This window comes from Prionailurus bengalensis, chromosome C1, assembly GCF_016509475.1.
Source record: "Prionailurus bengalensis isolate Pbe53 chromosome C1, Fcat_Pben_1.1_paternal_pri, whole genome shotgun sequence".
Lineage (NCBI taxonomy): Eukaryota > Metazoa > Chordata > Mammalia > Carnivora > Felidae > Prionailurus > Prionailurus bengalensis.
The window spans coordinates 88779130-88851218 of NC_057345.1; the positions used below are offsets into that span (position 1 = coordinate 88779130).

The 72089-nt window shown below is 35.6% G+C and overlaps 1 protein-coding gene across 5 annotated transcripts; it reads left to right on the forward strand.

The window, feature by feature from the left end:
• Positions 1–30194: 30194 nt before the first annotated feature.
• RNPC3 (RNA binding region (RNP1, RRM) containing 3) lies at positions 30195–57962 on the forward strand. 5 transcript variants are annotated; one of them, XR_006296682.1, is made up of 17 exons: positions 30195–30499; positions 32166–32213; positions 35974–36092; positions 37316–37399; positions 38008–38119; positions 39429–39497; positions 41173–41315; positions 44722–44844; positions 45875–46026; positions 49520–49681; positions 50969–51063; positions 51153–51211; positions 53418–53550; positions 54468–54539; positions 55563–55621; positions 56277–56355; positions 57135–57962. XR_006296682.1 is itself a non-coding variant. In XM_043575708.1 (15 exons), exons 1-14 carry the CDS (start codon positions 30305–30307, stop codon positions 54525–54527), a joined length of 1554 nt encoding a protein of 517 aa, XP_043431643.1. In that variant the 5' UTR covers positions 30195–30304; the 3' UTR covers positions 54528–54539; positions 57135–57962. The 5 variants fall into 5 exon arrangements, 1 of the variants encoding a protein (XP_043431643.1); XR_006296681.1 differs by having other exon boundaries at positions 55563–55606; XR_006296683.1 differs by having other exon boundaries at positions 30200–30499; positions 45878–46026; positions 55563–55606.
• The last annotated feature ends 14127 nt before the right edge of the window (positions 57963–72089 follow it).

A 72089-nucleotide genomic window follows, 5' to 3' on the forward strand; every position in this document is an offset into this window, starting at 1 on the left:
GTATTTTCTCTGACTTTATAAACTTGGTTTATCTAAAATTATCTAAAAATAGTTAAAACTGTTTAAAACATGATAGAAGCAAAAAAACCCTTTAAGCAAAAAAAAATCCTTTTTTCTAGAAGTAGAGAAAATTTACATTAAATGAGGCTTTTGATTAAGAAAAGGTAAAGCAAAGATCCTATTCTGGAATGAAAAGTTTAAAAAGATACAAGTTAGGGGTGCCTGGGTGGCTCATTAGGTTAAGCATTGGATTCTTGGTTTCAGCTCAGAGAGCCCCGTGTGTGTTGAGCTGTGTGCCGACAGCATGAGTTTGGGATTTTCTCTGTCCCTCTCTGCTTTGCCCCCGCTCATGCTTTTTCTCTCTCAAAATAAATAATTTTTAAAAAATATAACAAGGTAGTTGTTTCATATAATATTGTAAGTGCTTTCTTTACTGTGAAAGGAGCTGCATTGATATAGGTGGTCTCCGTTATGAAAATGAATCTTTGCTAAATTTGGATGAAGATGATGTTTTTGAAAACTATTTATTTGGGGGAGATGTGATACCTACATGCCTGCCTATCCTTATCCAAATTGTTATTCGTAAGTGTTACAGATCAAAACAAGACACTAGATAAAGGCAAGAAGGAAAAACTGACCTCAAGTAGATGGAAAAAATTCTACAGAGGCAGAACTGTGAGTGCTGGAACCCAACTACATTGTTCAGCTGTACTTGCTCACATGGTATTATATACACTGAGGAATTTGTCAATGTATAGTAATCGTTGTTAGGCAATGTTTTAATTTAGAAGTGAGGTAGCAGATTCATGGATGTCCTTTTTATTATTACTAGGCTCTATAACATTTATATTAGGTATGTTATTTTATATCTATCTAATAGTATATTCGATATATATTAAGGGAAAATAATAAAGAGATTGGTTGAATTCATGCATTGGGATACTATAAAACATGATTTGAAGAACAGTATATAATTATATAAGATGTTTATAATACATTACTAAGAATTACAAAGTAATATGAATGATAAACTTCAATTTTTACAAATACATGTATATAAAATAGGTAAACAAGTAAAAGGAATATACAAACTGTTAACAGACTTTATCAATAGTTGATGGGGTTATATTTTATCATTCTTTCATTTGCTAATCAGCACAGTTCAATATAAATATATATTACTTTTAGAAAATATTAACTTACTAATTTCCAGGATGGTATAGTTGTTTTTTAAATATGTGAGTTGTTAAGGTGACTTAATCTGGGATATTTGTGGGACAGTCATATATTTGAAAAATTTACTTGGGGGAAGCCTTCTTAGTATAATAGCTCAACTCATAAATCCTCTCTCAAGTTGAATATAAAATAATTTTATGAGTCAAGTTTGAAAGACAATAGAGTAGAGAGATTAGAGAGAGGCAGAAATCAATGCAAGACTCAGAATTCATGCTACAAGTCTTCCCATGATGTAAGAAATCACTGTACTGAATGTGTTTTTCCACTTTGAATCGTTTAAACTGAGAAAGACTTTTAATATGTCTGAATTCCTTCCAGCATTGCTAATGGTAGCAAGGTGTAAAAAATTAATATTAATAATTAAATAATTTATATTCCTTTCATTCTAAGCCACTGTAATTGAGACAGTTGAGTAATAATCACCCTTCTTACTAAGCACAGAAAAGGAAGAAAAAAAATCATTTCTTCAGCAGTTGAAAGAAAGTTAATCAAGTTTCTTTCTTATAGCCAACAACATTTCACATCACATTACAAAGGGAAAAATAATAAGACCACTCTCTTAAAGTACTATTATTCATGTTACATGTCCACATTTTGAATATATTTTAGTAAATTTATTTTACCAGGGCATCTGCATATATTTAACCAATTTTAATTAATGGATATTTATAAAATTAATTTTCAGAATCAAAAAATTTGATCATTTATTTGTAGGCTCTTCAACACTTTCTTTTCTTTCTTTTATACCAGGTGCCTGTTAATAATTTTGTTAAACAAAAGTAAAGTTGAACAAACACAATGGCATTGAACCCCACAATTTCTTTTCCCAAGATGATACATTAGTAGCTAGAAGAAAACAAAAATGATACATGGTTCACATCAGTGTGAGTGACCAATAATCAAAATAAAAGTTAAAGTTCTTGTATAAGAATGAGAAATGGAGGGTATAAGATATAGAGTAACTCATGTCTCAGCCAAAATCATAATGGATTTTTAGAACCAGCAGGAATAGGTTTGAAAGGAAACTTTTGTTAATAATAAATACTATAATAAAACTTTCTAAACACTGTTTTTTAATAGAAAATTATGAATAATGCAACAAGGAGCTAGTAGAATGACAGAAATGCTAAAAATCATCACTGCAAAAGAAGCTGGTCAGAAGGGTAGAACATACAATGGAATAAAGCAGAATAAAATATAGGCGACTCTTCTTATTTTATTATTAAACTTTCATCTTCCTATCATCCTGCCAACCTAAAAAACATACATATGACATTTCCCCCTCTCTTGCACTTTCACTTGGTTTCATGAGGCCTGATGCCAGCAACATTTGCCTTGCCTAAAACAAGTTTGCCATCTGCTGTCAATGACTAGTAACTACAGAATATGAGAATGCATTCAGTGCATACAAATATGCATTCATTACCTCAAAACTTATACCATTGCTTTTTCTTTTTTCAACAGAATTTATAGAGTTTCTATTATGAACTGGAATCTTGGGATACGGCGGTGAGAAAAAAAAAGACAATATGGTTCCTAAAAGTCTCATAAGGAAGACAGATGTTACTCAATCACCAATTAACGTAAAAAAATGCATCAAATATAACAATGAAGCACTGACTCTGTGCCAGATTAATTCATATAATACTCATAAAAAGCCTACGGGGAAGATATTTTCTACATTTTACTGATCAGAAAACTGAGGCAGAAAGTCACATTACTTCCCCTAGGTCACACAGAACAGGAATATAAACCCAGACTGTTTCACTCTCAAATCTGTGTTTTTAAACACTTCTCAACGTGGTGGTTAAAACTGAAACTTTGATATATGCAAGAAAGACAAATATATGATTGGAAAGCACTCATTAATTCACTATTTTGGGGGCATCTGGGGGCTCAGTCGGTTAAGTGTCTGGCTTTGGCTCAGGTCATGATCTCACAGTATACATGAGTTTGAGCCCCACATTGGGCTCTCTGCTCTAAGCACAAAGCCTGCTTTGGATCCTCTGTCCCCCTCTCTCTCTGCTCCTGCCCTGCATGCTCTTTCTTTCTCAAAAATAAGTAAACATTTTTAAAAATTCATTATTTTTGGCCTGTGAAGAAGCAAATATAAAAAAGACAAGACAAACACACTTAACTTCTTAAAACTTATATCATAAACACACACACGCATGAACACACTCATATACATAAGCACTAATGTATAATGCATAGGCTGTTATATGCCCAAAATATAATACATCAGGATAAGTGATTAGTGATGGGAAGGTGAGGAGGTACACTATTTCCAGGAAAATCCTCTCTGAGGAAAGGACATCTGAATAGACATTGAATAAATGTGAGGGATGTGAGCATCTAGAAGAATGCTAGAGAGGTAGATAACACAAACGCCATTAGGAAGGATTCTATTTTTCATTCTTTGTCTCCACCCTCCCACTCCCCTCCCCATATGAAACAAGGATGACTAAAGGGGAGTGCATAAGAAACATAGTAGGATTATATGAGATTACAGAAGTACCTTAAAAAGCTTTAGAGGACATGGTAAGGACTTTATATTCCAAGTGTGATGGGAAACCAATTGAAAGGTTCCAACAGGGAAATAATAATCAAATTTATGTCTTTTTTTTTAATGTTTATTTATTTTTGAGAGAGAGGCAGAGAGAGAGAGAGAGTAGGGGAGGGTCAGAAAGACAGGGAAACAGAATCCAAAGTAGGCTCCGGGTTCTGTACTGTTAGCACAGAGCCTGACACGGGGCTCGAACTCAGGAACCGGAAGATCATGGCCTGAGCTGAAGTCAGATGCTTAACTGACTGAGCCACCCAGGTGCCCCTCAAATTTATGTCTTTTAAAGATCACACTAATTACTGTGAACAGAGTAGCTTGTAGGATGTATAGAGTGAAAACAAAAGAAATTGATCAGAAGGTTATTGCAACTTTCCAGGTAAGTCACAATTATGAATCTAAAAATCAGGTGTGCTGGCTGGCTCAGAAGGGAAAGGATGCAACTCTTGGTCTCAGGGTTCTGAGTTCAAGCCCTACGTTGGGTGTAGAGATTACTTAAAAATAAAAATCTTTAAAAAATTTTTTTAATCTAATAATCAAACTTACAAATAACTGTAATACAAAGGAAACTATAGGTGTCATAGTAGAAGTTACAAAGTATATAGGGCATCAAAGTTTGTATTTGTATGAAGACCAAGAAACTCATCACTAGGGGCCAGCATACACAAGCATACTTAAGTACACGGAGAATACGTGAATGTGTTCAAGAAAGAGTAAATATGCTTTACTATGTAATAAGGTGCATGGAAGGGTGAAACATAAATTAGAGTCAAATAATGGAGCAACTAAAAGGACTAGGGACATTAAAATTAGTCTGTTTTTTTCTTCTCTGCTTTCTTACACAGCTTCCTGTAACAACTCAGTTACATGCTAGTTTCTATCTGTCATTGTGGTTGGTCTATGTCTTTTTAAATGTCCTTGAGACTGTTGGGGAGAAAAAATGTTGTTCAAAAATGGTTAATAAATCTGTTCAAAGACCACCAAACTGTACCACATCTCTAGTCTGACAAACGTAGGTGTATTTGCTGCCAAGAAATTATACATTAGCAAGAAATGCGACGATTTCACCAAAACAAAGGTAGAGCCAGTGGTCTTATCAATTTGGGGTTAAGGTAGAGTTTAACTAAAATTTACTTTTTCATTTATTTTAATTCCAGTGTAATTAACACACACTGTTATATTAGTTTCATGTGTACAATGTAGTGGCTTCAACAATTCTGTACATTACTCTGTGCTCATCACCATAAGTATACTCTTTTTTTTTTTTTTTTAATTTTTTTTTTTCAACGTTTATTTACTTTTGGGACAGAGAGAGACAGAGCATGAACGGGGGAGGGGCAGAGAGAGAGGGAGACACAGAATCGGAAACAGGCTCCAGGCTCTGAGCCATCAGCCCAGAGCCCGACGCGGGGCTCGAACTCACGGGCCGCGAGATCGTGACCTGGCTGAAGTCGGATGCTTAACCGACTGCGCCACCCAGGCGCCCCAAGTATACTCTTAATCGTCTTCATCTATTTTACCCATCCCCCTACTTACCTTCCCTTTGGTAACCATCAGTTTGTTCTCTATACTTAAGAATCTGTTTTTTTGTGTGTGTCTTTTTTCCTTTCTTCATTTGTTTTGTTTCTTAAATTCTAAGTACGAATGAAATCATATGGTATTTGTCTTTCTCTGACGTTTCACTTATCATTATACCTTATAGATCCACCCACACTGTTACAAATGGAAGATTTCATTTTTAATGATTAATAGTCCATTGCATATATATAAAACACCTCATCTTTATCCATTAATCTACTGATGGAAACTTGGATTCCTCCCATATTTTTGACCATTATAAATAATGCTGCAATAAACATATGGGTGCCTATATCTTTTCACCTTGGTGTTTTTATATTCTTTGGGTAAATGCCCAGTAGTGTGATTACTGAATTGTAGGGCAGTTTTATTTTTAATTTTTTGAGGAACCTCCATACCATTTTCCAGAGTGGTTGCACCAGTTTGCATTCCCACCAACAGTGTACAGGGGTTCCTTTTTTGGCATATTCTTGTTGATACCCGTTGTTTCTTGTGTTTTTTATTTCAGCCATTTGGACCGGTGTGGGGTAATATCTCACTGTGGTTTTGATTTGCATTCCCTGATGATTAGTGATATTGAGCATCTTTTCATGTGTCTGTTGGCCATGTGGATGTCTTCTTTGGAAAAATATCTGTTCTTCTCTTCTGCCTATTTTTAAATTGGATTATTTGTGCTTTTTGGGTGTTGAGTTATGGAAGTTTTTTTATATATTTTGGATTAGCCATTATCAGATAGGTCATTTGCAAATATCTTCTCCCATTCAGTAGGTTGTCTTTTAGTTTTGTTGATTGTTTCCTTCACTGTGCAGAAGCTTTTTATTTTGATGCAGTCCCAATAGTTTATTTTTGCTTTGTTTCCATTGTCTCAGGAGACATTATCTGGAAACATGTTTCTATGGCCAGTGTCAGGGAAATTACCACCTCTCTTCTAGGATTTTTATGGTTTCACCTCTCACATTTATGTCTTTCTTCCATTTTGAATTTATTTTTGTTCATAGTGTAAGAAAGTGGTCCAGTTTCAGTCTTTTGCATGTACTTGTCCAGTTTTCCTAACACCATTTGTTGAAGAGACTTTTTCCCATTGCATATTCTTGCCTGCTTTGTTGAAAATTAATTGCCCATTGGTTCATGGGTTGATTTCTAGGTTCACTATTCTGTTCCATTGATCTATCTATCTTTTTTTTTTTTGTGCCAGTACCATAATATTTTGACCACTTTATAATATAATGAGAAGTCTGGAATTATGATGCCTCCAGTTTTGCTTGTCTTTCTCAAGATTTCTTGGGCTATTTGGGGTCTTTTGTGGTTCCATACAAACTTTACGATTGTTTGTTCTAGTTCTGTGAAAAATGCTGGTGGTATTTTGATAGGGATTGGATTAAGTGTGTAGATTGCTTTGGGCAGTATAGACATTTTAACAATATTTGTTCTACTAATCCATGAGCATGAACTCTTTCCATTTCTTTATGCTGCCTTCAATTTTTTCTTCAGTATTTTATAGTTTTCAGACTATAGGTCTTTTACCTCTTTGGTTAGGTTTATTACTAGGTATCTTATTGTTTTTGGTGCAATTGTAAATGGGATTGATTCCTTAATTTCTCTTTCTGCTGCTTCATTATTGATGTATAGAAATGTGACAGATTTCTATAGATTGATTTTATATCCTGTGACTTTACTAAATTCATGTATTAGTTCTAGTAGTTGTGTGTGTGTGTGTGTGTGTGTGTGTGTGTGTGTGTGGAGTCTTTCTATATAGAGATCATGTCATCTGCAAATAGTAAAAGTTTGATTTCACTATTCCTTACTATTGGATACTATTCACTACTTCCTTACCTATTTGGATACCTTTCATTTCTTTTTGTTGTCTGATTGCTATGGCTAGGACCTTTAGTATCACATTGAATAAAAGTGGTAAGAGTAGACATCCTTGTCTTGCTCCTGGCCTAAGGGGAAAGGCTCTCTGTTTTTCCCCATTGAGGATGATGTTAGCTAGGGGGTTTTCATATATGGATTTTATTATATTGAGGTATGTTCCCTCTAAACCTACTTTGTTGAAAATTTTTATCATGAATGGATGCTGTACTTTGTAAAATGTTTTTATGCTTCTTTTGAAATTATCATATCATTCTTATATTTTTTTTCTTATTGATGTGATGTATCACATTGATTGATTTACAAATATTAAAACACTCTCACAACACAGAAATAAATCCCGCTTGATCATGGTGAATGTTTTTTTAATGTATTGTTGGATTTGGTTTGCTATTATTTTGTTGAGGATTTTTGCATGCATGTTCATCAGAGATATTGCCCTGTAGTTCTCTCTCTCTCTCTCTCTCTCTCTCTCTCTCTCTCCCTCTCTCTCTCTCTCTCTTTGTGTGTGTGTGTGTGTGTGTGTGTGTGTGTGTGTGTGGTATCATTATCTGGTCTTGGTATCAGGACAATGCTGGCATCATAGAATGAATTTGGAAGTTTTCCTTCCATGTCTATTTTTTGGAGTAGTTGAGAAGAATAGGTATCGACTCTTCAAATATTTGGTAAAATTCGCCTGTGAAGCCATTTGATCCTGGACTTTTGTTTGTTGGGAGTTTTTTGATTACTGATTCAATTTCTTTGCTGGGAAATAGTCTGTTAAAAATTTATATTTGAAAATCTCTTGTTTCAGGTTTGGTAGTTTATATGTTTCTAGAAATTTATCCATTTCTTCCAGGTTGTCCAATTTGTTGGCATATAATATTCTATTTATATTGTTAGTATTTCAATGGCATTTGTTGTTATTTCTCCTTTTTCATTTGTGATTTTATTTATTTTGGTTATTCCTCTTTTTTTTCTTGATGAGTCTGGCAAGATGTTTACCAACTTTCTTGATTTTTTTCAAAGAACCAGCTCCTAGTTTCATTGATCTGTTCTACTATTTTTTTTAGTTTCTGTATCACTTATTTCTGCTGTAATCTTCATTATTTCCTTCCTTCTGTTGTTTTTAGGTTTTATTTATTGTTCTTTTTCTGGCTCCTGTAGGTGTAAGGTTAGGTTGTTTGAGACTTTTCCTGCTGATTGAAGTAGAACTGTAATACTATAAACTTCCCTCTTAGAGCCTCCCAAAGATTTTGAACCACTGTGTTTTCATTTTCATTTTTTTCCAGGTACTTTTTTATTTCTTCTTTTACTTCCTGGTTAATCCATTCATTGTTTAATAGCATGTTATTTAACCTCCATATATTTATGGTCTTTTCAGATTTTTTCTTGTATTCGACTTTTGGTTTCATACTGTGGTGGTCAGAAAAGATGCATGTATGACTTTCATCTTTTAAAATTTGTTGAGGTATCTTTTGAGATCTAATATGTGATCTATTCTGGAGAATATTCCATATGCACTTGAAAATAATGTGTATTCCACTGTTTTAGGATGGAAAGTTCTGAATATACCTGTTAAATTCATATGGTCCAGTGTGTTATATAAAGCCATTATTTCCTTGTTGATTTTCGGTTTAGAGAATCTGTCCATTGATATAAGTGGGGTTAAGGTCCCCTACTATTATATTATTGTTGATTAATTCCTTTATGTTAATTCCCCTGTTAGGTGTATAAATATTTACAATTGTTATCTTCTTGTTGGATTGTCCCTTTTATTTTATAGTATCCTCTGTATCTCTACAGTCTTTGTTTTAAAGTTTATTTTGTTCAATATATGTATTGCTACTTTTTCTTTTGACATCCATTTGCATGATAAATGTTTTTCCATCCCCTTTCTTTTTTATTATTTTAATTTTTTAACATTTATTCATTTTTGAAAGACAGAGAGAGACAGAGCATGAATGGGGGAGGGACAGAGAGAGAGGAAGACACAGAAACAGAAGCAGGCTCTAGGCTCCGAGCTATGAGCACAGAGCCCGATGCAGGGCTTGAACTCACAAACCGTGAGATCATGCCCTGAGCCCAAGTCAGCCACTTAACTGACTGAGCCACCCAGGTGCCCCTATATCCCCTTACTTTCAATCTGCATGTGTGTTTAGGTAGAAAATGAGTTTCTCGTAGGGAGCAATAGATGGGTGTTGTTATTTTATCCATTCTGTCACCCCTATGTCTTTGATTGAAACATTTAGTCCATTTACATTCAAAGTAACTATTGATAGATATATATTTATTGCCTGCCATTTTATTACTTGTTTGTGGTTGTTTCCAAAGATTTTCTCTGGTCCTTTCTTGTCCTTTTCTCTTTCATAGTTTGTTGGTTCCCTTCAGTAATATATTTGAATTTTTTTCTCTTTATTTTTGTGTATTTGTTAGTGGTTTTTGACTTGTGGTTACAAATAGGTTTGTAATAACATCTTCCACATATAGCAGTCTATACATTTTTTAAGTTTTCTTAATGCTTATTCATTTTGGGGAGCATGAGTCACGTAGGGGCAGAGAGAGAGGGAGACACAAAACCCAAAGTAGGCTCCAAGCTCCCAGCTGTCAGCACAGAGCCTGATGCAAAGCCCGCACCCAAAACCCAGAGAACATGACCTGAGCCAAAGTCAGACACTTGACCAACTCAGCCACCCAGGTGCCCCATAGTAGTCTATATTATGTTGATAGTTGCTTAAGTTTGAACCCATTCTTTACTCCTCTCCTCCCCATATTTTAGGTATATGGTGTCAGATTTGCATCCTTTTGTTTTGTGAGTTCCATGATGGAGTTTTTAACCGAAATACTCATTTCTCACTCCTTTGTGTTTCCTACCTTCATACTGTCATTTTTGTTCTTTCCTTTCCACTCTAACAGTCCTCTTTAATATTTCTTGCAGGGCTGGTTTAATGATCAAGAATTCTTTTAACTTTTGTTTGAGAAACTCTTTATCTCTCCTTCTCTTCTGAATGATAGACTTGCTGCATAAAGTACTCTTGGCTGCAGGTTTTTCCCATTCAGTACTTTGAATACATCTTGTTGCTCCTTTCTGGCTTGCAAAGTTTCTGCTGAAAAATCTGCTGATAGCCTTATGGGATTTCCTTTGTGTGTAACTGTCTTCTTTTGTCTTCTTCTTTTTTTTAATGTTTTTTTTTTGGGGGGGGGAAGGGCAGAGAGAGGGAGACAGAGGTCTAAAGTGGGCTTTGTGCTGATAGTAGAAAGCCTGATGTAGGGCTCAAATTCATGAACTGTGAAGTTGGACGCTTAACCAACTGAACCACCCAGGTGCCCATGTCTTGCTTCTTTTAATATTTCTTTCTTTATCACTATATTTTTCCATTTTACTCACAATATGTCTTGGTGTGGGTCTGCTTTTGTTGGGGGTTCTCTGTGTCACTTGGATCTGGATATCTGTTTCTTTCCTCAGATTAGGGAAGTTTTATTTCTTCAAATAAACTCTCTGGTCCTCTTTTCTTTCTCTTCTTCTTCTGGACATTCGATTGAGTCATTGAATTCCCTAACTATTCTCATTTTGCAAAATTATTTTTCTCTCTTTTGTTCAGCTTGATTACTTTCTATTACTGTCTTCCAATCATTAATTCATTCCTCTGCTTCTTCCAGTCTGCTGTTCCCTACATCAAGTGTGTTTCTCATTTAGTTTATTGAGTCCTTTATTTCTATTTCCTTCCTTATCTTTGTGTTAATGGTCTCACTGATGTCCTCCACTGTTTTTTAAAGTCCAGTGAGGACATTTAGGATCATGTACTTTAAATTCCCCATCAGGCATGTTACTTATATCTGATATCCTTTGGTTAGATCTCCAGCCATGGCCTTATTTTGTTATTTCATTTAGGACAAATTCCTCTGTCTTCTCATTTTGTCTAAGTCACTGTGCCTGTTCTGTGTGTTAGAGAAGTCAGCTATACCTCCTGTTCTTGAGCGTAATGGATTTATGAAGAAGAGGTCTTAGAGTGCCCTGCAGTATAGTGTTCCTTGTTCCCCAAGGACTGGTGCTTCCAGAAGTATATCCAGTTGTGCTGTGTGCACTCTGCTGCTGTGTCATGGCTGCTTTATCCTTCAGGTCAGTCACCAACAGAGGTTCTTTGACTGTTGTGGGTAGTATTTGGTCCCTGGCCTAAATGTGGCATATTTTAACTAGGTGGGCCCTGGTCTGCTTGTGAAATGAGACCTGCTGCTGGAACCAAGATCCTGAAAAACTCGAAGGTCAGGATATGCAGTGTTGGCAGGGGTATGGGCCAATCTTCTGGGGATGGGGGTCCACAGTAAAGGGACTGAGGCATGCATGACTAAGAAGGGTGTTTCTTACAGAACATGGTGTGGGGTGGGGGTGTATGCAAGTTAGGTAGGGAGAGCCAGCACTGCACTGGTTCCTGCAGGTGATTCTGTGTTTATGCTGAAGGGCAGATAGAGGGAAAAGGCCTGTCAATTCCTTTATTCCTGGAGTGTTCTCTCTGTGAATGCTGCCTCTCTGGGAAACACTCCAAGATGAGCAAGATGGGCCACTCTGTGCCCCAAGCATAGAACATAGAACAGATGACTGTTTCTATGTTGTATGTCTATGTGCTGTTTGCCTGCCTTCTTTCTAAGAGCAGTCCCAATGTCCTCCAAGCTGTCTTAGAGCCAAGCACACTGACCTTTAAAACTCCAGGCTTTAAGCCCTGCAGGTTGCAGGAACTTACAAAATTCAGGGTCTCTCACTTTCCAAGCCAATTTGCTATGGAGATTCATTTTCCCCATGCACTCTCTTGTGTGTTAGTCTATCTCTCAAGCTTCTCCATAACCATGGATCCCTCCTCACCACAGTGACCACAATCCATTTCTCTCCCAAGCCACATCTCTGCACTTCCTACCTTCTTCAATGTGGCCTCTTTTCTACCTGTAATTGTGGTGTTCGTTCTTCCAGTCTTCAGATCAATTTCTGGGATAGATAGTATGCTTTGATAGTTACATAATTGCATTTGTGGGATGAGGCCAACCTAGGGTCCTCCTATTCCTCTGCTATCTTCCCCTCCCCAAATATACTCTTATTATAAGACTAATATATAATATAACATATATTCTTCAATATGTATATAAAGCAAATTTAAAATCTTATAAATAAAAGCTATATATTCACATAGAGAAAATACGTATTTTGAGGAATTGGCTCATGTGAGTATGGAGGCTGTAAAGTCCCATGATTTTCCTTCTGTCAGCTAGAGATCCAGGAATGCTGGGTATAAAAATCACTCCAAATTTGAGTGTCTGAGAACCAGGGGAGGTAATGGTATAATTCTAAGTAAAGGCCAGAGGTGAGATATTCCAGCTCAATAGTAAGGCAGGAAAAAAAGGGACAGACTCTTTCACCATATACTTCATGTTCCATTCAAGCTCTCAAGGGATTGTATGATGCTCACCAATATTAGACTAGGCAAACCACTTTACTGAGTCCACCACATCTAATGCTAATCACATCTAAAACCACCCTCAGAGACAAACCAAGAAATAATGTTTAACCTGGGCATCCTGTGGCCAGTCAAGTTGACTCATAAAATCAACCATCAGAGTGTATTTTTATTCATAATAGAATTTGCTTTGCTATGGTTAAAAAAAAATAATAACCCTAAACTATCAGTGCATTAACATAATAAAAGATATTTCTTAATTATGGAAAGTTTGGTGGGAGTCAAGTAATTTTGTAAGGCAGTTGTCATTTAAATGGTGACTGTGTATTCTGTTATGTTTACCTGTCTACTTATGTTTACCTTATCTCTATAATCTCAATGTGTGGTCCCCATGATCACTGCTTTCACATCTACTCTTCCATGCTATGGTCTGGAATTGACACATGTTGCTTTCACTAACAGCCCATTGACCAGAATGAACTGCATAGTCATACCTAAGAACAAGGGAGTTGGGAAATGAAGAACACATGGAATAATTGTCGAGCCTTTTTGTGTCTGCTGAAGGGGCAAGGACAAAAGTAGAATGGCCATAAGGCCACTGCAATTTCAGAAAGTTCATGGTGGCTTTAACAAGGGTGGTAACAGTGGGGATGGAGAAAAATGGTCCAATTTTTGATACATTTTGAAGGTACAATAAGGGTTTGTTGAATGGAAAGTCATGGGGTATAAAAGATAAAGAGAAATCAAAAGTAACTGAGATGGAAAAAACTTGAGAGTTTTAAAGAATATCAAGAGCTCAGTTTTATTTATTTATTTATTTATTTTACTTATTTTTGAGAGAGAGAGAGAGAGTGAGCAAGTATGGGAGGGGCAGAGAGAGGGAGAGAGAGAATCCCAAGCAGGCTCAGTGCTCTCAACATGGAGCCCGATGTGGAGCTTGAACCCATGAACTGTGAGATCATGACCTAAGCTGGAATCAAGAGTCAGACATTTAACCGACTGAGTCACCCAGGAGCCCCAAGAGCTCAGTTTTAAACAAGTTATGTTTTTGATGATTATTATATAACATGGAGGAGGTATCAAAGCAAGCGGTTAGATATAGGAAAGAGGTATAGGCTGGAGATATTAAATTAGGAGGCATCAATATATGGATGGTTTTAAAAGCCATGAAACTTGATAAATTACCTGTAGGATGGGTAGAGTAAAAAGAAACTCCAACATTTGGAGGTCAGGGAGATAAGGAGGAACCAGCAAAAGAAACAAAGAGAGTGATCAGAATGACTGAGGGAAAACATTGCAAGTATGGTACCCAGTAAGTCAAATGAAGGGAGCTTAGTTTGGGAGTTGTGCTTTGTTTTGGTTGTTTTTACAGCAGAGAGTAAATAATTGTGTTTAGTGATATTGATAGATCAAGTAGCATAAGATCTGAGAAATTACCATTGGATTTAGCAATGTGTTGGTCATTAGTGACCTTGAAAAGGGCAATTTCAGTAGAATAGTGGGGTTGCTCACTTGATTAGAATAAACTGCTAATGAAAAAATTCAACTGAGTAAATTTGAAGATCTAATTGGCTTTATTAAGTGATTCATGAATCACTTAATAATCAGGCAGCATCCGATCTAACAAGCAGGTTTTTATAGGTAGGGGGCTGGAGCAAGAAGTTATTAGCAAAAGAAAAGAAAGGATTGTTCCAGACAAGTTTACCTTCCCTTAGGGGAGCTTAGGCAGATTACCTCATCTTCTTTTCTGGGGCTGAGAGGGTGCATGTGACAGACTACCTAACTGATGCTTAAGAGAAAACTCTTGATTACTTAAGACTAAATTTCTGGGGGAGGTTAAAACTCCAAGTAGGTTATACATTAAGCTTTGATTTGGTGACAGCCTAAGTGAAACCATTTTGGGCCTGTGGTTTTCTTTTTAACAATTCCCCTACCCCCACCATTGATCAGACTCAGTTTAACTAAGAGATGTGATAAAAATGTAAGGCATCAGCACCGCTCTTAGCTACTGCTCTAAAATTCTTGCAATTGGTGTTTTTCCTTCAGTGTGGTAGCCATATGTCATGCGTAACCTCCATGATATTCACAAGTCATGGTTTCATTTAAGTCAGTCATTTTCTTGGCTTCTCCTCCAAGGTTTCACTCTCAGGAAGATCATCTGCTTGGTAGTTAGCAGTTACAAACATGCATTTCAAGTTTTTGAGAGGATACAATAAGCCAAGGAGATTATAAGAATAGTTCCCAATGTTCAGAGTTCACTTCAAAGCCATAGTCCCCAAGACATAAATATAATCATGAATTCATAAACCTAAATCAAAAGTAAAAGAAAGACTTCCTTGAAGAAGTGAACTTTTTAAGCCAAGTGGCTTGCTCCATGATTTAATATAATGAAGTTTTAACTTCCCCAGAAGTGTTAATCCAGATACAGCAAGTGGTGTTGGCCACAGCTCAAACACCTCCTTGCTCAGCGGAAAGATAATTATGGGCTATCCTATTATCAAGAACTTTGGCCAGAGAGTCTAAAGACCTTTTTGGGGCCACCATTACTTCAGCAGATGGTTCTGCAATAATTAAGAATTAAGGAGAGGTTGTTGGTCATAGCCTCCTTTACATTTAGCCCTAACCAGGGAAATAGAGACCTGACAAACAGAAAGAATCCTAAATCATGAAAACCTCCTTAGGAGGTCCTTTCTAACTCAACAATGTAAATTCAGGGGAGTCAACCAATGAGAGATCTTATTTTGCTTGTGAAAAGTTAGGGCACAATTAGATTTTCTCCTAGCCTGAAATAAATTCTAGATTACCCCCTCTTAGCAATGGACTGGGAGATATAGATGATGGCATTATCTTTCCAGGCAAATGCCAAAGTACAGGAAAAGAAAACAAGGGGAAAGGGTTTCATCTTTAAAGTCTGCAGTTGATTCATTGTCATGGGCAGAATCAGTTTACCTTGATGTCACCTACTTCTCCTCCTTGTCAATGTGATTCAGAGGTCTCCAGTGTCTTACAGTTTCACAACAGTATCAGTGGTTAGGAGAACTTGGTAAGGTCCCTTTTAGCTGAGCTCAAGAACTGTCTTCCTTTGATAATGTTTCCAGAATATCCAGTCACCAGGCTTTAGACTGTGCCCAACAGGTTCCTCTGAGTTGGGATCCAGAAAGTCTTCTATAACCTGTTGACAGGTTTCAGCATAAGACGTGGAAGATTTACTGTAGTTGGTCATACTAGCATGAGAAAACAAGGGATCTACAGAAGGCTGTATGCCAACAGACATTGGTCTGCCTGTGACTATATAATGTGGTATGAGTTTATGCTTCCCAAAGGAAAGCTTCTAATAGTAAGACCAAGGGCAATCAATACCTTAGGACAGAGAAGTCCAGTAATTTTGGCAAGTTTAGAAATGTTCAGTTTGAGGATCCCATTAGTTCTCTCAACCTTGTCTGATGATGGAAATGATATGAACAGTGATAATTCCAAAAAGTTTTCAAGATTTCCATTAAGGCTCATGTGATTTTTCTCCATGAAGTAGGTGCCTTGGTCATCAGAGATCATGGAAGGTATATTAAGTAGGAAACACATTTTCTAGCAGTTTTTTTAGCTACCATGAGGATATCAGCCTTATAGGAAAAGAAAGCTTCAATCTATGTGGAAAACACACAAAAAAGAACAGGAGCATATTGGTAAGCTATACTAAGAGACAGTTGAATGAAGTCCAGCTTCAGGTATCCTAAGTGTCCAAAGGGAGGAAGTGTGAACCCTCTTGGAAAAAAACCAGTTTCTCCAGGATTATGAACATGACAGGTCAGACATCATTGGTAGACTATTTTTGCAATTTTATAAAAGTCTTCCCTTCAATGTCTATTAATAATTTGAGACATCTTGAATGCATGAGAGTGGTTTAAAAAAATGTAAACACCAAAAAAATGGGGCATGCCAGGGAGCCAGAAAGAACTGTGCAGTCATCTTGGGTTTCCCATAGCCTTAATTTAATTTTGCTATGTTTATTTTTGAGAGAGAGAGAGAGAGAGAGAGAGAGAGAGAATGTGAGCAGTGGAGGGGCAGTGAGAGAGAGGGAGACACAAGATCTGAAGCAAGTTCCAGGCTCTGAGCTGTCAGCATACAGCCTGACACAGGGTTCAAACTCATGGACCGCAAGATCATGACCTGAGCTGAAGTCAGATGCCCAACCAACTGAGCCACCCAGGCACCCCAACCCCCCATAGCCTTAATTGTTCATTTAATTTACAACTATTGTTTACCCATCTTAATTTCTTTGTTTTAGAAGTAGGCTGTTGCCATGGGCAAGGACATCAGGATGGTAAAAGTCTGGCAACAAAGGGTCATTTTCTGCAGAGGCAGAATAGACTTCATCCACATATGCCACAATCTTTATAGATTCTGTTGCTGCTGCCTCTGCATGAAAGTCAGCTAAAGCATTTCCTTGATACTCAAGTTTAGTCCTTTTAATATGAGTCGCATTTTTGATGAGACACTTCAGAAGGTAAAAGAATATTTTCAAGTGGTAACATACCAGGACACGTATTTCTAGGAATTTCACATAATTTCTAGAACTCTTATATATTTATACAAAAACAACATAAAAAAAGAATAGTATTAGTTCTTATTTGACAATACTTCCCATATAGTTTAACATATGAAATAAGCCTAGTTTATTAACAAATCCCTTGGAATGTTCCAGGGAAATTTCTAGAAAAATTCCAGTTTCTTCTAGGACTAAAAGACTTCACTTAGAATTTGATTTGGGGAAGTTTGTAAAAATAGCACACAAAAAACTTTTTTAGGTGCTGACCTGAGTAGTATCACAGATCATTATAAAACTTAATTACCTATTAGCAAAATTTAGTTTTTTTTTAATATCCATTTATTTTTAAAAGAGAGAGAGAGAGACAGAGCACAAGTGGGAGAGGGGCAATGAGAGAGGGAGACACAGAATCCCAAGCAGGCTCCAGGCTCTGAGCCATCAGCACAGAGCCCGACACAGGGCATGAACTCATGAACTGTGAGATCATGACCTGAGGTGAAGTTGGATGCCAACCAACTGAGCCACCCAAGATCCCCCAAATTTAGCTCTTTTAATATTAAGAAGACTCAGGGGTACCTGGCTGTATCAGTTGGTAGTGCATGCAACTATTGATCTTGGGGTCATGAGTTTGAGCCTCATATTGGGGACAGAGATTACTTTAAAAAGAAAAAAGATATATACGTACATACACACACACACACACACACACACACACACACACAAACACACACACACACACACACATATATATGGAAAACTCAGTTTTCCTAGGTAATCAAAGACCTGATAAAGACAGTAGACACAGAAATTATTTTTTATAAAACACAGAATATTTGTTTTCTAGGCAAATCACTCAAAAGATAAAGAAATGTTCATAATCTATTAACAAAAGCAGACCAAAAATCCAGCAACTTTGTCCTTTTAATGGAGAAAAACAAATTCCAATTTTGTAAGTTTACTTTTGATATTAAAACTTACTCATTCCAACCTCCTGACTGATGGGGTTTTAGAATGGTGGGGGTCTGTAGCCCATGGCCAGGAACGAATTCTTGAGACATCTTTGGTGCAAAAAAGGTGATTTTATTAAAGCACAAGGACAGAGGACAGGCTCCTGGGCAGAAAGAGCTGCACTGGGGTTATGAAGAGTGACTGGTTATATACTATGTAATTTGGGGGAAGTAAAGGCAAGAGGGAGGCCTCCAGAAGGACTTTCATATGTTAAAGAGAAAAAAATATATATGCTAAAGAGGACTCCTAAGATACCTGAGTCCTTGCTTTTGTGAGGCTAAGGTTGTTTTCCCCCTAATAAGGGATTAACATTATGACAGTAGGGGGTTCCTGGAGAAATGTTATACTCTATTTGCCTCAAGTATTTATTTGTCAATGGGCTGCAGGTTATAAAGAAATTTAACTTTACCTGCCATTTCCTTCTTGCCTTTGTTCCCCACATCACTATGGAGGGGAGGGTGATATTGGGGGTACACATTTCTAGACATTAGGCTATTGATAAGATTGCCTTTTTCTTGTAATTTACTAAGATATTTGAAAATTGTCCTGTATGACTGTGATCTCTATCAGTTAACTGTTTGTTTTCTTTCCTTTCCTTTGTTCTTGGGCAGCCAGGAGTACCTGAGGAATATCACACATATACCATGGGTGGGGGTGGCTATAGGGTGTCAGCTTGCCTTATGGTCCCTTATCACTGACCACATATAAAATTATTTTCCAAAGTTTCCTTTTTCACAAACTTTCTACAATTTTCTTTTTTATATTCAGATTTTGTCTATTTTCTCTTTAAACAGCCAGTCTCATTTTAGGACAAAATTACTTTCTTTTTCCTCAACAAAAATTGCATCTCAATTTCTCATATCTTTTAATATCGAAAATACATCCTACTTTCTTGGTATGATAGGAAAAGATAGGATAAAATAAGCAGAGAGGGAAACTTCCTGAGGTCCCTTGGTGGGGAAAAACACATATTTTGGAACAATGCTGGGAGTATCTGACCACAATATGCCCTGGGGCATAAGGTTCCTCTTAAGAATGTAACAGACACCACCCCCATAGGTTTTTCTCAGGAATTTGACAAAAGACCTCACTAAAAATAAGTAGATCATAAAACCTATGATTCACAAGGAACAGGTATGGCCTTAGACCACCCCTTATACAATGGAAATGAGTCAATCAGGAATGGACAACCCAACACCTAGCTATCCAGTCAATAAAAGTAGAACCTGAGAAGGAGTAAGGAGGAAGGGTGTGGGGGTGGGGGGTGGTGGTGACCAGAACCTTATAAAACAAGGACCCCTGCCTATTGTCCATAGGTATGATGACTGAGCATGAGGCAGGCTGAGGGCAAAACACAAGCCAGAACCAACCTTCCCTCAAGGTAGGACATGTGTGATACTCCTTGGACACTCCTGGCTACCCAAGAACAAAGGAAAGGGGTTTAAGTGCTTGCCATGATAATGTGGGAAACTAAGGCAAATGAGAAATTAAATTCCCTTACTGCCTACAGCCCATTAACAAGTTCTTGAAACCAGCAGAGTGACCTCCCTCTAGAAGCTCAGTGATGACACTTGCTGGGGGCAAAAGAGAACCTTGGCTTAACATTGTCCCAACCTCACAGATCCTGTAAGTCTACCTCCTTTATCTCAACTGCCCCAAGATATATGCTGGCAATCATACTCCAAACTTATAGCCCCCCAATATGCATCTGAAGGGTCTTACGACTGAGGTTTTATTAAAATGGTGATGAATGGTGTTTTGCTAGCAACAGCTAGCCCCTCAAGGTCCTGGAAACCTTGTTTCCAAAATTCTTTAGAGACTTACTCTATCCCTGATCTCCTCCCAACCTGAGGGTATATAATGAGTTACCCATCATGACTCCAGTGCAGCTCTTCCTGCTTATGGATCCTGTCCCCATGCTTTAATAAAATCACTCTTTTGCACCAAAGACATCTTAAAGAATTTTTTCTTGGCCATCAGCTCCAGACCCCACAAACCCCCCATCATCCCAAAACTTCATCAAGTATTCACCTTCGAATGCCCCTCTCTGTAAAGAGAGCTTTCCTACTATTCTTCCTTTCTAATCTTATATTCTAATAAACCTCTGCCTGCTGCTCATTCTGTGCCCACCTCTTCAGTTTTCAAAGCAGTGAAACAACGAATCCCAGGTAATGAGGTAAAAAATCCTACAACATAAGGAGATATTTCCCTTATTATTTCTAGTTGTTTTAATCACATATTAATTAGAATTCTTAACTCTTAGAAACCTTAATTTCTAGTGAAAACTAGAAGTAGGCAATTGTGAACCTTTATACCAGCATTCTTTACATTGGCAAATTTATGAATACATTTCATAATTTCCAGAAGCATGTGCCTTTTCCAATGTAGCATTAACACATCTGAATATCTTAGTTTCTCTGTTATAAAAAGTCAAAAGTAGAGAAATCTATGTTTAGTAATTAACGTTTTATTATTTTATTAGAAAATGATCCCAATATTCAACAAATTTAATTCATCCCGTAGCAAAACTTTAACGTTTCGAGTTACCAAGAAGATTTGGGGAAATAATTTTTAAAGTCTACCCAAAACATTATCTGTTCAATCTACTCGTTTTTAACAATTATGTTTAGATTATGTATAAAAACTTCATAAGACACCAGATAAAATCAACTATAATTCTAAATTATTTTTGCTAACAAATTGCAAATGATATTACATGAATTTAACTAGTAAATAAATTTAACTAGTAGAATAAAATTTGTTTATCAGAATTATATTCAATGTTGATAACTCTAAAGACATGCCTCTTTTAATTAAACCAGTGAATTTATTGAGCTAACTTTAATTTACTGAAGATTATCCCAGAATACAATGATGTAGAGAATAAAGGTAAAAGAAATATAGATAAAATTAAATCTCCTTAGGACTTATAGCCCATTGACAAGTACTTGGGACAGCCAGAGTGACCTTCCTCAAGGAGCTTAGCTGCCTCAATGATGATAAAACTTTGCTAGAGGCAAAAGACAACCTAATCTTAATATTAACAATATTAACCAGACCGCCAAGATCCTGTAAGTCTTCTTTAACAAATGAAAATCCTTTTGGAAACTTCCTTTGTCTGTACTTCCCCCAACTCCAAAGTATAAAATCAGCCATTTCTCACAAGTCCAGTGCAGCTCTTTCTGCCCAGGGGTCTTGTCCCAGTGTTACAATAAAAACACCCTTTTGCACTTTTCAAGAATTCTTTCTTGGCCACTGACTCATGGACCCTAGTTCAAACCATACCAACAAGAACCTGAAAAGCATTTGGGTTAGTTTCTATTACATTTCTGAGAACTTTTATGTACACTAATTTACGTAAGTGCTAGTTTGTTTAAGCCAGTTAAACAGAGCTTTAGCAAATTAATTTTGGCAATACCATCTGGAGGTAGAAAATATCACACATCTACAAGACAGATATAGACACATATGAACTGTATGTTCAGATATACAGAGACCTTATAGCTTCCGTTTTAAAATTACTGCCATGAGGTGTGCCTGGTGGCTCAGTCCATTAAGCATCCAACTCTTGATTTAGACTCAGGTCATGATTTCATGGTTTGTGGGTTCAAGCTCCATGTTAGACTCTGAGCAAACAGCATGGGATCACCTTGGGATTTTCTCTTTCTCTCTTTCTTTCTTTCTTTCTCTCCCCCCCCCCCCCATTCACATTCTCTCTCAAAATAAATAAATAAACTTTTAAAAGAGAGATAGCTGTTTAATAGCCTCTTCAGAGTAGATATAAGTCTTATAATCTTTGTTTTAGGTACATTTTCTCTATTTTTTTATTAGACATTTGCAATGAATCTTCCATTGAAACTACTTTAGAAGTTTGAAAACTTTTGGAGACTTCTGCATGCAAATTAAAATAAGTATCCCATTCTATTTAATTTGGGGACTGTTAATTTCAAGTATTCTTCTTAAGTGATCTTATCTAATTATAATGTTTCCCATAATGGCCATTGCAATTTTAGGTTGTTTTTAGTAAAACTGTTCATCTTGCTAGATATCTGCAACTTTCAGGACTATAGCTCTTAGATATAGAATAAGCAGGTGTGTGCTCAACTCTCTAATCTAAAGAATCCTATTTCTTTAAGCTAGGCCTTTTAGTTAGGATTCTTGGAGGCAAACACACACCTAAGAGGGATGTGCCATGGGGTTGGTTTTGGGGAGGTATTTTACAGTGTACCTCATTGTACAGATATTTTCTTGAAGCTGGCAAGTAACCGAGTGTCAGTCTAACTTATTCCATAACCAAGTTATCCTACCATGGGAGTCTTCTTGAGATGGCAAATACTCCAAAAGCCTTTAAATGCTCAACCCATGTCTATCAATGTTTGCAGCTTTATTTTTGGCTTCCAATATTCCCATTAGCTACTAATTTCTATTTAAAACACCAAGTCTCACACTAAATGCAATCCAGCTTAAATCAGACCCAGTCCAATCTCAGAGTCATTCTAGTTCTTAAATCAGACCCTGATTCTGAACTCAGTCTGGTTCTTAAGTCCAACCCAGTCCAACTCTAGCTGGTAACTACCAATAATTCCCAATACAGACCGAACTAGAAAACTCTAGTAAACAGGGACTACAGACTGGAACTGGGGAAGGGATTCATATATCGCATTGTGGACTGAACCAAGGGTTGACTGACGATCTGTTACAGCTACTTTTAAGTCTAGAATGACTTATTAACTCTGGACAAAAAAAAGGCCAATTAGGTCAGAGTTCAAACGTAAAGAGAGCAGAGCTCAAACTGAGAGGAACTCACCAACGGCATTTGGAAACAGCGAGAAAGACAGTGAATTCAACAAGGTTCATAGAGCACCATGCTTCTGTTTCTCATTGTCCCTGAATTTTGATGGAGGTTTGCTTCGGATCCCACTGCTGCCACCAAATCTGTTAAAGAACAAAATTCAACTGAATAAATTTGAAGATCTAATTGGCTTTAGTAATTCATGAATCAGACAGCATCCCATCTAGAAGGTGGAGGGGAGCTCCAAGGAATTGCACAAAATAAAAGGTTTTTATAGGAAGGAGGATGGAACAAGAAATTATTAGCAAAAGAAAAGAAAGAACTGTTCCAGGAAAGGTTGCTTTCCCTTATAGGGAATGGTAGAAAGTCTTTACTAAGTAGACCACCTCATCTTCCTTTGGGGGCTGGAGAGGGCCCGTTTGACAGATGCTTAACAGAAAACTGATGGACCAGTTAAGATTATATTTCTTGGGGAGGTTGAAACTATAATTACATTATATATTAATCCTTATTCCAATGACTTGGCCTAACTGATGCCATTTTGGGCCTGCAGTTTTCTTTGTTAACAAAACTGAAGAAAATATAGGAGAAAAAAAGTGGAGACAACAAATATAAATCCTATTTCTAGAAGTTTTGCTATAAACAGAAAGAGATGGCAGCTGGAGAGGGAAGTGGAAACAAAAGTTGTTTTTTTTTTAATTTGTATATTTGCTGATATGAAATGTTGGGGTTCAGTAGTGAATGTTCAAGAAAGAATTCTTGAAATGTCTTTGGTACAAAAATAAAGATGGTTTTATTAAAGCACAGGGACAGATTCCTGAAAGAGTTGCACTACAATTGTGAGGAGTGACTAATTATACACTTTCAAGTTGGGAGGGGGTTAGGGATAGCATAAGTCTCCGAGGAATTTGCAAGCAAGGTTTCTAGGACCTTGAGGGGTCATTTACTACTGTCTAGTAAAACCTTAGTCATGAGATCCTTCAGATGTATTTCAGTGGGCCATATGTTTGGAGGGCTATTGCTAACATATATCCTCTGCAGGAGGAGGAGGTGAAGGTAAGAGATAAAGGAAGTTTCCAAAGGGATTTTTATATGTTAAAGAAGACTTATAGGATCCTGGAGGTCAAGCTAATGTCAAGCTAAGGTTGCTTTTGCTTTTTGCCTCTAGCAAAGTATTAAAGGTAAGGCACTTGAGTTACTAAAGAAAGATCACCCTACCTGTCCCAAGTACTTGTTAATGGGCTGTAAGTTGTAAGAAATTTTAATTTTTTTTCTATATTTCTTTAGCCTTTGTTCTCCAAATCATTTACTTTGCTTTTTTTTTAAATTTTTTTTAATTTTATTTTTTGAGAGACAAAGAGAAACAGAGCATGAGCAGAAGAGGGGCAGAGAAAGAGGGAGACACAGAATCCAAAGCAGGCTACAGGCTCTGAGATATAAGCACAGAGCCTGATGTGGGGCTTGAACCCATGAACCATGTGATCACAACCTGAGTTGAAGTTGGATGCTCAACTGACTCAACCACCCAGGTGCCCCTGCTTTGCTTTTTCAAAAAGCAAAATGATAATAGCATACATACTGAATGAGACTGGTTCAGAGTACCCAAGAAGGCAGGGGATCCACTTCTGAGGTGAGAGTTTGGCTTAACCAAAGAGAACAAATATAAGTATGATTGATGGGTATGGGAGTCCTCAATTTTTTTTCAGTGAGATTAACAAACAAGGTTGTAATATAACACTAAAAGTGGAAAGAAAGTTCAAAGTTAGGTGACAGAGGGAAAAATAAGGAATTGAAAATTTATTAGAATCAGGTTAGAGAAAAAGTGAGCTAGAACAATAAGAGAAATGGTATGTTTTGAAAACCAAGGGAGGCTGATGCTTCAAAAAGAAAGTTGTCAAATGTTTCAAGTGCTGTGAAGAGTTAAAATGACACTGAAAAAGTCCACTAGATTTAGAGATTTGGAGGTATCTGTTGACCCTAGTGAGAATTACTCCAAGGACTAATGGAATCAGAAGTCAGATAGAAATGCATTTTTGAGTGAGTAGAAGGTAAATGAATAAGGATAATTTATGTTTCTCTCTAGATGTTTGGCTATGAAGGAAGAGGAGACTGTTTTTAACAAAAAATTTGGGAAAGAATTCATGAAACTCAATAGCAAAAGAATATACAATAATTCAATTAAACATGAGCAGAAAATCTAAGTAGACATATCTCCAAAGAAGACATACTGATGGCTAATGGATACACAAATGGATGCTCAACATCAGTAATCCTCAGGGAAATGCAAATCAAAACCACAACGAAATACCAACTCATGCCTATTAGAATGGCTATTATCAAAAGAAAGAAAGAAAGAAAGAAAGAAAGAAAGAAAGAAAGAAAGAAAGAAAGAAAGAACAAGTGTTGGCAAGGATGTGGAGAAAAAGGGAATCCCTGTGCACTATAGGCAGAAATGTAAACTGGTATAGCCATTATGTAAAACAGTATGGGGCCTCCTCAAAAAATAAAAGTAGAACTACCATATGATCCAGCAATTCCACATGTGGGTCTTAGCTGAATAAAACTAACTCAAAAAGATATATGTATCCCCACATTTACTACAGCATTATTTACAATAGTCAAGATATAGGCTAAACAACCTACACATCCCTTAATGAGTGAATGGATGAAGAAAATGTGATATGTAATGAAATATTATGAAATATTTTTCAGAAATAAAAATGAAGGAAATCTTGACTTTTGTGGCGAAGTGGATGGATCTCAAGGTCATTTTGCTAAGTGAAATAAGTCAGACAAAAATGACATCTGATCTCACTTACATGGGACTCAAAAACAAGACAAAACAAAACCAAGCTCAGAGATACAAAAAGTGGTTGTCATAGGCCGGGGGGCGGGGGAGGTGGGGAAGATGGGAGAAATGGGTGAAGGATGTCAAAAGATATAAAGTTCTAGTTATAAAATAAATACTGGAGATGTAATGTACAGCATGGTAACTAGAGTTAATAATATTGTATTGTATATTTGAAAGTTGCTAAGAGTAGATCTCAAAAGTTCTTGATCATAAGAAAAAAATATTTGTAACTATGTAAGATGATGGATGTAAACTAGACTTACTGTGGTGACCATTTTGTAATGTATACAGACATCATATCATTATGTTGTATACCTAAAACTAATATAATATTCTATGTCAATTATATTTTAATTTAAAAAAAAAGTCTGAAAAAAAAGAGTAAATTCCTTTCTCAGGTTAGTTCTCCACAGCCTTCCAAAAATAGAAGAAATAGGCCCCAGCAGTGCTCCTAGCTTCATGGGAAAAAATAGGGAGCTTGAAAATGGAAAGGAATGCAGATAAACTAGGGACGGAATCCAAAGTAAGGGCCAAGGAGCAGGGAAAGCTATTCTTATCTCAGAAGGTACTCAGTGATAGAGGGGGAATTGATGAATATGAGCCCCTAAAAACCACATTAGCAGAGGCTTCCATCCACAGAAAGATAGAACCAGAGAGAATCAGAGTGAGATAAAGAACCAACATTTGGTCAATGAGGTAAGATACTCCCAACCTCTAACATTCCCTCCTTCCTTGCAATGAAGAAAATCAAAACCAAAAAGAAGTTAGAGCCACAATTCTCAAACTGTATGCTGAGGTGCCCCAGGTGCCCCAGCCACCTCACAGGAGTGCTATGGAATAATTTATTTTGATTTTTAATTAATTAATTAATTAATTAATTATTGTTTTAAGCAATCTCCACATGCAATGTGGGGTTTGAACTAATGACCCCAAATCAAGACTGAGCCAGCCAGATGCCCCCGCTATGGAATATTTTAAATATTTGAGGGAAACAGCAACACTCAATATCTGCCAGACACTACATGAATCACCAGCTTGAAATATTTTTGAATTTAAAAATGTTTGGTGGGGTGCCCATTGTCTCAGTCAGTCAATTCAAGCCCCATGTTGGGTGTGGAGCCTACTTAAAAATAAATAAATAAATAAATAAATAAATAAACAAACAAATAAATGAATAAAAAATCTTTGCAAAGCTGGGTTTTTGTTTTTTTTTTTTACTTCTGTTGCTTTGAGAAAAAACAAGTGCCTCTTGAAAGTCAAGGTGGAACAGGAAGCAAGGAGGCACCAAAGGATGTTATGAAAAAATTATTGAGACAATAAAAGCAACATGAGTTGAGAAAATTTGAGAACCTCTGCAGTATAACAAGAAAAGAAAATGAGAAATGTGCAACTCAGAACAGAGCACATCCACTTCTACTCACACATGGGAGAAATAAAAGCAAATTATATCTTCCTCCTATCTCTCAGGTTAAGGCTAATATGAAAAGAGGATAAAAAGTGAGGCCTGAATGTAATTTAGAGTTGACATTTCAAGACCACTGGGACTATTAACTGAAAGTGACTAAGAAATTATGAAATCTGTCTGAGCTATTGGCAAGAGAAGGATAAGACAGATTTAAGTGAGTGCAGATAAAAGTAATTAAATTAAATGGTAAACTATCCCAATGAGTTGTGATACTCAATTATAATATATAAGGACCATTAAATTTATGCTGATGGCCGATGGAGCAATTTTTGACCATAAGAAACAGTTATAAATATTAAGGTTAATCCATTCCTGAATTCATTCCTTGAACAGATATTTATACATTATATGCTCATCATTTAACTAACGGTAAGAGACACAGCAAAAGTTTGCAAAAGACAGTGTTTAAAGCAGCATGCCTTCTCTAATAAGTTTATCCCTCTACCCTGTCTCTATTTTTTTTTTTTTTCCTCCAAAGCACATATAACTCTCCAAAGGAACTTATTTACTTATCTACATGTTGTGGTCTATCTTTACTACTAGAATATAAGTGCCAAAAGAAAAACAATTATCTTGTTCTTTCTCCTCTCCTCCATTTCCCAACATTGGCACGCTCCATAGATCAATACTGGGCCCCCTTCCCCTGGCCTACACTATCTCTCATCCCTTGGATAGAAATATTATGTGTGTTGATGCTGTATGTGCATCCCCAGTTGATATTTCTCTAGAATACCATATTTACACATCCAATTTCCTACTTGAAACATGGATACTGAATAGGTACTTGAAATTTAACATGTATTCCTCCATTTCCCACCCTTCCCTGCAGTCCCTAATCTAGTTAACATTTTAGTCGCTCTTCTCATGCTCAGTAAATGGCACCATCATCCACCTAGATGGTGAACAGTTTAGCGCTCAAGCTGAAAACTCAGAACTATCCTTAATCACTCTTCTTCATCTAAAAGTCTATCAATTCTATTTCAAAAATATGTCTCAATTCCAATTTCTTCTCTCTATATCTACTGTTACCAAACTATTTCAAGCAATGTCTTGTGCCTGGGCTACTATAGTAGCTTCTACTGGCTTCTACTATATTTTTCACACTGCAACCAAAGAGAAATTTTCATATCCAAAATTTAATCATTATACATAGACACACACACCCATACTAGAAAAATCAGTCAGTTTACAATTAGTCTCCATATAATCAAGACTCCAAAGAAACATACTGGAGCATCAAGGTCTGACTCTACATAACTGACATTTGGGGGTTTTCCCATGTTTTTCTAGTTTTTATTAAAATCTGTCCCTTCCTGGGAAAAAATATTTACAAACAGAGAGGGATGGAGACAAACCACAAGAAACTCTTAAATACAGAGAACAAACTGAGGGTGGATGGGGGGTGGTGGTGGAGGAGAGGTGAAAATGGGTGATGGGCCTTGAGGGGGGGCCTTTGTTGGGATGAGCACTGGGTGTTGTATGTAAGCCAGTTTGACAATAAATTATGTTTAAAAAAATCAGAAAATTGTCGAGTACTACCAAATACTAATACTAAATTAGAGCCTCCTGAATTGCTCATAGTGCTTAATACAACTATAGAATTTAGACGTCCAAGCTTTCTTATGATAATAAACATCAGGGATTTCATGTTAAAAAAAAAAAAAAAAGGTCCCTTCCCTGCTTCTCCAACAATGCTCCATGAAAGCAGAAGTTTAGTATATTGCTTGCTGTTATATCTTTAATACCTAATTAAGTAGGAAATAAAAAGTAGGCTCCATAGGCCCCTAGACTATAGCAGCACCTGTACAGAATGTAGCCGACTGTAACCAATACCTCTCTCTAGAATCCTCAAGGGATTCTAGAAATTTTCATATCCAAAATTTAATCATTATACACACACACACACACACACACACACACACCTACTAGAAAAATCAGTGAGGAAGATTTCTGATCGACTTCTTGGGATGATCTTTCCCTCACTACATTCAGAAACTAGGCAGGATAGTGGATCAAAGTGTAACGCCAGTCACGCTAACAGGGTCGAATCTCAGCTTTGCCATTTACTAGCTGTGCAACTTAAACATCAATGCCCTCATTGTATATCAATGCCCCCTGTACATCAACGTCCTCACTTATAAAATCGAAATGAGTATCTACCCCCTTAGAGTTGTTATGAGGATTAAACGTGAAGATATATCGCTTTATCTATATAATCATTTATTTACATTTATTAGAGTATATCTCCCTAGAGGCCACCAATTCCGTGATATAAACAGTGGCCAGAGCCTATGAGGCTGCTATATGCACGATGATTCAAGAAAACAAAACACATTTCTTTGTTAACTTTTTGTTCCTTAAACTGAGTTCTAAATGCACTTACTGAAGGAAGAGCATGCTATCTTTAGGTTTTACTCTTCCAAGACTGTAAGCAACCCCCACCCCCATCCCCCCACCCCCGCCGCCAGCCAGTCAATACGCTTTCGCGATTGGCCAGGAAACAGGAATCCAGTGAGCTCAGCTCCCGCCCAGGCCAGCGCCGCGTCCCGTCTTGCTCCCCGCCTGTGCTGTCGCGGCGGTTGCTCTTTCATTCCCTGGGTTTACGTTCTTTCCCCTTCACGCGACTGGGGCCCCTCATTCCTTATTTGATACATTTTTAAATCCTCACGCTTCTCTAGGGCAAAGGTTTTTTGTTTTTTTTTTTTAATACCTTCATTAGCTACCTGTAATTTAAAACCACTTTGCTTTCCCTTCGTTTGGAACCTAGTTCTTCATTTTTAGAAACCGGTTTCGGAAGAGACATCCGTCGCGGATGCAAGTCTCGCGAGAAAGTGACCCTCTATCGCGGTATTTCTCTGTTTCCAGAATCCTTAGCGCGAGGCGGAAAAATACTCATTTATCCCCAGCTTCTGTTGATTAGCTCATTTTCACTGCGGCCTCTTCGCTTTCTGTGTTGCAGTTTCTCTGTGGGAAATGGCGGCTCCCGAGCAGCCTCTACCGCCGATGGCAAGAGGATGTCAGAGCTCTGCTTCACTCTCTCCGTCACGGGGCGACCGAACCCTTCTTGTGAGGCACCTGCCAGCCGAGCTGACTGCTGAGGAGAAAGAGGATTTGCTGAAATATTTCGGGGCGCAGTCGGTGCGCGTCCTGTCAGATAAGGGACGACTGGTAAGGGCGCTCCTGTCCCAAGCCGCCGTGGAAGGCCCTTGACTCGGGGAGGGGGAAGCTTTGACAGAAGGAAGACGGAAAAGAGTGGGAAAATGCGCTTGTGTAGTGAGGGCGTGTCTATCTTTCCTCTTTAATGTCCAGACATCTTGCGTACCAAGTGAAGTTTTAATTGGCTTGAGCCTGCATTAGTCACAGCGCCGCCGAGAAGGGCAAGGCAGAAGAGTGGCTTATGTTCCCTTTTCTGATCCATCCGGGGAATCTCGAAACTACTCTGAATTTGAGAGCATTTCTTTTAGACTCAGTACTCAAATATAAAGTACAAAGGACTTTGCAAAAATGTTGGTTCACGTATATGCCACTGTGAAGATATTCATTAAAATAGAGGAGAAACTACAATAGTAACTTCAGTAAGCCAGTTATAGAATTTCTACTAGATTTTTTACGAAGAAATTACTCATAAAATCTTTTTCTAAAGTAAAGTGAAAAAAATAAAAAGGGGCACCTGGGTGGGTCAGTGGTTGAGGCTTCATTTCTTGATTTCGGTCAGATCGTGTTCCGTGGGAGGTGAGATGGAGTTCCTCTCCGGCTACCCGCAGAGCTTGGACCCCGCTTAGGATTCTTTCTCTCTCCCTCGCCCCTCTGCCCCGCTCATGCTCGCTTGCTCGCTCTCTCTCTCTCTCTCTCTCTAAAATAAAATAAAAATAAAATAAAAATTTATTTCTGACGGAATCTTTGGGGAACAATATTTTGAGACTGCAGGAATTTACTCAATAACTTCATTTGCTTTTATGCCTGAAAATGTTTTAGATGGGTTTCGCTCCATTAAAATAGTACGGTGATGTTAAGTTTCTGCAAGATGGTCTATGATGCAGCGAAATCAGTGGTTTTAGTCTCCTCTGGTGATTCTAATATGCAGCCAGGGTTAAGAAGTACTGAGAAGAACGACCAGTTTTGATCAAAGTGTCATGTATACCAGCAAGTACAAGTATTCTGTGTTATTCAGTTTAAATACACTCTGATTAGGTCATGTTGGATCAGATCTGACAAAATTAGAATGTGTGATATAATATAAGCAACTCTTGACAACAACTCTTTCACAGCATAAGGATTCATTTACTTTTGACTTATGTTTTTTTTGATGGTTTTTAAACTATTTACAGTTTATATTGAAAAATAGACTTCTCCCATTGAACCCTTATTACAAGGATAAATTACAAAGGAAACATGCACTTAATGATCTTCTGTTGGTAAACATTTTTAAACTTCGCATTTATCTTATAGAGGAAAGTTTTTAAGATCTTCATATATATTATAAATTGCAGATATTTGTATATTGAGATAGTTTAAGAGTTGTCCTGTGTATAGTAGGGGTTTTTAAACTTCTGGTCTATTGGACTATTTAAAAGCATGTGTAAAACATACTGTATATGTGTATACACCTTCGTATTTAAAAGGCTACATAGCTGTCATCTCAAGGAACTCTGAAGCAAAAAAGATTCAGAACCACTGTACTGCAATTAATTATCAGTTAAAACAATCTCGATTTTCCATCCTTTTCCATGACTTTATTAATTTTTGAAATCACTGTCAACTGGTGAAGTATCAGACTTCCTTATGGAAGACTGAAATTATGTTACAAATAATTTGTACCTTAATTACTTTTCAGAAACATACAGCTTTTGCTACTTTTCCTAGTGAAAAAGCAGCTATAAAGGTATGACTTTTTTATTTATTTTTTTTTACTATTAAAGTTGTCAGCAATTTCGTATTAACTTATCTTTGTTCAAAAATGAAATGTGATGTTAAACCACAGTTTTCAAAAGCAAAAGGGTCTGTATTTCAAGAGTTTTCTTCATAGACTGCATTTGGTTTATCAGTTGGCAAATCTTCTTCAATGTTTAGGTATTTGGAAATTAGAATAGATTCACTGGAGGGGCGCCTGAGTAGCTCAGTCAGTTAAGCATTGGACTCAGGTCATGATCTTGCAGTTCGGGGGTTTGAGCCCTGTCAGGCTGACAGCTTGGAGCCGGGAGTCTGCTTCAGATTTTGTGTGTCTCTCTCTCTCTCTCACAATAAATAAATAAATAAACAAACAAACAAACATAGATTAACTGGAAAGCAAATTAAGATTGAATTGTAATTTCATATGTAATTTCATATGTAATTAAAAATAAATTCTAAAGGATGCAAAGATTGATAACTCTCTTTAACTGCAAGGTAAGATGTTTTAAGTATTAAAGGGAAAATACATGTATTTTAAAAATCCTAGGGATTCATTCACAAAGAAGTTGACCTTTGAGGTAGACCTTTAAATGATTAGTTGGATTTTGAGAAGAAAACAAAGGGAGATGAGCCCTTTCAGGTTGGGTGAACACTAAGTGAAGCTGTCAAACATGGAAAGTTGTAAGTAGAGCAAGAATTAAGGGTTGAAATGGAAATAGGACTTGGAAAATAGGTTGAGATCTAAATTTGGGTGGGAGGGAGGGACTGAATTTTGTTTAGTAGATATTAAGGCACTGATAGTTTTGAGCTGGCCAAAATATAGTCAGATCTGTGAAAATATCTGGTAGAGTTCATGTAATGGATTAGATGGGGAAAAACTAAAGGTAGGAAGACCAAATGGAAAGCCAGGACAAGAGAAGTGTTATAATGGGCAAGGCAAGATAAAAGGTCTGAGTAAATCAATAAGAAGACAAAGGAAGAAGTAGGTATACACTTGGTAGAGATTGAGTTTGTAGGTCTTGTGATTCCTATACATAATTAGGTTTGAGATTTTTGGGCTGAGGTATTAGGTTATTACATTAGCTGACATTAAGGGCAGGATTTAAAAGATAACTTGCAAAGGTAGATAATGAATTCAAATGCTATCTGTTAACTTTGAGGAGTCAGTGAGCTACTTCTGTGGAAATATTTTTAATACAGTTAAAAGTATGGCTTTAGAGCTGAGACAAGCTCAAAATGGAGTTTTTTGAATCAGGTGAATGGGTATGGTTGCCCAAGGAAGACAGACCAGCAAAGGAGAATGAGAAGAAGAAGTTGAAAAGGAAGTAGAACTACAAAGTAAGTAGCTGAGAGAGGTGGGGGAAATTAGCTAACATTAAAAATGAAAAACCATATATCCTTAAAGAGAATATGTATGACATCCATTTTGCGAGGAAGAAAATAATAATAAAGATTTATGTTCTCATTGAGGCTCACATTCTCTAAAGGGGAGGCAGATTATAAATAATAAACATAATTGTTTAATATTTTAGAAAATGATAAATGCTATGGAATACAAAGGAAAAGGAAATAGGATCAAGAGTGCTAGATGGGAATGGTTAAGTTGCTGTTGAGGTGATAAGGGTCATATTTGAGTAACGATTTGAAGGAGGTGAAGGACGTTAGCTAAGAGAGTACCTGGGGAAAGTACATTCCAGGCAGAATAATGGCTGGAACGAGGGCTGTAGTATGGGAGAACGTCATGTTTAAGTAAGCCAAAGTGGCTGAAGCAGACAAAATGAGGGAGAAATAATTGGATTTGAGGTTAGAGAAGTAATAGAGGCCATATCATGTAGGTGTTCTTTTTTTTTTTTTAAAGTTTATTTAGAGAGTGAGCAAGAATAAGCAGGGAGGTACAGAGTGAGAGGGAGACAGAATCCCAAGCAGACTCTGTGCTGACAAAACTCACGAACCCTGAGATCATGACCTGAGCTGAAATCAAGAGTTGGACACCTAACCAACTAAACCACCCAGGCGACCCTCATTTAGGTATTCTAAGGATCCTAGATTTTACTCTGAGTAAATGGGGAGCAATTGGAATATTTGGAGCAAAGCAGTAACATAATCTAACATATCTTTAAAAGGATCACCTTGGGTGTTGTGTTGAGAAGAGATGTAAAGCAGGGAAGAGTAGAAACAAGGAAATCTGTAAAAAGGTTATGGTGGCAATTTAGTTCAGAGATGATAGCTGTTTGGAATGAGGTGATAGAAGTAGTTAGATGCTGGATATATTTTGAAGATAGAAACAAACAATTTCTTGATGTGGGAAGAAGTCTTACAGATGATTCCAATATTTTTGACATAAGTGAGTAGAAGAATGGAGTTATACCAGCAACTGAAATGTGAAAAGTTCCAGATAGAAAATATTTGAGGGGATGAGGAGAGAGCATTAGTGGCTCAGTTTCTGAAGTGTGAGAAGTTTGAGATGTTTGTTTGACACCTAACAGGAGCCATCCTGTAGTTTGGATATGTTTTCTTGGACTTCAGGACAGGTTTGCGCTGAGGTTATGAATTGGGGAATTATAAGCATAGTGATGGAATTTAAATTTAGGATGCTGATTAGATCACCAAGATAGTAGCTGGAAAGAGGGCCCATAATAGAATTCTGGCATATGCCAACATTTAGAATTTGAGAAGGCACAAGCCAAGAGATTAAGCAGTAGAAACCAGTGAGCTAGGAAGCAAACAGCAGGAAAGTATGATGTTTTGACACCAAGTGAAGAACATGTATCAAGGAGGGAGTGATCAACTGTGTTAAATGCAGTAAGATGATGATTGAAAGTAGACCATTGGCTTGGCAGTACAGAATTTGTTGTCTTTGCTAAGCAGTGCCAGTGGACTGAGTTGGCGACTGGATGGGAGCAAAGGAATTCTAGGTAAAGGGCTTAGGTAATTCTTAAGGAGTTTTACTGCAACAGTAATTAAAGGAGGGGAGAAGAGCAAAGTGGGATCAATGGATGAAGAAAAACAAATTAGGATGGGAGAAATAGAAGCATATTTGTGTGCTAATATGGACGATTTAGTAGAGGACAGAAAATTAAAGAAGACTTCCCATACAGTTTCAGGGAGCAGAAGAGAGACTCTTGAGTAGATGAGAGGGTGGGATTTAGTATACAAGTCCAGCAACTGGATTGAGATTAAAAACATGACTAGTTAATACATTATAGCAGAAGGTAGAATATGTAGATGCATATGCTGGTAGATGGGAGTTATAGTGGGAATCTGAAGTTCTCATATAGTTGTTTCAGTTTTCCCAAAGTAGGAAGCAAAGTCCTAGGGTAAAGAATGGGAAAGGAATGTTGTGAGGGTTGAGGAGCCAGGAGAAAGTACAAAATAATCTTAGAAATTAGTAGAAAAAATGAACTAAAAATGAGATATGTATGGCATCATTAAGTTCCACTCCAGATTTGTGGTTGTGGTCATGAATTTAAAGTGAGTCCAGGCTGATTGTGTTTGTTTTTTTAACCTTTTCAGTTGCCTAGGTATAGGCAGATATGGATTTCAGCAGATTTTAGTTTTGGTAAGTGATAGGAAGCAGTCCCTTAATAAACGACAAAGGCTAACCAGCCTGACGTTAGAAATGGGTAAGAAATAGCCAAGGAGATATTAATAGCATTAACAAAGAACGTGTGTAAGTTAATATATAGATGTTCTCTAACAAATAATTTTTGGTGGAATTATAAAATATTTTACTCTTGCTTTTCCAACTGAAGGCATTGACAAGACTTCATCAGCTGAAACTTTTGGGTCATACTTTAGTTGTTGAATTTGCAAAAGAACAAGATCGAGTTCATTCCCCATGTCCCTCTTCAGACACTGAAAAAAAGAAAAGGTATGTAGATAGGTTTTCCTAAAATTTTAAAGTGTTTTTAATCAATTGTGTTTCTATTGGGTTGTCTTCAGACCAGCAAGTAAATGATTTCAGATAATAAATGATACATCTCTTGAATCTAGTGTATTATATTTATGTTTGTTCTTAATTGTGCATTAGGAATCTTGAGTGTTGATTTAATATTAAGAATTTAATCAGTGTGAAGTGAGAAGAGGGTAGGGTGAAAAGTAATCAATTTTAAGTGGAGGAAAAGTAATCAATTTTAAGTGGAGGAATATAACTAGACTTCAATTTTAAGTGGAGGAATAAAGCTAGTATAAGTCCTTGTATTACAGATAGCAGGGTATCATGAAAAGGCATGGCCTTTGAAATCAAAGACTTGTATTTAGTTCCCAACTGTAACTCTTTGTAGTTATAAAACTTATAAATTTGCTTTGCACTAGTGGTTCTCAGAGTACTCCCTGGACTGGCTGCATCATCTGCACCCCAGATTCTTGGGGTGCCTGGGTGGCTCAGTTGGTTAAGCATCCATCCAGCTCTTGATTTCAGATCAGGTCATGATCTCACTATTCCTGAAATTGAGCCCTGTGTTTATTATCTGTCAACACAGAGCCTGGCTGGGATTCTTGGTCTCCCTCTCTCTGCCACTCCTCTGCTCACTCTCGCTCTCTCTCTCTCTCTCTCTCAAAATAAATAAATAAACATTAATGAAAAAAGAAATACAGATTCTTGAGCCTTACCCTAGTCCTACTGAATTTGAAATTTGGTGGGGGGAAGGGTAGGAAGGGGAAGATAAAGCCCAGCAGTCTGAATTGTAACAAACTCTTTAAGTGATATTGATACATGTTAAGAAATTTGAGTACCACTATTGTATACCGTGTGAACTCCAGGGGTATTTTTTTTGCTTTTTGTTGTTGTTTTTTTGTCTGTTTTGTCAATGAGATTTGTCATACCATCTTCATAGGGTTTCATTGAAGAGTAAAAAGACTAAGTGAAAATGTGTGCCTTGTATAATGTCTAGGATAGAGAAGGACGTTTACTAATGTTGATTACTATTTACCTTTCTTTTGCTATTTGTTTGAGAAATGGTTGGAAGTTTTATTTATTATGGAACTATTTTCGTAATACAGTACCATGTTTGAAAAGGTAATATGTCTTTTCTGTATGCAGTTTTTTTACTCTATTTCTAAAGATAAGATCAACTTTGATTCTGTATTTTTTAGATCTGATGATCCTGTGGAAGATGATAAAGAAAAGAAAGAACTTGGTTGTTTAACCATAGAAAATGGGATTGCACCAAACCATGGGTTAGTATTTTTTGTTAGTGTCTTGTTGTTTTTTCAGTTTTGTCATTCAGAGTGTGTGTGTGTGTGTGTGTGTGTGTGTGCACGTGTGTGTGCCTGTATTGCAAATAAGATGTTCTACAGGATATTTTATTATCTGTCATGTATATTTTTAACATGTTGATTGAACATTTTCACCAGTTAGAGTTTGTCACTGAATTTGGGACCATTAAAATGTTAAGAGCTATAAGGGCACCTGGGTCGCTCAGTTAAGCATCCGACTTTGGCTTAGGTCATGATCTCACAGCTCGAGCCTGGAGCCTTCTTCAGATTCTGTGTCTCCCTCTCTTTCTCTCTGCTCATCCCCTTCTCACACTCTTTCTCTCTCTCTTAAAAATAAATGAACATAAAAAAAAAATGTTCAGAGCTATAAGATAAGCTCTGGTAAGAAATACCTTTTTTTAGTGCAGTCAGAAAGCAAGTTTCTTTTTAAATGTACTTATTTGGGATTATTAGGAACAAGGTAAATCTAAAAGTACTGAATTATGTGAGCAATTTTGTATGTTACCTAAAAGTGAGTTATTGATACGAAATTTACTAAAACATGATAAACATTTTAAATATTTTTTTAGGCTGACTTTTCCTCTGAATTCATGTCTCAAGTATATGTACCCACCACCTTCAAGCACAATCCTAGCAAACATAGTAAATGCTTTGGCAAGTGTGCCTAAGTTCTATGTACAGGTAAGTAGAATGAAACATAACTTTCCTCAAAGTAAATGCTTAAATGACTTCATAAGTTATTCTTCATGCTAATTTTTATACTTTTCATAACAGTGTTAATCAGACTAATTCCAACATGCAATGATATTATAGTAATTAAAGGTGTCTTAGTTTGGGTTGCTATAACTAAGTACTGTAGACTCACTGGCTTATAAACAGAAAATTATTTCTAACAGTGCTGGGGATTGGAACTCTGAGATTAGGGTGCCCGCAAGGTTGAGTTCTGGTAAGGGCCCTTTCCTGAGATGCAGGTGGCTGTTTTCTCTTTGGATCCTCACCTTGCTGAAAAAAGGTGAGAGAGCTCTCTCGGGTCCGTTTTATAAGGGATACTAATCCCATTCATGGGAGTCTACCCTTAATGACCTAATTACTTCCCAAAGGCCCTACCTTCTAAGACCATCCATCACACTGAGTGTTAGGATTCAGTATATGTATATGGGTGGAGGTTCAGTCCGTTGCAAAAGGTAATGAAGTGTTACTGGATTCAAGTAGAAATTTTTCTAAACTGTGGTATAAACATAGTAATATGCTTACTATTAATAATACTAATAAACAATGTAATTTGGGAAATATAATTTCTGGTAATTTTTGTTACTTAAGCATACACCTTTAACATATAGATTCTTTCTTAAAGAAAAAGGCATAGTAGACCCTTAAGCAAATGCTTGAAAGTATTGATAGTAGTAAGATACTTTGAGGTTCAAAATGTACACGATATTTACTTTCTTTATTGTACCTTCTGTTTCATAATTCTACAGTAATTAAGGGGAAAGACATAACATTTTGATAGCATTCACATTGCAAGAACATGACATTTTTAATAATGAGAATAATAGTATTTGTAGAATTGACAAACAGTTCAGGAAGGCTAATCTTCTGAGATATACCAGCACCTGGTATTATCCCTGTTTTGGGATAAGGCAAGAGGTGGCCAGCCTTTGCACTAAATCAGGAGTGTTATTGCAAAGTTTTAAATTACATAAAATATAAGATGTGAGTTGAATCGGGTGCCTAGGTGGCCCAGTTGGTTAAGCATCCAACTTCGGCTCAGGTCATGATCTCACGGTTTGTGGGTTCGAGCCCCGCGTCGGGCTCTGTGCTGACAGCTTAGAGCCTGGAGCCTGCTTTGGATTCTGTGTCTCCTTCTCTCTCTGCCTCTCCCCAACTTGTGCTCTGTCTCTATCAAAAATAAATAAATGTAAAAAAAAAAAAAAGACGTGAGTTGAATCGTCATTTTATTATATGATTTTAAATGTGTTTCTGCTTTAAGGTTCTTCATCTTATGAATAAAATGAATTTGCCCACACCTTTTGGACCAATTACTGCGCGACCTCCCATGGTAAGAAATCTCTTAGAATTTTAAAGATTTACAACATCTCTTCTGAGGTGGGATTATTTAGGATAAAGTTCACAAATATTGTGCCAGTAACCTCTAATGTGCATTGAAAATAAGGGACAAATACAAAGTTAATAGAACATTAGTCAAATGAACAATTAAAAGTGGAAAAAAGCCAGAACATGAAAGAGATGCATTTGGTAATAGAGGCCATCATTTCTGTGATATCTTTTTTTTTTTTTTAACATTTTTTTAAATTAAGTAAGCTCTACATCGTGGGGCTTGGACTCATGCCCTTGAGATCTAGTCGCATGCTTGGGGTGCTTGGGTGTCTTAGTTAAGTGTCTGACTCTTCATCTCAGCTCAGGTCTTGATCTCTAAGACCATGAGTGTAAGCCCTGTGTTGGGCCCCATGCTAGGAGTGAAGCCTACTAACGAAAAAAACAAAAAAACAGAAAGAGTGGCATTCCTTACCTACTGAGCCAGCCATTGGCTCCCTAGAGGCCATCGTCTGCTGCCAGTGTTGTTGTTCAGTCCTCTGATCCAGAACATTCTGCCATTTTATAAAATAATTACATTCAACAATTATGAAAATTTCCATTGTTTCTGGTTTTACTGCATATAGAACTTCATTTGCAAAAGACAAGAAATGTTGCTAATAATTTTTATTAGAATTTACTGTGCAAACCTATCAGTAATTTAGATCATCTGTGTCTGCTGTTGAATAATTCTAGTTTCTATTTTGGTGTTGTACTCTTAGTATTTGTTTAGACAGTAGCATAGAGAAATTATTTTGAGTCCTAACATTTAAGTAGAATATTTGCTTTTCTACTATGTATTGCATATTGGCTACTTTTCTAATGTCTATACTATTAACCTTGATAATATTTTGTAATCCCAACATCTCAATGCCTGGCACATTACAGGATTATTAGTTAAGATTAGGCTAACTGTTGGGTGCATGGGGGCTCAGCTCAGTTGGTTAGATGTCCAACTCTTGATTTTGGCTCAGGTCATGATCTCGTTGTTTGTGGGATTGAGCCCTGTATCAGGCTCTGTGCTGAGAGCGTGGAGCCTGCCTGGGATTCTCTCTCTCCCTCTGCTTCTCAGCCCCACAAGCTCACATGCACACTCTTTCTCTCTCTCAAAATAAAAAATAAACAAAAAAAGATTAGGCTAACTACTGTTAACATAAAACTCAAATCTTAGTCACTTAACATAGTATAATTTATTTCTTATGCATGTTAAGTCCATCCCAAAATGGACAGAATGGTGTTGTACTCTACTGAATCATTCAAAAGACATAACTTCATTACGTGCATTCCCATATCAGTGAGGGTATTACCATACATCTTGCAGATCAAGAAGGAAGAGAGGATTATGGGTGGATTTTTTTTTTTTTTTTTTTAATGCTAGCATTTTGTTGGCTAAAACTGTTGTATGGTGAAATCTAACTGTAGGAGGTTTGGAAATTTAGTCCAGCTAGGTGCGAAGGAGGAAGAAACAAGTTTTGTGATCAATTAGCCATCTTCTGTAGCAGGTGTTACTCAATGCTGCATGTGTAAAAGAATATCGTGAGGGAAAGAGATCTGAGAATAATGTGTCTGGATGGAAATAGTTTTTCTGTTCTATAAATATCATAGATTGCTGTAGTCTTTTTGTTTTTTCTTTTAATTAGTATGAAGACTATATGCCATTACATGCACCTCTTCCACCTGCATCTCCTCAGCCACCAGAGGAACCTCCTTTGCCAGATGAGGAGGAGGAATTATCAAGTAAAGAATCAGAATATGAAAGCAGTGATGATGAAGACCGACAGAGGTTTGTAATATCAAGTAAGATTTGTTTAGATTTGAAGAAACAGAATGATTCACTTGCTCTTATTAAATTTTGCCTGTAATTGTTCGTAATTTGGGGTGATTAGAATTTGTCCCCAACCCTCCAAGTCTTGACCATGCATATTAGGTACAGATTAAGACCTGGGACTATATATTAAGACCTAAGGAAAAATTTTTGGATTATGAGTGATTTTTTAGATTGACGCTTATGATACTATAAAGTACAATTGATCCTCATTATTTGTGGATTGCTTATTTGTGAATGTGCCTACCTGCTAAAATTTATTTGTAACCCCAAAATCATTACTTATAGATAGGGCTTTTATAGTCTTTTGCCAATGTGGGCATGGTGCAATGATGAAAAATTTGAGTTGCTTGACGTGTGTATTCCCAGATGAGGTATAACAGGGTGACATTCTGCTCCCATACTGTTAACAGGTATCCTTTTCGTGGTCTATTTAATACTAATCTTTTCACATTTTTATGCTGTTTGTTGGTGATTTTGCTGTTTAAAGCGGTTTCCAACCATAGTGTTGTAGTTCTGTCTAATGTTTACAAGATCAAGGAGGCTGTGATGTGCCTGATGGAGAAAACACATTAGATAAACCTTGTTCAGGTTGGAGCTGTAGTGCTGTTGACTGTGAGTTCAGTGTTAATGAATCAACCATATTTAAAATAAGGTGACCTTAAACCATAAACACATAAAACAAGGTGTTTATAGATCAGTTGGTGAAATGTTAGAGAATAGGCTTGCAGGAAACTAATCCTGACTTTCCCCTAGGGGCATTGATTCATTCATTATTCACTAATTCTTTGTGGACACTTTTTTTGGCGGAGGGGACACTTTATAAAACATAACTCTCTCGAATAACAAGAATAAGAATAGATTGTATTCATATTTTTTCAGCTTATTCCGTGAATTTTATTCACCTCTGACTATTTCCAGAGCATTTCTGAGGGATTTTATGCAAAGCCATTCATAGTTACTAATGCAGGTGAATTTATTGGTTGTTCTTGACAGCCTACATATATTTTATTTAAAGATTCTGGTGAAAAGCAGTAAGTTGTTAATAATGTCCAGGTGTATAATCCATAGCATAGCCTAGAATAGGAATTGCTAAACATTTTCTGTATAGGGCTAGAGAGTTCTGTTATAGTAGGAAAGTAGCCGTAGACAAACCTAAATGAGCAGATTTGGTTGTGTTCCAGCACAACTTTCTGTTTACAAAAACAGGTGGCTGGCTGAATTTGGTCCTAAGGCTGTTAATTGGCCAATCCCTCCTCCAGCAGACTAGTATGTGCACATGATGGGAATCTTTTTATTTTTCCTTGTTTTTTAAGATTATTTATTTATTTTTAAAGTTTAATTGTTTTAAGAGAGAAAGACCAAGTGTGGGAGGGGCAGAGAGAGAGAGAGAGAGGGAAAGAGAGAATCCCAGGCATGCTCCACACTTGAGTGTGGATCCTGACACAGGGCTTGAACTCAGGAACTGTGAGATCATGACTTGAGCCAAAATCAAGAGTTGGATGGTCAATCAACTGAACCATCCAGGTGCCCCTAAGATTTTTTATATTTAAGTAATCTCTACACCAAACATGGAGCACACCAACTGAGCCAGCCAGGTACCCCATAGGTTGGGAATCTTAGGTAACTGTACAGAAGTCAGATACAGGAATGGTTGACAGGAGTCAAAACCCAAGCAGAGAATCTAGGCAATAGTTACAAATAATCAGTAAGAATTTCACTATTAATTGAGTCAGTGTTCACTTAAGTAGTGGCTCAATACATATATTCTTTCAAGAGAAATAGTTAAAATCAAAGTGTAGGTGGAGCCAAAACTACATAAATGGGGTGACCAGAGTGTCTTCAATAGAGACATTTTAGGAAAGCTGACAGCTCTTGATAGACTATAACTTTAACTTGTTACTGAATAAAGAACAGCATAGAGTGTTGCCTTGTGTTAATTCCATAACCTCTGTAAATTTTACTTTCTTTGTAAAAATTATGCAAACTGGTGAAAACTCTGTTGTTTTATTTAGGTTTTCATTTAAGGATATAGTGAGGAATTCTCTAAGTAATTCATCTTGAGTAATGAGAATAGTCTTTGCATGAAACAGTCTCTGGTTTCTGCTTTTCCAGTATCTTCTGGAAATTAAAAAAAAAAAAAAAAGGAAAAACAAAAACCTGTACTGTTCATTCAGCAAGTATTTGTTGATTACCTACCTAACTTATGCCTGGCAGTGTTGTAGAGGCTTAGTGTACTTTGAGCAGTTTGTGAACAGAGGCATGTTTTTGTATTACTAGATTTATTCATAAAATTTTGGGTAAACTATGATTGTTAAGAGGCTTTATGTTTACATAGCATAAGCTTACATTTTTCCTCACTTAGATTTAAAGCTTATGTTAATGACTTAATTCTCTTTTCTTGAATTTTGTGTGCATGTTTATTTTGCTTCCAAATTTCACAAATGTAACTATAGATATAGAGCTATCTATGACTAGTGGTTTTTGAGCTTGTGCTCTGTGGAAACACCATGTCCGATCTTGTGGAAGATACAAAAAAGCCTAGACAAGATCTTTTCTAAATATTATTCACACTCACGATGAAGATAAACTACATACAATGTATCAATTGTTACACCTTGATAGTTATTTATAAACTACTTCAGAGTATAGTACTGTATTTGAAAACATTGTTCTCAACTTATCTTGTTTGTGTAATGATTCATGTGCAACAATTATACACAAAATGCTTTAAAATAAAAATACTTCAGTTTAGGCTATCTTTAATTAGAAGAAAAGTCAGTCAATGAAAGAGAAAAGTTACATAAGTTGTTGTATTACTGTATCCTGTTTTAACTTTTTGGCATCAGGTGTAGTCATTTTATTTGAACAACTAATAATTTTTATACTAAAACGTATCTTTTAGAGATAAATTGAAACTAAGTAAATTTCCAATTCCTTTAAAGTAAGATGAAAGTTGACCAAGGAAATTTAGAATATGAGCTTATTTTAAATTATTATCTTAATTGATGGCTTAGAAACTATACTTAATGGAGCCCTGGGTGGCTCAGTTTGTTGAGCTTCCGACTTCAGCTCAGGTCATGATCTCGCGGTTCATGAGTTTGAGCCCCACATTGAGTTCTGTGCTGACAGCATGGAGCCTGGAGCCTGCTTCAGATTCTGTGTTGCTCTCTCTCTGCCCTTCCCCCACTCGCACTCTGTCTCTTTCAAAAATAAACATTAAAAAAATTTAAAAAAACAGACTATACTTATGCTACATAAATCCTAATTTACTAGAATATGTCATTTATACTTATAGCTTAATTTATATTATATGCGCCTACATGAGGAATTTTTTGTTTTTATTTTTCTTTCCCTAATGTAGAATGACCAAACTAATGGAACTAGCAAATCTTCAGCCCAAAAGACCAAAAACAATAAAGCAGCACCATGTTAGAAAAAAGCGAAAAATAAAGGATATGTTGAAAACACCATCTACTGCACACAGGTAATTTTGTTTTGGGTTATGAAATAAGCATTTTCTGTGTACTTTGTCTACTTGCTTAACTCATGTCATTTAAAAACAGTTATGGCAGATACTTTACTTGCCTGTTTGCCATGGAATTCTATGCATTTTAATATCTTAGATAAAATTATCATTAATTGCAATTTTAGTTTGTTGGGTTTTTTTTAGCTATTCTACAATATAATTTCCCTTGAACTTGTAAGTAACTTCATAGAGAGTTTGCTAAAAATCTTTTTTCCATTTGAAAGGAATGAGTCTTATTTTTTTAAAGTTTCATATTAAATATAAATATGATGTATGTTTCTTACCTATGTATGTCTTGATATCACAGTCCCATGCTTTTAATCTCTATAGCAGCACAAATAACTAAAGATAAGTCATGTGAACCAAATTCAGTTTTCCAATAGCCACATTAAAGGAGTAAAAAGATGCAGATGAAATTAATTTTGATAGTATATTTTATTTATCCCATAATATCCAAAATATTATTTTAGCTTATAATTAATATAAACAATTATTGACATTCAACATTTTTTTGTACAAAGTTGTTATATTCTTGTGTGTATTTTATATGCTTATATTTTAATTTGGAAAGCAATATTTCAAGTGCTCATTAGCCACATGTTTGGCTAGTGGCAATTCTGTTGGACAGTACAGCTTTATTGTACAGCATACAGAATACAGTACATAAACATGCATATATTAAACATAGAATGAACTTCTTTGTGTATTGGTAAATATCCTCAAGTTTGGAATCAGTAGTCCCCAAGTACTGTCTCTGTCATCTAATGAGTGATATCCCTTAATCTCAATCTCCTTGTCTAACTAGGAATTTAATAATACTCATATTAGAAAATTTGTTAGGATTTATTGAAGTATTAAATGGAAGTTACTTTGTGTAATGCTTATAGTATTATGAGCACTTTATCATTGTTATGGTAAATATGAAATGAAGTTTTACTCAGGATTTTATTTGCAATTACAAAGTAATGCTGTCACTGTTTATAAACAGCAGTTTACATCCAGTGCTGTTACCTTCGGATGTATTTGACCAACCACAACCTGTAGGTAATAAGAAAATTGAATTTCATATATCTACTGACATGCCATCTGCATTTAAGAAAGATCTAGAAAAAGAACAAAATTGTGAAGAACAAAATTATGGTAAGCATATTCTAGTTCTTTATTTAATATGCTATGTAAAAATTCTTAATCTGCTTTTTGTGTTAGAATTAAATATTTGAAATATGCAGACTTCCTTAATATCATGAAATACTATCCATTTTGAACTTTTTCCTGTAATCAAAATTAGTGCTTAATGATGAAACCATCACTGTTGCCTTTTGCTAGTAATGAACTATGGGGTGAAATTTAGTCTGTTTTTTGCTGATGTTTACACTAAAAATACAATAGAAAAGTTTCTTCTGTTGACTTATGTTTTCATTGTTAGATGTGATGTTGTATTATTGATTAGGAAACAAGCTATGTGGCTATTGTGTCTGTGGTAGATTTCATGTAAATTTTTTTTTTTTTTTTATCCAAAAGACACGGAAGATTGTTTACTAAGATGGTGTTAAGTGTAAAGATTATTAACATTACAGATACTTTTTCTGCTTACTTTAGGCATTAATTTGATATTATAATAACATTCCTTTTTTTTTAATCTTGTTTTTTAATTTTGGAAATAATACGAGCTTATAGAAAATAAACATATAAAGTAACATTTTAAGAGTTAACACCTCAAACCCCACTGTGCCCTATCTTACTCCATAGAGACAGCCATTGTTAATAATGTAGAATATAGTTATTCTTCAGACCTTATCCTACACATGTGTAAACACGTTTTCTTTTTTTTTTTAAATGGGCATCATGTTTTATGTATTTGCCATTCACTTAATATTGACTTATTGAAAGTGTAGAGCATAGCAGACTTTGTGCTCAGCACTAAAAGACAAGGTAGGCATCGTCTCTGACCTCTTGGAGTTTAAAATCTAGTGGGAGTGGCTTACTGTATTAGAACATAAAATATATACCTTATTTTGTTTTATGGTTGCATAATACTACATAGTCTAGTTGCATTAATCTTTATTTTTATTTTTTTTTAATGTTTATATATTTTTGAGACAGGGAGAGAGAGAGAGATAGCATGAGTGAGGGAGGGGCAGAGAGAGAGACACACAGAATCCGAAGCAGGCTCCAGGCTCTGAGCTGTCAGCACAGAGCCTGATGCAGGGCTTGAGCCCACGAACTGTGAGATCATGACCTGAGCCAAAGTTGGATGCTCAACTGACCGAGCCACCCAAGTGCCCTTCATCAATCTTTATTTAACCGTGCTCTGTTGGTAGAAGTTGCGGTTGTTTCTGTTTACTATTTGAGAAACCACTGGAACATAAATTTTTGCACATGTGTTTTTGAGCACTTATGTGAATATATGATCAGAGTTCCAATAACTGTTAGAAAGTGAGTGGAAAAACTGCTTTTAAGTCCTTTCTCATGGTTAGTGAGAAGGCATTACCTTTTTTTTTTTTTAAGAGAATGGTATGATGCCTCCATCTGTACTCTTTTCCTGGCCCTGCTGGTATTAGGGTTGGGCTTGTGTCAGCCATCTGACCATAATCTCCACCAGAGAGGCAGCATGTGCAGTACCCCGGCCCCAGAGCACAGTGCCCATCACAGAAGAGGAGATAATAAATATTGTGAGAAACAACCAAGATGATCCAAGTAAACTGCTTGGCCTGGTCTAAATGTCTAAATATTAGCTATTGTTGTTTAATAAATGAACAGTAGGTAGAGCACAGATAGCTCCTTTTTTGTTTGTATATATGTATACACACACATATATATATACACACATATATATACACATATATACATATATATACACACACATATATGTATGTACACATATATATATACACATATATACATATATATATACACATATATACATATATATATATATCCACACATATATATATTTATTTATTTATTTATTTATTTAGAGAGAGTGAGCCCAACCAGAGGAGGGACACAGAGAGAGAGGGAGAAAGAGAATCCCAACCAGGTTCTTATGCCATCAGCGTAGAGCCCGATTCAAGACTCAAACCCACAAACTGAGATCATGATCTGAACCAAGATCAAGGGCCCAATGCTTAACTGACTGAGCCACCCAGACACCCCTATATTTTTCTTTTTGTATATTTTTCTTTCTTGTTTCCTGTTAGTCACCCTTACATGCAATATTTTTAGTTTTTAGTTTAATTTTCTCAAAGGTTTAGACCTGTATGAGAGGGTAATAGTCTTCCCATTCTACATCAGTGCAAGTAGTAATGTTGAAGTAATAGTAGAAGCAGTCTTAAAGTTTTTTTTCTTATTGATGCTTTCAGGCCACAGGAGATCTGTTTGTACAACAATTTTTCAACATTACGTACAAACTTTTGTAATTCTAAATATGGCATATCCTTTGCACTATTTTCATAGCTTTTTAGTTTTTTGGTAGTATGACTAGAATTTTTCTAGTGAATGTTTAACCCTAACCCTATCCTTCCCATACCAGTTTAATTTTTGCTGAAGGTAAAATTCATGTTTTGTAAATGAAATCTTTAATGTTGCTATATAAAATTTAAAATTTGCCATGTTGGGGCACCTGGATAGGCCAGTTTGTTAAGTGTTAGACTTCAACAGTTCAGGTCATGACCTTGCAGTTTGTGAGTCCAAGCCCCACATTGGGCTTTGTGCTGATAGCTTAGAGCCTGGAGCCTGCTTCAGATTTCGTGTCTCCCTCTCTCTCTGCCCCTCCCTGCTTGTTTGTTCTTTCTCTCTCAAAAATAAATAAACATTCAAAAATTTTTTTAAAATTGCAGTGTTTTTGAATTTTCCTAGTCAGTAATCTCTTAAGTATGAGTACTTGTTTTTCTGTACTTCTTGCAGGATCCAAGAGTCGGATTGACTTTTTTTTTGGTGGGAGAGTGGGGAGAGGTTTAATGAAGTTTTTTTGGTAGCTTTGAATGAAAGTGTCTTATGATTTCAGCAAATGTTCTGATCTTAATCTTTTAATCTTTGATGGTTGTTTTCTAATATTCTGATGTAACATTATGAAGTCATCAAATGCATTGTATAATCTTGAATGACCACATGCCATTACAGAATGCCTTTGATAGTTATGTAATTTATTTAATGAATTGCAGATTTCTTTCATGTAATTATTCATAGTTCAGAGTGGGTAGGTTAAACAAAATACTGTTGACACCCCCTCCCCTCCAACACACATTTCTGCTTATCTTGCTCACCACATTTAATCAGATATCCCCTCTGGCACCTCGAGCTAAATTCCTTGAAAATAAATTCATTTTCTTTCCACTTTGCAGGCTCTTACAGGTAGCAACACAAAGCAACCATTTGGCTGTTTAGCTTTTGTCTGTGTCTGTTTCATGTTACAGTGACAGAGTTTAATAGCCGTGATAAAAACCATATGGTCTGCAAAGCCTAAAATATTTGCTATTTGAACATATACAGAAAAAGTTTGCCTACAGAAAAGTTCTAAAGCATTGAGAAAAACACTACAGAGTTTTAGTGCCAGAAGATACCTTAAAATGGAAAACAAAGCCTGTTTTGAAGGGAGGAATTTTTAATTGCTGATGTTAACATTAACTTTTAGATTTACCTGCTACTGAAGGTGATGCACCCAATGTAGGATTTGGAAAAATCTTCCCCAAACCTAATTTGAACATCACAGAGGAGATTAAAGAAGACTGTGATGACATGCCATCAGAGTGTATTTCTAGAAGGGAGTTGGAAAAAGGCAGAATTTCTAGAGAAGGTAATTTTGTGAAATAAACCAGTGCTCATTCCATTTCTTTGATGCTTCAGAAACAACAAAACTTTTCATGTTCTTTACCATATTTAAGGCATATCCTTCAAAACATCTTTCCAGTTAATGTTTTTAATCACTTTTTTTTAATTTTTAATACCCATATTCGGTAGGGAGGAAAGTGTCTCTCAATACGGTGTTTTCAGTCTATATATAATTGAAAAAAATTTTTGTTTTCATTCCTAAAACTTTCATATGACATTTAAAAAAATCAAGTGGCCCATAATTTGTAGTTCTATATTCCAAATGCAGTAGATATATCATCACAATATTGTGTCTGAGATGCATGCAAAGCAGTTGTTTGTTTTAAAAAAAAAAGTTTCAATTTTGTAGTGATTAAAGTTTGTGTTTATGGATTTTATTTCCTAACATGATAGTTTTTATTTCTAAAGAATTTTTCCTGTTTCACTACATTTTAGGAAATTAGGGGTTTTAATTGACGTGTAGCATGTTATAATTTTTTCCATAATAATGGGAAATAACCCTCCAACTAGCATTTTTGCATAGAATGTCAGTTGTTAGGAACTGATAATTGACACTTAATAGGAGTAACTGTATAGGGATTCAGAAGCCACAGTTTGTATGAAATGCTTGATTATCAGGTTTGACTAAATTAATACTTACATTTGACTGTGTTTGTGCCTGGTGGTTTGGGAAATTGACTTTAAGCAAAACAGTGACACAAATGGTTGATAACATTAAATTGCTTCAGTCTTTTTAATAAAGTAACATCATAAAGGAGCCTCAATAATAGATATTTTATTGGATAAGTTTTGGTTATTCTAGATGACTGAAATTCTTTTTTTTTTTTTTTAATGTTGATTTATTTTTGAGAGACAGAGAGAGATAGAGCATAAGTGGAGGGAGGGGCAGAGAGGGAGGAAGACCCAGAATCTGAAGCAGGCTCCAGGCTCAAAGCTGTCAGCACAGAGCCCCACGTGGGGCTCGAACTCACAAACTGTGAGATCATGACCTGAGCCAAAGTCACATGCTTAACTGACTGAGCCACCCAGTGCCCCTAGATGCCTTAAGTTCTTAAATTTATTTTCATATTATCAACTCACATTTTTAGTGGGTATTTTTGTTAATAATACTGCTATTAATAGCTGTAGTTTTGACAATTTCATATGCTTTTTTCATCTATTTAACATTTGTATTTGTTATTATGGTTTTTCTTTGAAAAAAATTAATGAAAAAATACTAATTTTATATTGTTTTGTTTTCCTTTTAAATAAGAAATGGAAACACTTTCAGTTTTCAGAAGTTATGAACCTGGTGAACCAAACTGTAGAATTTACGTAAAGAATTTAGCTAAACATGTTCAAGAAAAGGTAAGTTGAAATTTATAAATTGGCTTTTTATTTTACCTTTTTTTTCCCCCTGAACCTTCTTATTTTTCTTTTTCTTATTAAAATTCTAGGACCTTAAGTTTATTTTTGGGAGATACGTTGACTTTTCTTCAGAAACACAACGGATAATGTAAGTGGAAGCATATTCTTAAATTTTTTTATTTTATCTGTTACAAATTAACCCCTTTTTATCCCAGCATTTTCCCTGTTGCATAAGTTTTAGATATCTAAAGCAGTAGTCAGCAAACTTCTTTGTAAATGGGCAGGTAGCAGACATTTTCTATTTTTAATTTATTACAGGCCATAAAGTGTCTACTCAGTTCTACTGAGCTACTCAGTTCTACTTTTGTAGTATGAAAGCAGGCATAAACAATACATAAACTATTATTTATGGCTGAGTTCCAATAAAACTTTATTTATACAAGTAGCATAAATTCCAGTGTTAGTCCCCAGTTGTAAAGCAGTGGTTCTCAAACTTTACCCTGAGTAAAAATCACCTGGAGAGCTTGGTAAAAACAGTTTCTTCAGTCCATCTGGGTTGAGGTAGACCCATGAATTTGTATTTCTAAAAAGCTCATGGATGATGCCAAAGCTGCTGGTCCAAAGACTATACTTTGGAAACTACTGCTTTAATAACTCATGCAGGAATATATAGCAGTCAGGCCTAATTTTCAGATTCTTAACATTGGTAGTAATTTCCCTTCTTTTAATTAGTCTGCATTAAGCAAGTCTCCCACTTTTTGTGAGAGCAAAAGAAATGGATGTGATTTGTAAATGAGTTAAAAGCTAATGTTTAGAGTTAGAATATCATTCTTTAAAATGCCATCATTAGTGTCCCATCCAAGTACTAACCAGGCCCGACCCTGCTTAGCTTCCGAGATCAGACTAAAATGCCATCATTAGTTAACTCAAGTATTTAAGACCCTCAACCATATAAATTAGAAGTAGGGAAAAGTAGAAAAGGAAAAGAGAGAGACTTGAGTAGAGGTAAAAGAGTGGAGATAAAAGAGTAACTGGAACTAGTTAGTCTTGTTTTAATCTTTTAAAGTCTGTCTGGCTTGTTTATACTTGTCAGTGGCAAATATCTCTTCTTATACCAATAGTTTCTGTTGCTAGGCATGCAAAATACTGGTCCTTTTTCTTGTTTCTACTTTTGAATCATTATAAGAAACAGAAGAATATATGTATGAAATGTTTAGTGTACATAAATACATATGTGTGTGTGTGTCTATCCATTTCCTCTGTTTTTTTGTATTGCTGCATTTAGAATTTGAGAGGAAAGATAATTCTATATGGAGAAAGCTGTATACGTCAAAATGATCAATTAATTGTTTTCCATGGGACTTGTCATGTGAATTAAAAAAAAAATTACTGCATTTTTAAAATGCTTTGTATGGACTATCACAGTTGTAGGCAGTACTTTCGTTGTAAATTACAGTTTGGTTTTTCCGATTTTCTAATATAGTTTTCCAAAAAATGTTGAAAAATGAATATGCTATAAAATAATAGAACACTACACTTAGAATAAAAAAAATCTGGTATCTGTTTCACTCTATCTGTATGACCTTGAAGAAGTCACTCATTCTCTGTAGGCGTCACTTGTAAAAATGATTTTGACTAGATAATAAAGTCCGTTTCTACTTTGAAATTCTATGTTACTTTTCTGTGGTACCTCTCAGCCTTTCTGTTCTTGGTTATGTAGTTGTTTTTTGTCACTTGGGTAGATAGTATTGAGTTGGCTGTATGAAATTTTTTAAAAATAGAGCTACAAAATAAAAATTTAAATTTGTTTTCATAGTTTCTAGCAATATAATTTTTAAACTATGTAACTACAGCATGGCAGAGTATCTCTTTGACAAGCACATGTTGGGAAACAGTGATAATGAGAGCTAAGCCTTAGGCTGTCTTCCCATCGCCACATGGGTGACTTCCCTGGTCACCGAGGCAGTGCATGTATGTTGGGGTGACATTTTCCCTTTTCTATAAGTTGTACCAAAACATCTACTTAACTTCCTTCATTTGTAACATTCCTTCAAACAAAGTAATTTGGTACCCCCCCAAAAAATAAATAAAAATAAACTACCTAAATACATTTAACATAGCTTTAAAAAGCTAGATATAAGCACATTGTCAAACTTATATTACGTAGAATCAATTTTAGAACAGAATACAAAACATAATTTTAAGAAGTCTTGAGTAATGTTCTAATCAGACACTGTAGTCATTTATACTCTGAAATAGAAAAAATTTTAGATGTTTGACACATTTCTATTCCCCTCATCAAAATTGTTTGACATTCTTTAAATCAAAACCTCTTTTTCTTCCTTGACTTCTAGGTTTGATATACGTTTGATGAAAGAAGGTCGCATGAAAGGACAAGCTTTCATTGGACTTCCAAATGAAAAAGCAGCAGCAAAAGCCTTAAAGGAAGCTAATGGATATGTTCTTTTTGGAAAACCTATGGTGGTTGTATCCTTTAAACAGTCTTTTCCAAAGACAATGTGTCTTTTAAGCAGAAGGGTATACTTGCAACTAATTTTTATGTTATTGTTAAGAAGTCTCAACACTTGGCATTCTAGCTCCAGATGCTCAGTTACAAACATACTTAGCTGAATCAGGTGGTTGTTTAGATTTTTATTGGAGAATAGAGGAACCTCAGCAGCATGGAGTTATTAAAATTTAGCCATGTTTAAACATTTCATTTCTACAGCTCAGTAGTACATTTTTATGCTAAGCCTAAAAGACTATAGTATTCACAAATCCACTAGGAGTCATTTAAAAAAGATAAGATTCACTGCAGTTTTACTGTTTTATTTTGTGATTCATATTTCTATTTGAAAATTTACCAAAATATATTATTGATTAAACATTCTGCTTTTAGTAGTTAATGCAGTTTGCAAGATAGAAATCAGAGGGATATATGTAGTGAAGGTCCAGGTGTAAAAAAAAATGACTATAAAGAAAAGGTAAATTTTTTACTTTTGCAAATCATGAGCAGCAGGTGGGCACTCAAAAAAATATTTGACAAATGTCTGAGAGTAGGAAGACAAGTATAAGAGATACATTTTAAAAACTGTACTTCTGGAGCACCTGGGTGGCTCAGTCGGTTGAACATCCGACTTCGGCTCAGATCATGATCTTAAGGTTCATGGGTTCAAGCTCCACATCAGGCTCTGTGCTGACAGCTCAGAGCCTGGAACCTGCTTCAGATTCTATGTCTCCTATCTCTGCTCCTCCCCTGCTCACGCTCTGCGTCTCTCAAAAATAAATAAACATTAAAAAAATTTAAAAACTGTACTTCTACCCTATATTAGAATGTTCTTAATAATTATTTAGAGAGGATTACTGTCATGTTTGTGAAGGAAACCTTAATTTTTAAATATTAGCAATTTGCTCGATCTGCTAGACCAAAACAAGATTCTAAAGAAGGAAAAAGAAAGTGTTAAAAATTAATAAAGGTAAGTGTGCATATAACATAATAAAAGAACAAACTGTCTTGAGATAAAATTAAGGAAAGATAAAAGCCTGATAGTGATAAATTCGGTATCTCCTAAGGTTTTTAAAGGATGTGAATCAATTGATCGATCCACCCATGTCTCTATCTCTCTGTGTCACTGTGCAATTAATTCTCAGTGAATTTCAAAATTTTAACTACCTTATGAATAAAGCCCATATGTATGTAAAAATTTAGTTTGGAGAATGAATTTATGAGAGGAATGAGTCTTTGTCTTAAATCTTTTTCTAGCTAGAGGAAAGCAATGCTTCTTAAACTTTAATATGTACTATGGTATTCCGAAGGTCTGATAAAACAGTTTGCTAGGCTTCCCCTCACCCTCACCCATTTTCTAACTCAGTAGGTCTGGAGTAGGGGTCTTGGGTAGTCAGTCATCCCAGTTTTCCTGTGCTGAGACTGGGAAAGTGTCTACCAAGCCAAGACAAATTGGTCACTCTTAATGGGCCTAAGAATGTGCATTACTAATTATATATGTCACAGAACTATTTACATATTTTTTGAGGCAAGAAATTTTTTGCCTTTCCAATAAGTAATTTTAATGCATACTTAAGTAATTTAATGATTAGAAGTGGTAGAATTAACCATTTTAAGCTTCAAAGTTTGTGTTACATTGTTTGATTTTAGGAAATCAAATGAGTAGAAATACATTCATTTTGTTTTATTTTAAATCTTCCTGCCTTTATAAACTGGAGGAACATGAAATAACTTGGTCAACTTCACTGGTGTTAAGCTGAAAAAAATATAATTAAGGAAAATTTTGCAAAATGTTTATTTCTTTTGTGAAATGCCATGATAATTTGAATTTTGTGAAGTATATATCCTGATGTAGTCAGAATTCTTACAAATACCTTAATGGACTAGTTAAAAATAAACAATTTTCAGTGTGTGTTTAAAAAAGTAATTTATTTGTAAATATAATGTGAAAATTGAGAAAAAAATTAAACTGCATTCTGCTGTTCTTCTTTAGAAGCATTCCTGCGTAAATACTGCTGTAATACTGTCATACAAAGTGTATCCTTTCTTGTTGTATCCTTTTTGGGGCAGTGTTTTTTGTTCTTCCTAGAAATGTTTTGTCACTTTCCCACTCATGGATTCAGAATAAGCAATAGTTTTTTATAATTTTATTCAAATGAGTTATTTTTAAAATTATCAACATTGATTGGACAAATCATTTATGTGGTGTTTTTTTTTGTTTTTTGGGGAGTTTTTTTGTTGTTTGTTTTTTTGTTTTTTTGTTGTTGTTTTTTGTTTTTTTGTTTTTTTTGCTTTGTTGCTGAATTTTCTATGCCGTTCTTGAGGTTATGTAATTTTTCCAGGGAAAGTTAGTGAATCAGGTCAACGTATTTACTTGGAGAATGTATGCATTTGCTTTAACACAGAAATTAGTCTTGTTTCTTATATTTATGTATTTCCTAAACCTAATTCAGTAACATGCCTTCTGTTTTATGATGTATCTGGTTTAGGTGTTCTATATAATGTGTTGTAAATTTTGTTTGGGGAAAGGATTTTTTTCATTTAAAAAAGTACACATAATGAAAATTAAAATAACTGGATTTCCTTGTCAGTTCCAAATAAGAGGAGCAGACCTCACATCTCAGGTTTTAATATTGATATGTCTTTTGAGATAGATAGCAAGCAGAAGTATCTTTTTTCCTCTTTCTTTTTCTAAACAAAACAAAAGGAATAAGAAAAGAGGAACAGAGAGGAGAAGACATAATGTTGACTCAGGGTAGCACATTAAGTGAAAAGAAACAATACTGGTAGGTATACATAATAACAATGGTTTCCAGACTAGTTGATGACCGGTATTACCCAAAACAGTGGTTTTTAATCCTGGCCACATTTTGGAATCACCTGAGAAACTTTTCAAAAATACTGATAAAGAAAAAAGAAAAAAAACCCTGAAAAATAACACTATTGCTTAGGTTTCTCTCCATTTTGATTTAATTGGTCTGGCGTACAACATAGATACTGGAATTTTTCAACTCTCCTAATGTGTGACCAAGGTTGAGAACCACTGAGGAAGGATTTTTACATATAAAGATTCCTGGGCTTTCTCCTAAAACTAATAAATCAGAATTTCTGTGAATGAGACCAGGAATCTAATTCGAAAAGGTTCCTTCAGTAGTTACAAGGGCTGACCAGTATAGATACTACTTAGATTAAAATAGTTAGATGCCTAGCCATCCAACCTTCTACAAGTAGGAAAATCAAGAATTAGAGCCTCTACATTTCTTGCAAATTCTATTACTAGTACTATGAAAATAATTCCAAATTCTGTTAATAAATTATCACTCTAAGAGTACGAGAATTTGCAGATGTTGAAATTGCTATTTTTTAATAGAGACAGTTAAAATGTTTTATTTTCTAATGTTATAAATCCGTTTCCATATAAGCTGTTTATGTTGACAATCAAAAATTTGTAGTACTGACATGATTCACTAATTTTCTAAATATAAATGTTTTAGCTTTTAGTTATTTTAAAACAATTGAAATGTTTTATAATCATTATTTTTAATGAATTCTTACGGTGTTTTAGGTTCCTTTTGCTTCCATGTCTTCCAACTGCTTTCCAACTTTGAGGAGAAGAAATTGACACCTGGACTATGGAACTGTGCGTAACAGCTTTTAAAGTATATTTAAAAATTAAATCTATATGCATTTAAATCTGTTTATTGGGGATATATTACATGTATTTTAATCATCTTCCTCATATATAATAAATTATTTTCTTTCCAATAAATGTTCTTAATTTTTTCTTTATATTTAATACATTTGGAAAGTGTAATTTGATAATTACATAAAAAATTTTCCAGGTAAAAAAATGTTTTTTTCAGGTAATTTTACAATACTAAATAGAAATTTTCTTTTATGATTATGGATACAGCTCTTTTTTCATTCTTACCTGGATACCACTGCACTCACATACTTTTTTTTTTTTTTTAATAATGTTACTGCTTATTTCTTGTAATTATTTTAGGAGTGGTTTGTTTGGCTATGAGTTTTGCTGTTTTTTGTTGTTGCTTGTTTTGTTTTAGTAGTGGGAGATTTTTCCCACTTCAGGGGATTTGTATTCTTGTTCTTAATTGTCTTTTATTTTGGTGCCCCCAAACCTTAAAGGTGTAAATGTTTCCCATACAAAAGTATCCTGTTGTCTTAGTGAAATTAGTTTCAGCTATGTGTTAATATAAAACTTTGATATATTTAATTTGTTTATTAAAAGTGTCCTGTGAATATGTAATAGTAGCTTCATCTTAGAATCACTGCCCATCTTTGGGTCTTTGGGTCTTTGTTAGAAAGCTGTTGTGAATCACAGTTTATTCTTCATAGCATTGTGAAATAAAGAAAATAGAAATTGTAAAGGTAAGCATTAGAAGTATGGTGAAGTGAATCCGGGAACATGCTCGTGTTTAGATGTCAAATATGTAAAGAAGACTAAGGAATAGGCAGAAGCCAAATGAAGAAGGTATCTCAAGTAGGAAGGGGTGGTCAACTACATCAGATCTGTTCTTAACACACCTCTCTCCTGACAAACTGATTTGATGGATGGAAGAAATGAGAGGAGGTAAATTTAATATAGTGAGAAATGAAGATGACTGTTAGAAGAGTCTTGCTCTCAAGGGGAATAGAAAAATGTACTCTTAATCTAGGGAGATACAGTATTAAAAAGGTTTTTGATTTTGTTTTGTTTTATAAAGATTGAGGATATAGCATGTTTGTATGGACTAATCCAGTAGAGGAAAAAGCAAAACCAAGTATGATAGGAGGGAAAGGGATATTGCTGGAGGTACAGATATGGTGTACAAATAGAAGAGTTAGTTTTAAAGATGGGCATGAAACATCTCATTAATAGCAACAGAAGGGACAGATTGTGTAAGTCTAAATGGTTATAGTTTGGTAGATACATAGTAGGAGCATGTAGAAGTTGTGTTCTATTTTTTTCAGTGAAATAGGAAGGAAGCAAGATCATGAAGAGGAAAAGAGTGTTGGATCCAGGGGCAAAAAGGAAGGTGTAAAATAGACACTTGAATGGCAGAGTGAATAGACTTAGAAGGATGGCTAGAAGGTACTTAAGTGGTGTTTTGAAGTCTGTTGTTAATTTAAGTGACACTAGTCAAATAGTTCTGTGTTCATTTCCAAGTATTCTAGAATTGGTGCTATCACTAAGTAGACAGAATTGAATTTAATTATAATTGAAATATTCCTAGGTGAATACAGCCAAGTGGGAGAAATGAAAAAGTATTGATACACTCAAGGGAATGAGTATAAAGAAGTGGTGTAGAAAGCGATCTGGGTAAAGAGCAAAGTGAGAAAATGAAGGTTAAGACACAATGGAGAAATGGTATGATCAATTACAGATTGCAGTATGATTAAAGATATGTTGGAGTTATATACTAGAGTAAGAAGTACAAATTCGGGAGGTTGAAATAAGAGAATAAGGTGACGGCAATTGACAATAGTAGAGAGAATATGGTAATTAGTGACTGCAAGTTCCAGGATGTGGACATGGTAGTTGAGTGAAAGCAGAGTCATGGAAAGAGATTAATTAAAGATATTGAGAAACTTGGGTATTAAAAGAAATATCTAAGTGGATTTTGAGATTATTAAGATTTATGACAGGAGCAGTGAGCTAAGAGCTAAATAAAATTATTCCTTAGAACATGTAATTGTGTTAGGTATGCAAAAAACAGTTTTTAAAAATTAATCATAAAACTTTTCTACAGTGACAGGAAGTTCAGGTTAATTTACTGAAAAGTGGTATACTGCAGTGGTTTTATAGATGTATATTCTAACATCACATCTTGTTTCTAAGGCTTAATTGCTTTATGGCCTTGGTCAAGTTATTACCTTCTCTATCAGTTTCCCTGGGCATAATCATAATACTTAGGGTTGTTGTAAAGATGTGTGATGAATATAAAATACTTAACGAGTCTGATATATGTATATCTATATAATATTCAAATTCTCCATAAATATTAACTCTTGTAGTAGTAGTTGTGGTGGTTCTCAACTAACACCGATTCCAAAGGTGACATAAACATTCTGAGATCTTAGACAGTCATTTCTCCACTGTGATGACCAGAACTTCTATTGCCTCTGTTCAGCAGGAAAATTTCCTCTATTATTCAAGTTTCTTCTAGCTGATCTAAGAATTAAATTGACATGAGACATAATTCATAATTTCAAGAAATGTGCTTCTTCAAAATATAATCTTTCAGTAAAACATAAGAAAATGTTCAGTATCAGACTCAAGCTTATCTTTAGTTTCTCTGTAATAAGGAAGCCAAAAGTAGATAAATCTATGTTCAGTAATTGTTTCATTATTTTATCATATTTGGAAATGATTTATTAGATATTCCTTAAATTTACCTTAACTCCTCAGTTAGCAAAACTTTTAGGTTTCAGATTACCAAAAAGATTTGGGGACAATATTTTAAAAGTTTACCTAAAACCTTTTTATCTTACCTATATCTGTCTAACTTACTTGTTCTTAACAATTATGTGTAGGTTGCCCACAAAAACAACTCTGTCTGCAGAATCTGACATTATTCTCAGTTTATATTGTTTTGGGCTGACAAGTTTTGCAGTAGAGATTACATGAACTTATTTGACTTTCAGTAAACCCAGGTGGAATAAAAGTATTATTTTAATGCTGATAACTCTAAAGACATGTCTATTTTAATTAAACCAAAACCTTCAGTTAGTTTTAATACCAAATACTTTCCCAGATCACATGAAGTTGAAATTCATTTGGATTTTCTTTTTTATTTTGAGAAATTTTAGGAATTCAAAATTATTATGTGCTTAATTTTCTTTAAGCAAATTAAACAGAGGTCTTTTACAAATTAATTTTAGCAATACCAACTGAAGGTAGAAAAAGCCATGTATCTACAATAGATACATATACTGACAAAGGCAGAAGTCTTACAGTTAGCAATATTTGAAGAGAAAAAGGGGCAAGAGAGCCCTTTTGCAGTGTACTTTTTAAAAAGAGCTGCTTTCAGGGGGTGCCCAGGTGGCTCATTTGGTTGAGCATCCAACTTTGACTCAGGTCATGATCTCCTGATTCATGAGTTCGAGTTCCACATAGGGCTCTGTACTGACAGCTCAGAGCCTGGAACCTGCTTCGGATTCTTTGTCTCCCTCTGTGCATCTCCCCAACTTGTGCTCTGTTTCTCTCTCTCGAAAATAAATAAGAATTTAAAAAAAAAAAAAAGACCTGCTTCCTTCTTTTTTTCCTTTGCCTTGGTAGTTGTGGGGTGTATTTACACTTCAGAGATACAAGATTTATGACTTTAAGGGACAGAAAAAGAATGTAAATTTGTGTGTGTGTTTTCTAGGAGTTACAGGATAATTGCTGTTTAGAATTTACCTTTTTTAAAATACAGCACAATTTTGCTTCAATATCCTGATCTTTATAGTATCTATAAACGTGTCAAGAGGAATAGGTGAGGTTTTGGAATTGGTAGAGACTGCGGCGGGGCGGGGGGGGGGGGGGTGTTGATTTGCTTCTAGAGTTGCATTTTTCGTTTTGTAGAAATTTGGCAGGCAAACTTGTTTCTAATTCCCACAAAGAACTGAATTACAGCTAGAATATCAGGATTGATCAGCCATCTAAAACTTGCCTCTTTAGATCAGGGAGATTTCAACTAAAGTGGGAATCAGAAGATTTATATCTTTGTAAAAAATTCTGTAAAAATTATTTTAACAGAAGCCTTCACAATTCAATGTTGGCTTCTGTTAGCCCCTGAATATCAGCCTTCTGCTGTTCATTTGTAGGAAGGCCAGAAGAAATTATGGTCATCTGTTTATTCTGTAGTGGGGAGGTTGTGAGTGGCTACTAATCTTCTAATTTCTTTCTAAATTTGGTGGGATCTTCTGAAAGTGGAGGTAAAAACGGGCTTTGTAATTTTTAAGATTTACTGCTCTCCTAGGGATATGAAATTTTTTTTCCCCCTGGGTGGGGTGGTTCAGGATATATCTACAAATGATATTGCATAGGAATGCCTACAGCTGGCAGAGCCTGATTACAGAGCTCTGGAAAGTAGGAGTTGTTATGAAACAGGAAAGTGAGCCGTATCACTTGCTTCAGTGCTTTTGTTAAATTCCACTTCATGGGTTTTATTTAGCATTGACATAAGTAACCTATATACTTTGAATCTAGAGTTTAGGCTGGAGTACTTTTTGTAGGGAAAGGGAAGTTAAAATAGGCAGATGGGGCCAGATTTTAAGAAGGGGAATTTACTTTGAATGTAGACATCAGTATTTGTCTTAGGTCTAATTTCTCTTTCATTTTGTCAAGGGAATCCCTAAGGCTCGCAATTATGATACTATTAAGACAATTGAGAGCTGTATATAAAGAAATTTTTTTTTAAACAGCCAATGTGAAGGATTTATTGTCTCACCATTGATTGATGAGTAAGATTTTATTTTATTTATTTATTTAAAAAAACTTATTTTTTAATGTTTATTTTTTGAGAGAGATAGAGACAGAGCATGAGTGGGTGAGGGGCAGAAAGGGCAGGAGACGTAGAATCTGAAGCAAGCTCCAGGCTCCAAACTGTCGGCACTGAGCCCAATGCAGGACTCGAACTCAACTGCAAAATGATGACCTGAGCCAAAGTCGGATGCATAACCACTGAGCCACCCAGGCACCCCAAGATCTTACTGATTTTAATAGCAACTCAAACCGATAAGCCTTTTTATGGAAAGACTCCTAGGTGACTTTCTAGGCTTAGGCCATGAATGTGAGAGGCTTATCTAGAAGGCATAGATGATAGATACAGTTCTCATGATCCCAAAGTTAACTCCCAGAAATAGTCTAAGGAAGCAAAAACCTTTGTTACATAGGCAGTGTGGATGAGTTTAGTGAAAACAGTGTCTTTGATAGCACACAGAAACCTGAAATACCTCCAGTCATAGACCCATTAATCTGTGACACCAGGCAGATGCTACTGGAATGGGACTTTTCGACAGTAATCAGCAAACCACAAAAGTCCCTTCTGGACTGGGACGTTTTATGACTTACCTTTCTGAGATCTGGCTTGGCTGGACAAAGAGAGTGGTGCTTTCAACTTCGTATCTCACAACCCCACTCTCTGTGGCTACCAAGGTGCACCCCAGTAAGTACACCTTCCAGAGTGGTGGAGACCAGAGAGAATATATTCACAGATCACAAATCCAAGTTCTCAAGACATAAAGCAAGACAAAAGGAAAAACCTCATCCAGTTTTTACGTGGGAGACCCACACAGCAAAGTTTGTCAAAACATATGCCAGTCTGATGAGAATTGTGAACTCAGAAGTCTGTAATACTAGTTTGAACAGCAGACTTGTAAGGGCCTTTGCTGATATTCTTAACCTGTAGTAATTCCTTTTTATAACAATGGAGCGACGATCTCTGGAAGGAAATCAGTCAGTAAAAACCAAGAGTACTCTCTACCAAATTAATTCGAATTGCTAAGCCCAAGCAACTATTTCCAAAAATATTTTCTCTCGCTCCTCTAAATTTAGTAAGAAAAAGGACTCATGCTGCTTGTTCCACCGGACCTTGCAGACAGATTGCAGGAGGTTGACATGGTAAGAAATCTTACCTTTTGCCAGCTGTCTCAGATGTGCCAGGATTTCTCAACTACAACAATCTCAGGGTGAGCAATATTTAGCCAGTTAAAGTTTATCCTGCCAACTAGCCAACTGTTGGGGAGGAAAAAATTTCCTTCAAGATTCTTCTAACTGGTCTAAGAATTAAGCTGACATGAAACAAATTCATAGTAGGAAAAAAACAAATTTTAATTAATGGAGGCCCAATAATAACACGAAGTCTTAAATATTCAAGTTATATGCTTCTGTACATTTTATGCAGATGTTGCCAGGTGAACTGGGGAGACCCAGGGAGATTCCAGGCCAGGGGTCCTCAACCTAGCTGAAGGAGTTGTCAAGAGCTCTCTGTCTTGTCTTGAAAAAACTCAAGGACAGGCACACAACACAGTGGATGAGCGACATAAGCAGGAAAGTTTATTAAACTGAAAAGTATACTCTGGAGATATGAGAGCAAGTGAGCTCAAGAGAGAGCTGTGTGCCTTAGGGGTTGGGTTTCTAACTTTTATTGACAGTTGTTAACTAGGGGGTGGAATATTTATTACTTGGGGCAGGAAGCAGGCTTTCATACTTTTTCTTACTAATTTGGTCAGGGGTTTCCTGTCATGGCATCTGCCATCTTGGGCCTGTCTGGTTTGATCCGGATTCTTGTGGACTGCTACCAGGACAGGCCTCTCTCTGACGTTTCTGATAGCTGGCCATGACTTCCTTGTTGCTGGCCTCCAGGTATCCTGTTAGAACCTAACTGCTTACTCCAACACAGACATAAATCAATGAGGAATTGACAAGATAAAGAAAACTTAATTTGGGAGCTCCAAATAGTGAAGGATTCTAAACAGAATTTAGGCTATGGTTGTAAATTACTAAAACTAACAAGACATGTTCACACAACCTTCATAGCTCTGAATTTCCTATCTCTGGTGATAAAGATACCTCAGGGAGAGTGCCTTTCATTTATTTCCTGCTTTCTGGAGACAAGGTGGGGAGGGGGAGAGCATTCTTAATAATTAGTATGCCAAGGTGGCACATTTTGGGGACAGCCTGTCCTTGGCCTTCACACTTCCTTGCCACACTTGGACGATGAGACTTCTTGGCAAGTTTAAGAACTTTGGTGTCCAGGAATTATTAACCTGTTTATGGATAATGCACAACCATGCCACCACTGTGTCTATTTGATAAATTGAGCATATGACCCGAATAGGTCCAATTAGAAGGATTTCCAGGGCTTGTACAGATCTTCCTTCCTTCCTTCCTTCCGTCCTTCCTTTCCTTCTTTCTTTTCTTTCTTTCTTTCCTTCTTTCTTGCTTGCTTGCTATCTTTTTCTTTCTTTTCTTTGTTTCTTTCTTTTCTTTCTTTTTTTCTTTCTTTCCTCCTTCCTTCCTTCCTTCCTTCCTTCCTTCCTTCCTTTCTTTTCTTTTCTTTTCTTTTCTTTTCTTTTCTTTTCTTTTCTTTTCTTTTCTTTCTTTTCTTTCTTTTCTTTCAACTGGATAGAGCTATACCTGGAGCTGCTAAGCATTATCCTGGTAATTGTGATAATTGTTTGTTATCAGTGAGTTTTTTTAAAAAATCATCATGGGGGCGCCTGGGTGGCGCAGTCGGTTAAGCATCCGACTTCAGCCAGGTCACGATCTCGCGGTCCGGGAGTTCGAGCCCCGCGTCAGGCTCTGGGCTGATGGCTCAGAGCCTGGAGCCTGTTTCCGATTCTGTGTCTCCCTCTCTCTCTGCCCCTCCCCCGTTCATGCTCTGTCTCTCTCTGTCCCAAAAGTAAATAAACGTTGAGAAAAAAAAAATTAAAAAAAAACAATCATCATGGAGAAGTACTAATAATTTAAGCCTATACTAAAAACCCTAACAGCTAGTCTGTCATTGAATTTTTTAGTTACTATAAACAAAGCAAACTTTAAATCAGTACTTTTTCCTTTTGCTGGAGGGATTTGGCACCCTTATGGGCTGACTATGGGTCATATATGTTACCCTTAAAGCATAAGGAGTGAAGTTTCATATAAACCACATAAAGTGAGAGTTAGAAAGGGTTTGTTCTTCAGAGGAAAAGCACAGTGCTGTGAAATTAAGAAAGTAGGTACTTGACAGCCAAAATCAAATATTTTACTACAATATACAATATATACTTTTATTTCCATGTGATTTTCCATTTATGCCTTCTACAAAGGCTGGGATTAGTATGAGGGAAGTGAGACCTATAGGGTATAAAATTTAAGTAGTCAGGCACAGAATAATGCAGGTGCTCCTCATCCCAACCTAGCATGGCTCTGCCTCCTACTATAGTAACATAAATGGAATCAGCATAATCCTGATTAGGTATATCAAAAGGCAGTAGCATTCAGTTTTCTGCTTTAGATGATTTGGAAAATATATGCTATACAAATAAGACTCCTTTAAAATCAATATCAAGATATATCAAGGCTTTTAAAAGAAGTAAGAGAAAATAATATTTATTGAGCACCTGTACTTAAAGTAATTATTTGATCTTCATCACCCTGTAAGAGGAGAACATTTCCCATTGTGAGCAATGGAGGAGTTTTTTTCTTTTTTTAATAAACTTTAGCTGTAAGTTAATATTTGTTTTATTTATAACTCACTAATACATATAAAACAAAGAATATTGACCTCAGTATAATTGCTCAGGAGAGGTGATAGCTAACCACATATGTTAGGTACATAAGAGAACTGATGATCTCAGGAGGAATAGTGTTCTCACTCTATTCAGTTCTTTCCAAGAACTGAAGTTACTATATATCCTACTCTGACATTTTCTGAAAGGAAGCTGTTATAGAGGTATTGGATTCACATAAAGGCCAGTAAGAAATCTAAAGTAAACAGCTCAAACTCACTAAATATTGAAAAAATACTGGGAAAGGGAGAACCTGTATGCAACAAGCATAAGCTTTAATGCCTTGGGGTGAAATTAGGAGATGAATCAACATGTTAGAACATCTGTGATTAAAAGGGGTTACATCTGTTAGAAACTACATCAACTGAAAATGAGAAAAGGGGTATTTGACTATACAAGAAATGTTATTTTTTTTAAATTATGATATAGTACTGATACACTAGGATATTTGAAAATCTTAAGAATTCAAGAAGCAAGTCTGAGCAAGAGGTAATTTATTGTATGAAACTTCAGAGCTTAGAAAAATGCATAAAATACCATTAAATAATATTTATGGAGGCATTTAATATCTTGCTGTGGGAGAAAAGGGTGGAAGGAAAGATTGAGGTTTGGATAGCTCTATATATTGTACATTTCTTTTAAAAAGTTATTTGAAGAATATTTTGGTAAAATATTAACATCTGTTAAATCTGGGTCTTGGGACATGGGGTCTGTAATTTTTTGTTGTTGTTGTTTTGCATCTTTCTGTATGACCTATATCACAACTTAAAATAAAATAGTGGAACACCTCTAATCCAGTGTTTTGCAGCTATGTTTTCATATGCCCTCCCCAAAGGAACATTTTTAGAATTTTTTTCACTAATTACTCTACATGAAATTTTAATATCACAGTATACTTTTTGTTTTTGAACTGTATGTTTATCTGTTATGGATAAATAGTAAGATTTTTCTTCCTTTCCATCCCAAGAACTAAACAACAGTGATTCATTTGGAAGACACATGATTTGGTACTGATAAAACAATAAGTTCAAAACCTTAACAGATCATATAAAGTATATTGTCTGACCTTAGTTGAACTAAATTAGGTATCAGTAACAGAAAAAATGTGAAAAATGTTCAAATTTCTGGATATTAATATTTCTAAATAACGTGGATCAAGACAATTCTTAATGGAAATTAAAAAGTATTTGAACTGAATGAAAGTGAAAATTCATAAAAAATTTGTGGAATATACCAAAAGAGTGTTTAGTGAGAATTTGCTTATATTAGAAAAGAAGAAAAATCAGATTTATGATTCAGTTTCCCACCTTAAGTAACTAGAAAAAGAAGAGCAAGTAAAACCCAGAACAATCAGAAAGAGGAAATAATAAATAAATCAGTGAAATTGTAAGCAGAACAGTGGAAAGTATTGTAAACAAAACTAATGCCTAAAAGATCAATAACACTGAGAAAGTTCTAGCCAAATTGCAAAGAAAAAATACCCCCAAAGTTGTAAGAAAATATTTAGAATATTTTGAAAATGTGTTTCCATAAATTTACAACTTTGATGAAATAGGCCAATGTCATAAAAGTGACAAAATATCAAAGCTTGTTCAAGAAGTAGGTAACCTGAACAATCCTATAGCTACTTAATAAATTTACTTTGTAGTTAAAAATCTTTCTGCAAAGAAAACTAAAGGCCTAGATAGGTAGCTTCACTGGTGAAATTTGCTAAATATTAATGAGGAAACCAACAATTCTATACAAGAGAATACTTCCAAATTCGTTTTATGAGTCCTGTATTACCCTGATGCTAACACAAGACAGGATACAAGAAAACTACATATCAATATTTCACATGAGTGTAGATGCAAAATATTAAGTTGAATCAAGTAATGTGTAAAGAGTTTTATAAATCATGACCAAATGCAGTTTTTCTTGGGAAATACAGGCTAGCCCAACCTTTGAAAATCAGTAAAAGTAATCCATATCAAGAGGCTAAGGGGGAAAAAAAACAAAACATGATTATCTTAATAAATGAAAGGAAAGCATTTGATAGACATTCATTCTTAATAAAATCTCAGTAATAATAGGACTAGAAAAGAGCTTCCTAAATCTGGTAAATAGTGTTTACAAAACCTACAGATGTCCTGATGGTAGTTAAAAACTAATTTTTTCCCCCAAGATTGAGAACAAATTGAGAAAGTGCACACTAATCTCCCCACTTCAATATCTACTGATAGCCAGTGCATAAAACAAAAACCATACAAATTGGAAATATATAAATCCCCATTCAGAGATGACTTGATTGTAGAAAATCCCAAAGACTTAAAAAGCCTACAACTAATAAGTGAGGTAAGCAAGGTTGCAAGGTTAAAAGTCAATGAACAACTGGATATTGAATTTTTTTTCTAAAAATACCATTTGCAATAGTATCAAATAATCAGTCTACATAATATGTACTAAACCTACAACCCTTCACCAACTTTGATAATGAAAAGTGACTATCTAAATAAATGGGGAGAGATAGATACTGTGTACATGAGTCAAAAGACTCATGATTCTTAAGATTATCAACTCTTCCCCAGTTGATTCATTACTACTCAAAAATCCTAGCAGTATATTTTGTGATATTTCCAACCTGATTTAAATTTCTTTAGAAAAGGAATAGAACTAGAATAGCCAGTGCAATTTTGAAAAAAAAAAAAAAATTCTTTTAAATTGCATAACTTAGACTACCTAATTCTAAGACTTACTACAAACAAGTTAGTGTGGTATTGGCAAAAAGATGGACACACATATCTTGGAACAGAAAAGTCCAGCAATAGACTTACATGTACAGTAATTTTTTACAAAGGTGAGAAAACAATTCAGCGGAGAAAGTATGGTCATTTCAACATGATGCTAGAATAATTGCACATCCATAAACTAAAAAATAAAAACCTTTGTACGTTGCTTTCACTTTACACAAAAATCTCTTCAAAAATGAATCATAGCCCTAAACATAAAGTGTAAAACTATAGAACTCCTAGGGAGAAAACAATAGGATGAAGTCTGTATGACCTTGCTTAGACAAGTTCTTAAGTACAACACGCTAAGAAGGAAGGAAGGAAAGGAAGAAAGAATTGGTTTTTGTTAAATAAAAATCTTGTATTTTTCAGAAGACACTGCTAAGAAAATGAAAAGGCAAGCCACAGACTGAAAAAGTTTTGCAAAACATATATTTGAGTTTTATCCAGAATATATAAAGGACTTTCAAAACTAAGAAAAAAATAGCCCCCCCCCCCACCAAAGGATAATAAATCTGAAGATCCTTTACCAAAGATAGATGGCAAATAAGCACGTGAAAAGATGCACATCATTAGTCCTTAGATAAATGTAAAACAGCCGCAGTTATATAGCACTGTACACCTATTAGAATGGCTTAAAACGAATTCCAACAGTAGCAACAATTGCCAAGAATGGAGCACTATAGCTTTCATACATTGCTGATGGAAGTACAAGATGGTACAGCTGCTTTGCCACAGTTTGAAGAAGTTTGTTAATAAAGTTAAATGTACACTTATATGTGATCTAGCTTTCACACTTCAGAGTATTTAAAAGGAACAAAAAACTGCGTTCTCACACAAAAAACTTGTATGTGAAAGGATTCTGGAAACATGGTAGAGTAGGAAGCACCAGGAATCCACCTCCCCAACTAGATGACAATTGCACTGGTAGTATTTATTTGATGTAACTATTTTGGAACTCGAGTCTATTGAAGCCTTGCAACTTAACAAGGGAAAGCTCTCACAGTAAATAACAAGTTAATGTCATTCAAATTTAGCTCTTAACAGAGTAGCAGTTACCTATTAACCAACCCCAGCCATACAGCCGGCAGCTCTGCATGTATTCCTGGAGCAGCTTGTGCACAGCTAGTGGGAGCCAGAGTAGACAAAAAGAACTTTCACCTCCAAATATTGGGTATCAGTGCTGATGGCTGATTTCTGTTTTTGATCATGGAGGTAAAGAACTGAGAAATCATGTTTGTTCTACCTCTTTCCATTGTAAGCAACCCCCCAACCCCTTATGAAGTGACTTCCAAGGGTATAAAAGGACTGATCCTCCTATATTCCCCCTGTTTTTCTTTGTTTTCCTTTCTGTTTCTGTTTCTTTTCCTTTCTTTTTTCTTTTTCTTTCTGTTTGTCTTTTTTTTTCCCCTTTAGAGAGCTAGACATTAAAGACTAGATATTCAAAAACCGCATATATCGGGGCTCCTGAATGGCTCAGTCGGTTAAGTGTCTGACTTCAGGTCATGATCTTGTGGTTTGTGAGTTTGAGCCCGCCTCAGGCTCTGTGCTAACAGCTCAGACCCTGGAGCCTGCTTTGGATTCTGTGTCTCCCTCTCTCTCTGCCCCTCCCCTGCTGACACTCTGTCTCTGTCTCTCAAAAATGAATAAATGTTAAAAAAATTAAGAAAAAAATGCATATATGGGAAAAATTAGAAATTGACCACAAATACCCAAGGGAAGACTCAAACAAGATCTGAGAAGACCTTAGGTTTTATACCTCAGGCTGATCCTTAGCACAGAGACAGCAAAAAACAATAAAACACGAAAACAGTAACAACAACAACAACAAAAAACCCCTCAGTAAATCCTAGGGAAAGAAAAGAATCTGATTTTCAGAATTAAGATATTGTTAGGTTAAAATGTCATTTTCAACAGAAAACCAGAAGACAGAATAAAAATCAGGAAAGTATGACCTATTCAAAAGGGAAACAAAAAACAGAAACTGTCCCTGAAGTAGACCTGATGGCATTTACAAGAGAAAGACTTTAAAACAACCTATAACGATGCTCAAAAGATTAAAGGAAGATTCACAGAAAGCTAGGAAAAAACCAAACAAACCTGACTGAAAAGGACAATAAATGAAATGAAAAAGTCTCTAGAGGAATTCCAAGGAAGATGTGAGTAGGCAGAAGGAAGAATCAACAACCCAGATGAGAGGACAATGATTAAGTCTGAAGAACAGAAGCAAAAAAGATTGAAGAAAAATGAATGGAGCATAAGGGATCTGTGGAACACCAGCAAACAGATGTATATACACTATGGGAGTCCCAGAAAAGGAGAGAAAATGACAGAATATTTGAAAAATAATGGCTGAAAACTTCTAAATCCGATGAAAATTATGAATATAGAGATCCAAGAGCTCAACAAATTTCCAGTAAGATGAACTCAGAGACCCATATCAAGACACACCATAATCAGACTTTCAAGACAAAGACAGAGTGTTGAAAACAGCAAGAAAGAAGTGAATTGTTAAATGCAGGTGATCCTCAATGAGATTATCAGCAGATTTTTTTCTCTCAGAAACTTTGGAAAACAGAGGCAATAGGCTGATAGATAGATACAAAGTGCTAAAAAAAGAAAAAAAAAACACCTCTCAACCAGATATCCTATATCTAGCAAAACCATTCTTCAAAAGTGAGGGAGAGGGCTCCTGGGTCGCTCGGTTGGTTAAGCATCCCAACTTCGGCTCAGATCATGCATGATCTTGTGGTTTGTGGTTCATGTCCGTGCTGACAGCTCAGAACCTGCTATGGATTCTGTGTCTGTCTCTCTCTGCCACTCCTCTCTACTCATGCTCTGTCTCTCAAGAATAAATACATGTTTAACAAATTTGAAAAAAAGAGAGAAATTAAGACAATCCAAAATAAAGTTGAGAGAATTTGTTACCATTGGACCTGTCCTGCAAGAAATACTCAAGGGAGTCTTGCAGAGTCAACTTAAAAGACACTAGACAGTAATTCAAAGCTGTTTGGAGAAATACAGATCTCAATAAAGGAAAATATATGGGCAATTATAAAAGCCAATATTATAATAGTGGTCTATAACTACACCTGTTTTCTACATAATTTGAGACGAATACATTTTTTAAACAATTATTAATTTATAAATCAGCATTGTAACTGTGGTTAGTAACCACAGTTTGTTTTCTACATACTTTGAAACGAATGATATTTAAAATAATTATGTTTTAGGGTACACATGTATGAAAATGTAATTTGGAGGACTTCAACAATGAAAAGTGATGACAGAACTGTAAAGGCAGAGGTTTTGTATGTTATTGAATTTAGTAAGTGTTAAAACTTTAGAATGTTAAATGTAAACTCCATGGTAATTACAAAAGCTACAGAATAAACTCAAAAGGAAATGAGAAAGTAAACATGTCACTACAAAAAGTCAACGTAAGACATTGATAAGGCAGGAAATGACACCAAAAAAGCCATAGCGCATATAGAAAA

Coding starts and splice junctions, on each gene's coding strand:
- RNPC3 (XM_043575708.1), top strand. CDS start 30,305: ATGGCGGCTCCCGAGCAGCCTCTACCGCCGATGGCAAGAGGATGTCAG. Junction 46,027..49,519: donor TTGTGAAGAACAAAATTATG/GTAAGCATATTC, acceptor ATTAACTTTTAG/ATTTACCTGCTACTGAAGGT. Junction 51,212..53,417: donor TCAGAAACACAACGGATAAT/GTAAGTGGAAGC, acceptor CTTGACTTCTAG/GTTTGATATACGTTTGATGA.